We start from the raw sequence: 64,112 nt of genomic DNA, 5'->3' as shown, positions 1-64,112 counted from the left end.
TAAATTGTCTCAACCCCTTTTTCTTCAAATTTGGTTAAAAATCATTTTCCCCACTTCTTGCAAAGAGCTTCTAAATAATACATCCATTCCTGATCTCTCTGTTTACTCACAGAAATCTTCAAATCAAGATAAGCCATTTAAACCATTGGATTCATTCAGTTATCTTTGAGGGTTTTCTCTAACATTACCCTTCATTCGTCTGGACAAACGACTTACCTGGCATTATGGTGGACCCTATCATTCTCCCTACACAAGCGGAAGATCATTTGGGGTACATTAGACTGCAGCAAGGGGGAGTGAGAGCCCAATATTTTCGGTTGGGATTTCAGAAGGAAACCATCCTGACGTGAAGTATTTGGATTAGGAATTCAAGGAAGAAGTCCGGGTGTGGTGGCTGACGCCTGTAATCAGCAATTTGGGAGGCGGAGGTGGGCGGATGACCTGAGGTCAGGAGTTTGAGACCAGCCTGGCGAACATGGAGAAACCCCATCTCTATTAAAAAAAAAAAAAAAAGGAAAATTCCAGGAAGAATCTAGTAGGACAAGATCCAAGATCCCTTCCCTCGAAGAACCCAGGATCTAGTAAGGAAGTAGGTAACAAAAATTAACTACATTACAAGACGAATAATGCTGTGAGAATTAAGACTTACGGAACTTAGAAGAAAGTTTCACTTTCATTCATATCCAATCTGGCCAACAGAGTTCATTGCTTCAACTGTCTCTTAGCAGCATGCCTTAATATCCTTGGCACCTACTTCTTCCAAAGCGTTATCCCCTTCCACAGCCTCCCTGTTCTCCACATCCTTTTGGATTAATCCAAACAAGTTTTTCCTTTTGTTTGGCCTTCCTGGAGATGCTACCTGCTTCTGTGGGTAATTCTCCTCTCCTTCTGTGTCTCACAGCTGATGATCTTCCTGCTATAGCACTCATCATTTTCTAAAATTAACATCTTTGTTGGGGTCCCTGTTTATTGTCTGCCTTGTCTCTAAAATGCATGATTCCTGTGAATTTTATTCCCTTCTCTGTCCTCAGTGCCTACAACAGCACTGACCAAATTTATGAATTCATGCAAACTGAAGCCATTTTAAATCTGTAAGTTCCAATCCCAATTGGGTCTCCACCGCTGTTCAACAAACGTTTAGTTAACAAATTCCTTTCCTTGAGTTATAAGAATCTCCTTCAGCCCTGCCACAAATTCACTTCAGCAAACGATCTGATCCTCCACACCCCAATGGCAGCCCCCATAAGGACTTCATGGGTGAGAGATATTTAGGATACTGTCCGGTCTGTCTCATACGTAGCATTTCTGCTGCATTAGGTAAGGTTTCTCAGTCCCTCTTTTTAATGCTTCTCCTGTGGCTTACACAAAAATGAGTCTTTCTTGGTTTTCATTCCTCAGACCTCCTGAATCAAAATCTCCATAGACAATACCCAAGTGTGTGTGTGTGTGTGTGTGTGTGTGTGTGTGTGTGTGTGTGTGTTTTGAGACAGAGTGAGTCTTGCTGTGTTGTCCAGGCTGGAGTGCAGTGGCACAATCATGGTTCATTGCAGCCTTGACCTCCTGGGCTTAAGTGATCCTCCCACCTCAGCCTCCCAAGTAGCTGGGTCTACAGACACGAGCCACCATGCCCAGCTAATTTTTTTATTTCTGTTTTTTAGTAAAGATAAAATCTCACTATGTTGCCAGGCCGGTCTCAAACTCTTGTGCTCAAGCGATCCTCCCAGCTCAGCCACCAAAAGTGCTAGGATTACAGGCATGAGCCACTGTGTCTGGCCTGTTGGTTTTTGTTTTAAGAGCCACTAGCGCACAGGTAGGATTGACAACCACTTCCTCTGGATTTCTTCTCTTCTCCTTTTCTTGTCCAGAGACAGCTTTAAACATAGTAACTAGGTAAAAACCAAGGTAAGGTTATAGGGGTCTGGACTGGGGGGGTCACATTTTGCCTTAAAACTGCCTTTGCAGCCAGGCATGGTGGCTCACTCCAGTAATCCCAGCACTTTGGGAGGCTGAGGCAGGCAGATCACGAGGTCACGAGTTCGAGACCAGCCTGACCAACATGGTGAAACCCCGTCTCAACTAAAAATACAAAAGTTAGCTGGGCATGGTGGTGGCCGCCTATAATCCCAGCTACTCAGGAGGCTGAAGCAAGAGAATCACTCAAACTTGGGAGGCAGAGGTTGCAGTGAGCCGAGATTGCCCCACTGCACTCCATCCTGGGTGACAGAGAAAGACTCTGTCTCAAAAAAAAAAAAATGATAAAGAAAGAAAAGAAAAACAAAAAAATCTGCCTTCGCATGACAAACACATCTCTTTTATTTGGATTACATGTTTCCAGATTATTACAAATAGGAAATTTTAAGCATGCCCATATACACAACTTATATAAAGGCAATTGTAAGATGCATATGTTCCATATCTATATGTTTCAGAAAATATTAGTTGCCATATAAAAGAACATTGCTATACCATGGTGATTATCATTTGAGGGAAAATCATTTGAAGGGGCTGATGCCTCAGAATGACCAGGTGCCAAGGATGTTAAGGTATGTTGCTAAGAGATGGGGTGTCCCCACTATTGACACCCCCTCACTTGCCCACTCTCGTAGCTTCAGCTTCCTACCTAGACCCCAACAATGCTCAAGTGTATGACTTTAAGATCACACATTCTTTCTCCCTCAAATGTGAATTCCTCATTCTCAACTGATGACTAATCTTTTCCAACTGATATTTAACAGGCCCCATTGGTATATTGGGGCTGGTATATTTAATGGCTGGTATATTTAAATATCCCATCCCCAGTATACCACTTTCTCTCCTAAACTTCCTTTCTTTCACTGAGTCCAGTGGACTATATTTTTGATTTAAATGTGTTCTCTATCTTTCCACCGTTTCTTGAATCTGGATAATCAGGTCTTGTTTAAATAATTGGAGTTGTTTTTTGACAAACCAGCCTACCTCCAACACCTAAACACGCTCCCTCCCCCAACTGTCAAACTACTAAATACTTCCATAGTTATCTTTCCGAAGAGACAATCTGATTATTTTCCCCACCATCCTCTCTTGTTTTAAAACCCTTCAGTGGTTCTCCCATTAAGGGCTAGAGTCAAATCTCCTTAATCCTGCATGCAGTGTCCTTTGTGATCAGACCTCAGCTTATGTGCCAGGCTCATCACCCTCCTGTCTGTCCTCCCCAGGCCTTTACCAGCTCTCACTACGTGAGAGTTTGAGAAGGCGTCACTAAATTCAAGTCTTTCAAATGCCTTCAATTCCTAGGCACACGCTTATGCCTGCCAAATGCAAATTAATAAAATGCGGAAAATAATCAGTGTATTTTTATTTGCTAGTTGATTTTATTCCACATGCTAAGGTTCTTCTAAATTTATTCTGGCTTCCCTGCAGCAATTCTGCCCAATTCCATTTTATGTGAAATTACAACAGCAGCAAAGTTCAGAAACACTGCCACCTTGTGATCGCAGAGCAGGTGAAAAGCAAAGTGATCCTCCCTTTATAAATGTGTTTATAAACAGAGGAACTGAGAACTGGAGATTCCCTGACCAGTCCCTCTTTCCAGGCCTTAAAATTAACGGCCACTTGATTACTGCTAGAAACTCAAAATTTAAAAACTCTACCTTTAATGTCTACTTTTAGTGACTCTCCTTTGTAGAGTCTTGATTTCCCTCCAACAGAATATTTAAAGATACTGAAGGACATACTTATTTAAGGCATCTTCAGGTTCAGGTTCCCTGAAAGCCCAGAGAACTTTTTTAAACCTTTTACTTTTAGGAGATCTGTGCTCCAGACCGTAGCTGTCAGCTCTATTCGGACAGCAGTGAGTTGGTGCTATTTGCCAATACAAACCAAAAACAGGGCACGTAAGAAATCCTCAAGAGCTGCTTATTAAGAGAATTAACAAGAAAACAAATGTACAGAAGATACGATGATGACTTTAAGAGTGGAAAAAAATGTTTCTAATATTTTTGAAAGCAGACATTTTATTCTGAAACATTGACATATTCTATACTCGAGCTATTTTTAAGGTGGGTTTGAATAAAAGAATAATGGAGGTATAGAAAAGCGAAGTGACCTATGTCTAGTGGCAAACCAATAATACATAGGTTCAGAGCAACTCAGGGCTTTGCAAAGATGGGTGAGGCCGAAAGGAAATGTAAAACATATTCATTCAAACCCCTTTTGATACTGTTTTGCAAAAACAGGTTTATCTAGCTCTTCCTTTCTCTCTCTCTGTCTCTCTCTCGGCTCAAGATAGGATCTTACTCTGTCACCTAGGCTGAAGTGTAGTGGTGTGATCACGACTCACTGCAGCCTTGATCTCCCAGGCTCAAGCAATCCTCATGCCTCAGCCTCCACACCTGGCTAATTTTTTGATTTTTTGTAAAAACAGGTGCCCACGCTGGTCTCAAATCCCTAAGCTCAAGTGATCCACACACCTCCCAAAGTGCTGGGATTATGGGCAAGAGCCATAATACCCAGACTTCTTTCTTTTTTTTTGACTTTCTTTTTTTCTTCTTTCTTTCTTTCTTCTTTTTTTGAGACATAGTCTCACTCTGTCGCCCAGGCTGGAGTGCAATGGCACTATCTAGGCTCACTGCAGCCTTTGCCTCCTGGGTTCAAGCAATTCTTCTGCCTGAGCCTCCAGAGTAGCTGGGACTATAGGCATGCACCACCAAGCCCAGCTAATTTTTGTATTTTTAGTAGAGACGAGATTTCACCATATTGGCCAGGCTGGTCTCAAACTCCTGGCCTCGTGATCAAGCGCTGGGATTACAGGCATGAGCCACTGTGCCCAAGTGACTCTATTTCTTAGCGATTATTTCATCACATAGACTAGCTTATTTATTTTTAAGTTTGTTCTCAGAATGATTGTTTTCAAATGACTTAGAACTGGATTTTTCATAAGCAGCATAGTAGCCGCTGGAGACTTTTGTACACAGGTAGAGAATAAGCTGCTTTGAAAAGTCATTGGTCATTCCAAAGCTCAGTTGTATCATGAGACATCACAGAATATATGCTTTGTAAATAATTGGTTTTTCACAGAGTCAATAACTAATTACCAGTTCATGCACTATAAATAAATCAATATTAGAAATTAAGTCTAAGTGGATTCATCACAGAAACGAGTGGCCAACTGACCAAACAGCAAACTTCATGATGTACTTCTTGGCTTAGCTGCTCTTTTTGTATTTCTTTTCAAAGCAGTCCTCCTCCCCCATTATTATTATAATAAAGAATGAAAATGGACAAGGTGAGGGAAGGCTAGGCAGCTATGAGGCCGAAAGGAAATGTAAAACATATTCATTTAAATTTAAAAATCACTGATCCTAGAAAATGTTTGCAGCTTTTGGGTTGTAATAAACTGAAGCAGGCCTAACATGGTGGGTCATACCTGTAATCCCAGCACTTCAGGAGGCTGAAGCAGGAGGATTGCTTGAGCTGAGGAGTTTGAGACCAGCCTGGCAATATAGGGAGACTCCATCTCTACTAAAAATACAAATAAAAAATTAGCAAGGCATGGTGGTGCTTCCCTGTGATCCGAGTTACTCAGGAGGCTGAGGTAGGAGGATGGCTTGAGCCCAGGAGGTCGAGGCTACACCAAACTGTATTCCCAAGGAAGATGATGAAGCAGGTCAGCACGGTGGCTCATGCCTGTAATCTCAGCACTTTGGGAGGCCAAGGCGAGTAGATCATGAAGTGAGAAGATCGAACCATCCTGACCAACATATGGTGAAACCCCGTCTCTACTAAAAATACAAAAATTAGCTGAGTCGCACACCTGTAGTCCCAGCTACTTGGGAGGCTGAGGCAGGAGAATCGCTTGAACCCAGGAGGTGGGGGTTGTAGTGAGTGGAGATCGTGCCACTGCACTCCAGCCTGGCAACAGAGTGAGACTCCATCTCAAAAAAAAAAAAAGATGAAGCAGATTCTGTGACACAGAACAGAATTCAGGGCAAGTGTAGGGCTGAGCAGCCTCACACTGTAATCCACACTCCGGGCAATTAACAGAAAAGAATTTTTAGAATGAAATCATGACATTGATCTTGTCATCATCTCCACGCACTTGAGTTTTTCAAACAAATTAACCTTGTCTCCTTAAATGCAATGTATCCTTCTTACGCTCCTTAAGGAACTTTGCCATCTAAAAAAGTTAAGTTTTCAAGATAAAGGGACCAACTCTGGCCACACTGAAGATTATGACCAGCCAAGTGGCAAATGCTAGAAGAAATCCATGTCTTTCTTTTCCTTTCACTTTGCCCATGTTCCACGTGTATCAGTTCCACTTAGCTAAGATGTCTGCTCTTTTTGACTTGCTGAAATATCACAATGCAATTCTGGTGGGTACAGAAATTCTAGGATGGTGTCTATTCTTAATTAAACACCCCCATCTGTGGTGCAGCCAAACTTTGAGATTTTCATGACTACTGAGACCTGGACAAAACACAGGTATTTCTTGCCCAGTAGAGTTGAAAGCCAAAAGAAGCAAACAAGAAGGAGGAAACAAACAAGTAGGAGATTGCAAAGACAGAGAGGCAAAGATGGCTTAGCTCCCGGTGGTCAGTGATGTTCTATCCAGATAAGGGGCTTTGGGGCCTGGAGCCTACATTTCCTGATGGGTTTTCAATTCTGATCACAAGATGTTCATCTGAAATGCTAATTTTCCGTGTTCAGCCATTTGCCATCTGGATAAAATTCCCAGCACAGCTTCTGCACAACCTCAGGATAAAGTGGCAAGCTCTCAACTGCCTTGAGTGGTATACCATGTAACTAACTGCTTTTCTTTGTTTTTTCACAGGCAAGATACAGTAATCTTATTTATTTATTTATTTATGTATTTAGAGACCAAGTCTCACTCTGTTGCTCAGGCTGGAGTGCAATGGAATGATCTTGGCTCACTGCAACCTCCGCCTCCCGGGTTCAAGTGATTCTTCTGCCCCAGCCTCTTGAGTAGCTGGGATTACAGGTATGCATCACCAAGCCCAGCTATTTTTTTGTTGTTGTTATTGTATTTTTAGTAGAGAAGGGGTTTCACTGTGTTAGCCAGGATAATCTCAATCTCCTGACCTCGTGATCCGACTGCCTCGGCCTCCCAAAGTGCTGGGATTACAGGTGTGAGCCACCAGGCCCAGACAGTAGGCTTTCTAATATTAACTTCAGCATAAATATTGAAACTCACATAACTGGAATATTGAAAAAAACTTCCAAATAATCTTTGAATTTAAATAGCACCTAGAGAATCCCAGGCCCCAGAACAACTCTAAAACTCAAATGACTAACCAACTTGTCATTCTTTGCCTTCTCTAATTTCCATACTTCTTTTTATGTGTGTGTGCTGATAATTAGCCATCTCCCACATTCTTGATCACATGTAAACAGTAGACCAGGCATGGTAGAGATAGCAGCTAATTAACATCATTCAGATGGAAGGGTTTTTATGTCCTGCCAGCTCTCAGGAAATTAATCCCTGGAAGATTTTCTTTGTGTGGAGATATTGGACAATCCTACGTCCATCCTGTGGACAACAGGAGTCTGTAACATGGATTCGATCATTCCAGCTGCCTACTTTTAGCAGTGTGTGATAACACATGGTAGGGTGGCTTGCCCTGGCCTCAACATACGCACAACCACGGTTTAACATCACTTCACTGGAGTACACAAATTTTCCTGGTTTACCTGCAGAAAATTCAGCCTTCAAAAAAAAAATTGGGAAATGCTATTGGTCATGCACAACATTCCAGTCATGCACCGAGCACACACCAACGGTTGTTTAGTAGGTGACCCCATGTTGGGCACAGCTCTCTCCCTGAAACTACAGGAAAGGCACTTCATTCTCACACACTGGATTCTTTCTGCACTTTCATTCTCACATGTAACAAATCTCCCACAGGCAGACAGTTTGCAAAGACCCTATGGATAGAGAGACATTTTGTCTTATTTTTTAGTTTTTTTTACAAAACTGCTATGTAGATTTAATGAATTATCTAACTCAGCATTGTCAAGGGAGTTGGGCAAAATTTTCAGATAATTGTATTTGGCCCCATTTCACATGAAAATATCTTTTATGACTTAGAGTACATGCTTGGTGTATATATTTTAATGTATTACTCACATTTTGACTTTTAAATAAAATAAGTTGAACTTGAATTATCCTCCCTGAATCTTTGATGTAACTAAGAATATCACTGATTCTTCCATTCTCCAATACGCCCCGGGCCTGCTTAGGTATTTGAAGCTGTTTCTTGCTACATAAAACATCCCAGACTGATTTTTTGGGCTGTCTTTTAAAATTGTAACATAATTTGTTTCTTGGAGCCACTCTTGGTGTTTTCATTGTGTTGATTTCTGGTAGCCTTGCTCCTGAATATTTTCTAGATTAAGCCTTGCATGGCTATGGTAGGTGATTATTTTATACTTACTATCGCTCACCAGGACATTTATACATATCCACATTTATGGCTATCTTGATAGTTCATAACTTTACCCCTAATATGTAGAAAAATCTACTTCCTTTTTTGCAGAACAAAACTTGGAGATGTGAGTTCTGGTGGTTTACAGGCTCACTTATTTGTGGCCCTGTGTGACATCTTCTCAATGAGCAGGATTTAAATCTTGTATTTACAAACTTAAGAAGAGCTGTAGGTCATACACTTCAAAAGGTAGACCTGCAAATGACAAGGATGCAATACATTGCATTTATACCTACAATCACAGATGAATGAATGGCAATTCAACTCTCTTCAGGAGCCAGTGAGTAATACAAATGTGTGAATGAGTCGAGGTTAAGACAGCAGGAAGTAAATGAAACCAGAAGTGCGTGCCCCTCCTAATAATACAGATACCTTTAGAATTCGTGCTGGCTCAGGCAAACACATCTGCAAGTCAAATATGGCCTCTAGAGCACTATGATTTTAATTTTTAGGTTATCTCCGTCACTGGTTTGCTTGTTTTATTCATTTAAGGACAATGTAACATCATTTGCCCTTATATGGGCAAGAGCGATTGAAGAGCTTTTTCTTTTTGAATATTCTGGTAGAATTTTATCATGGAAGTTATCTTCCTTTGAAAGTGTGAAAGAGTTTATAGTTAACACAATATGGTGGAAATGCTTTGATAATTCTTCTGCAGTTTGGGGGATGTTCATGACACCCAGGGAGGAAGGAATATGGCAGGTGATTCTGAACAAGGGCCCCAGAGTCAGATTGCAGAGGTTCACATCCTTTCTCCTCTAGTTCCCAGATGGACAATCCTGGTCACATGTCCTCCCCTTCCTAAGACTAGGGATTTCCTCATCTGTAAAGTAGAACTGGAGGTCAGGCACAGTAGCTCACACCTGGAATCCCAGCACTTGGGGAGGCCAAGCTGGGAGGACCACATAAGATAAGGAGTTTGAGACCAACCTGGTCAGCAAAGTGAGACCCTGTTGCTACAAATATATATATATATATTTTTTTTCAATTAGCTAGACATGGGTGTGCACACCTGTAGTCCCAGCTACTCAAGAGGCTGAGGTGGGAGGATCACTGAAGCCCAGGAGTGCTGTGACTGCAGTAAGCCATAATCATACAACTACACTCCAGCCTAGGTGACAGAGTGAGATTCTATCTCAAGAAAAAAAAAAAAAAACTTATGATGGGAACAGTGCCTACTTAACAGAATTGGTCTGAGGATTACATGAGACAAAGAAAAATCTCACAACAGTGCATGGCAAATAATAAAAGCTCAACTTATGATGGTTATCACCATTATCATAATTATAGCATTATATTTGACCTTGTAACTAATGTATTTTCTTTATTTCCAGTGATTCTAGTAGTTTCTAGTAGCCTCTGGGGTTGCTACCCAATTAATCAATGGCATTTATTGTTCCCAGGAGGAAGGTGCGTAAAACCTAGGACAAAGACATCAATTAAAGTGCTAAATTAATTTCCATCCATCTATAACATAAATAACAAACTAGAAAGCAAGGCATTCATTTGCAGGAGGCTGGCTTTGTTAAGAGAGACAAAGATTTGTGTTTCCAAAGGGCTGGAGAGTGGAGCACTGGAGGCTTTGGGTGCATGCTGTAAGTCACAAGGAGAAGAAGAATGCACACATGTGTAAACAGTTTCCCTCTACACCGAGGACAGACGGCAGCCCTCCCTGGGCTGGAGGGAGGATGGAAAAGAAAGGAGAGAGCAAAGGCATTTAGACACCAATAAAATGGCGACTCACTGCCCCTCCCCATCCCGTACTCCATCACCAGCATCTAGCCCCAGAAAGAGACAATATTGAACCCTCAGATTTGTCTGCACAGACAAAATCAAGTTTCAACCCCCAAGTTTGTTTCAAAGTATGGGAAACCCATGCCCCAATTCCCCTGAGAAGCTCTAGCAGAGCACTTTCAGAGTGGACGGTGTGATACCATAGACCACAGTAGAGAAAAATAGCTGCTCCTCAGATTTCAGACACAGGAAGAACATGCGTGGATGTCTAGGTGTCTGTGTGTGAAGGAGAGGACCGCAGAAATATTTTCGTAAGTTTAAATCCTGACCTGACTGTATTTCAAACCAGAAGCGACTGAGTTTTGTTGAATTGGCAAGGTGGTTTTTCTGCTACTAGGAAGAAACAGGGCTTGCAATTGATTTGCATAAAAATAAAGAAAGTTACCAATCTGAGTCTAATGAATGTTTAAAACTCTTCCCCTTTTATTATGGTTTATTAATTGACTTCCAGGAAGGTGTTTTTTGCTTGTTTCCCTTTTCTCTGGATTGCTGGCTGCTGACTCTAGTTATTAAGGAAACACGATTATGATCCTGAAACTTTTAGACACTCCACCAATTCTGTGCAGCTGTTTTTTCTCTGCCATGATCTGCTCTCTGCATTTTGCAGCCACATGAAAAGAGCAATGTTTTAAATCTTCACTGGTACTATGGATCAATTCTGGCTTGGATTCTCATTTGAAATTGATTCCCCATGGGCAGGAATGTGGGTTCTATATCACTTCCTGAGCATGTCAGTAAACATCCTCTCTGTCAGCATTGCTGTTCAATCATGTCCTGCCCAGCACCCTGTGGGTACATGAGATCACAGAGCCCTTGCATTTAGCCATTTCCTAAGAAGCCACACTTTTTTACACTCAGTCAAATTCTCAGAGATCTCTTGGTTTTGCTTCTATTCTCACCTTCCAAGCTGACATATACTTTCTCAAATTAAGACTTCTGGAGAATTATCTGTAAAAATATTTTTTAAGAAATAATTTTCATTTTATAGAAGAAGAAATATCAACTTAGAACTGCTTTGTGGAAGCATACGATAAATTTGTATAAATGTGGACTTAACTATGAGTGTCCTGGAATTAAAACACTGTGATGTGAAAAGTTTCTTTGATGAATGATATGTGGATTCAGCTGAGTTCTCCACTGCAGCATTCATGGAAGCCCCTCCCTCGAGCAAAATACACAGTGCCATCAAGAATGACAGCATCCTGGCTGGGTGTGATGGTTCCTGCCTGTAATCACTTTGAGTGCCTGAGGCAGGAGGATTGTTTGAGCCCTGGAATTCAAGACCATCCACCTAGGAAACATAGTGAAACTCTATCTCTACAAAATATATATATATAAATTAGCTGGGTGTGCTGGCACATGGCTGTAGTCCAGCTACTCAGGAGGCTGAGGTAGGAGGATCACCTGAGCCCAGGACATTGAGGCTGCTGTGAGCTGTGATTTTGCCATTGGCACTCCAGCCTAAGCAACAGAGGGAGACCCTGCCTCAAAAAAAAAAAAAAGAGTAAGAGTATCCATTTTTGATGGGCACATATTGGCTCCTTGGCATCCACAGCCATGTGGGAGTTAAGGTTCCAATTGGTGGATCTGTGCTGCAGTGGCCTGAGCTGGATATTTCATGGATGGGTCCTGATATAATCATCCAGTGTGTTCATTCTGCCCACTGCACAGACAAAATCAATTCAGCAAGATAATGGCATTGCAGTAAAGACAGAGTTTAATCCATGGGAGGCTGGCCAAGAGGGAAACAGAGTTATTACTTAAATTTATCTCCCTGAAATCTTGGAGTTAAGGTTTTTCAAGGATAGTTTGGTGAGCAGGGAGCTAGGGAATAGGTGCTGCTGATTGGTTGAGGAAACAATCATAGATGTGTGGAAAATGATATCATGCGCTGAGTCTGCCTCTGGGTGGGGCTACAGGAATGGTTGAGTCATGAGGGTCCAGGTGGAGAGAGCCAGTCATCAGGAATGCAGGAAAAAAATCTGGAAAAAAATCTGAAAAGGCCAGTCTTAGGGTCTACAAATAATGATGTTATCTACAGGAGGAATTGGAGAAGTTACAAACATTGTGACCTCTGGAACAGTGGTTAGCTATTGTTTAATTACGCCCATGTCTTTGCAGAATTCAGGCCCTTTTGTCATGATCCTAATCTTGTGGCTTTTCTTTAGTTTGACAGAGGCAGTTTAGTTTTGGGAAGGGTTATTATCATCCTTACTTTAAGGTTAAACTATAAGTTAAATTTCTTCCAAAGTTAGCTTGGCCCCATGCCCAGAGATGACTGAGGAAATCTCTGAAGTTAGAAGCAAGATGGAATCAACTATGTCAGATTTCTCTTGCTGTCATAATTTTGCAAAGGCGGTTTCACTGATGTCTAACATGCAGGTCCTCTCAGGGTGTCAGTCCAGATGGATTCAGAATACAGGATCACTGCAGCCCAGTTCTACTTCATCTTCTCCTCCAAGGCACTGAGTTATTTCATGTGCATAGTGCATTGAAACAGCTTATTGAGGTAGTGTATAAGTAGAAAGAAAAAGAGAAGACAAAGAAATCCAGAAGAAAATCCTGGTTCTATCTTTTGAAATTTATGTTCATTCCCAAACATGAATGCCAGCATTTGCTCATAAACCAAAAACAGAATAAAAAATAATAATGTCTAAGGCTTTCAGACTATTCCATGTCGACTTATCTTGAGGTAGAATTTTATTGTTAGTGACCTGCTGCTCCTACTTGTGCCATAAACTTACAGATTTAAATTTGCAGAAAACATCAAGTGCATGATTGTGCCAAAGTACCTGATCTCTCCCCTTCTTGCCCTCTGCAACTCTTAATTACATTCATAATGTTAACTTACCAGTTTTCAAAATACTTTTTCAATTGGATTGGACTATATTAAAAAAAAACTAATATGTAAATATGGTGAGAAAAATCTAAGGATGAAGGTAAAATTCAGAGAAGCAATTTCAATGCCCCTCATACAACTAAACTCTTTCTATCTGAAATTTCTCCATCCAAATCTGATCTGTGGGTGCCCTCCAGAACAGCCTCTGGAGCAGCATTAAACTTTCTGGAATGATGGAAATGTTCTAAAACTGACTTGTTCAATATAGCAACCATTAGCCACATGTGGCTATTAACCACTTGAAATGTGGCTAGTGTGAGTGAAGAACTGCTTTTTTATTTAATTTTAGGGAATTAAAATTTCAATCTTTAAATAGCCATGTGTGATATGATAAGAAATATATATTTTGGTGTTTTTTCTACATTTCTTGGCACACAGTTCTTAAAACCCTTGCAACCTCTGAAGTAATCATGTCTTTCTGTATACTAGAGGTATATAGAACCAGGTGGCTTGGGGCTCTGGACAGCCTCTGAATAGGGGGATGGATTCAGAGGCTGTCCAGAGAATCCAATCACATGATTAGAAAGCTGGAACTTTGAGTTCCAATTCCCCTACCTCTGGAAGGGAAGAGGGCCTGGAGGTTGAGTTGATCCTAGTGCTCGACAATTTGATTAATTATGCCTACAAGATGAAGAAGTCTCCATAAAAAACCAAAAGGATGGGGTTTGAAGAGCTTCTGGGTTGGTGAATGCGTGGAGGTGCTGTGTGAGAGAGTGGCCCAGAGAGGTCATGGAAGCTCATCACCCCTTCCCCCATACCTGGCCCAATGCATCTCTTCCCTCTGGCTGTAGCTAAATTGTATTCTTTGTAATAAACGGGCAATCTTGTATGTAAACTGTTTTCCTAAATCCCTTGAGCTGCCCTTGCCAGAGAGGACCTGTTATTGTTAGCTAAGTCAGACAGAAGTTATGGGCAACCTGGGGCTCACTACTTGTGATTGGCATCTGAAGTGGGGGACCATCTGGAGTCCTTAATCTGTGGGATCAGATGCTATTTTCAGGTAGATGGTGTCAGAATTGAGTTAAATTGTAGGACGTCCAGTTGGTGTCCTCAGAGAACTTGAGAATTGCTTCATAGGAAAAAGCTCTACACATTTTGGTGACCAGAGTGTTGTTAGCGTATTGAAGAGAAAACACTGGTTTTCCCTCTAAAACCATGAGTCTAGTAGCTGCTATTTTTGACAGCCAGCACTACTCCAGAGGATTTTGGTCTTAAGGTTACAAAGAGCAAAGCTCCAAGGGGGTGGGAGGGAAGAGGCCCCAGCACCAGGCCTAGGCATAAGGTAGGCCACTGCATTTGACCTTGCTGGTGACTCTGGAGCTTGTGAGAATCCCCGAAGCTGACACCGGGAGAATGAAAATGGGCTAAGACGCCCTTTATGAGTCTTCCAGGCTCATGAGAATTCTGCTTTATTCATTGTGTAATTGTAGTTTCTCCCTTCCTCCAGACATTTTTCTCATTTGGAGAAGTGTTGGTTGCTAGGAGACTGAATTGCCTTTTCAAGGAGAGTACTTCGGAGAGAAACAATTCACATCATTTTCTTCTTCTATAAAATAAAAATTTTTTAAATATTTGCAATGCATAGTGAAAAAGTCAAGCTTGTACATTTCTTTGTGTATTTGTTTTAGCAATCATAGAACCTTTCAATTACTTTTCCCACTGCTTCACACTGCAAGAAAGGAAACAAAAACTGCCCTTTCTATAGTATTTCTTAAGAAAAAATAACATTCCCAGGCTTGTTTCCAGAAATGGTGAGGTGATATCTATTCTGCTTACCTCACAAGGGAACTGTGAGTGAGAATCAAAAATAATGACATTTATAATGGAAATGGAAATTGCAAAGCCCCATCCACCAGAAATAAATTAGCATTGCACCCAACAGCTCATAGTTTTATCCAATCATTTATTCTTACCATGGTTTTCATAAACTTACAAAATCGTGCAGTCTGAACACATCATTTAATAAATGAAAGAGCCACAACTTGGAGAAATGAATAGGTCTCTTAGGTTTCTAACTTCCAGACAAAGATTCCATTATACTGCAGTGACTTCTCAGGGAATGTGAACAAAACTCCTTTAAATATTCGGCTAGCTCTTGTAATCACTGTCAACAACATTTAAACCATGGATATGGAGTAGTCAGCATGAAATGACATTTCCTCTCTAACTCACCTAATACGATGCCTGGCACACAGTAGGTGCCCATTAAAGAGTAGTTGTTAATAACGATGATAATATTCTAGCTAACAAGGATCTTTTCTCTCAAATTTCTTGGTCCCTGCTTTAAAAATCCAGCTGTAGGAATTTTTTTATTGACCAACGGCAAAATTCTGTCACGTTTGAGAAATCTGCCTATGTTAATTGACAGTCTGAAGCAAAAGAGCTTCCTTTCTTTGTACATCTGAGCAGCAGAAGAGCCACCAAAAGGGGAGTAGGAACAGTTTATTTTACAAAGAAAGATTTTGGCCAGGCGTGGTGGCTCATACCTGCAATCCCAAAACTTTGAGAGGCTGAGGCAGGAGGATCATTTGAGCCTAGGAGTCCAAGACCAACCTGGGTAACAAAATGAGACTGTCTCTACAAAAAACAAACAAAACTATATAAAACTATCTGGGCATGCTGGCACACACCTGTAGTCCCAGCTACTTGGGAGGCTGAGGTGGGAGGACCGCTTGAGCCTGGGAGTTTGAGGCTGCAGTGAGCCGTGTTCATGCCATGCACTCTAGCCTGGGAACCTGGGCAACAGACAGAGACTCTGTCTCAAGAAAAAAAAGAAGGAAAGAATTTATAATGAAAGAATGATATGGTTGGAAGAACCTATTTGATAATTACTATAGATGCTTTATTTTTCAGATTATCCACGACTTTTGTGGAGCCCATACACCTTAGAAAGTGTTCAGCACAGGAGAGCATCCCAGGGGTCCTCTTTTGTTAGATGAGCTAGTATTTTAAAAGTACTTAGATGTAGGCAAGCTCCTCGGGGTGGCAACTAGCTTACAAATAGCATCCCACAAGCACACAGCCGGTTTCATACTGGCCCAATATCTCCAGACCTGCCGCGGGTCTCAACCCTGGCTGGGCATTAGAACTACCCCGTGAGCTTGAAAAACTATTGATGTCCGAGTCACTCCCCAGGTCAATGGGTCTCTGTTTCTGGGAGGTAAGGGAGGTCTAGGTAGCTTTTAAAACTCCCTGGATGAATCTAACGTGAATCCAGAGTTCAGAATAAAGTCCTTAAGGCATTCTGATTTCAGGTTTCTTTGATCTAAACCAAGCACTTGTAGGCCCACAGCACTAGCTAAAAGAACCGTGAGATCAAAAGTTTCTCTGCCCCATCTAAGAAGAGACTGATAACGTCAGATCCTCACTGAAACACCTGCGCTCCTCCTTCTGCTCCTCTCTCCCTCCCTTTTTCTCCTTGCCTTACTCTTTCTCTTTGTCCCTTGCTCTCTTCTCTCCCTTGCTCTCATCTCTCTCCTTTCATGTTTCTCTCCTTACTCTCTCAGTCCTGCTTTGAGAAATCTTCCCCCTCAATATCTCCTTTAGTCCCTTTCATTTTCTTCCTTTCTGATAGTTTATCTCAGGAATCCACCTTTCTTACCTTCTTATTTTTCATTTATTGCTCCATTTTTGTTTCATTTGTGAGCCAAACTAAAAGATTATGTGTAACATAAGGGAGGAGCAGGAGGGTTGGAGGGCAGTGATCCAGACATACACGTAAAAACGTTGAAGAGAAAAAAGTCCAAAAAGAATCAATGCCACCAATTTTGAAAGCACTTGAAAGCAGCCTCAAGTCCCATTCCAAATCTCTCTATCCTCTTCTAATTAGACTTTCCTTTCCTTAATCACCAGCATTCAAGAAAATGAAAAAAAAAAAATACAATTTTTCTCTTCTTTTTTTTTTTTGAGACGGAGTTTTCGCTCTTGTTACCCAGACTGGAGTGCAATGGCGCGATCTCGGCTCACCGCAACCTCCGCCTCCTGGGTTCAGGCAATTCTCCTGCCTCAGCCTCCTGAGTAGCTGTACAATTTTGTTTTTAATGTAGTTTAATGCTCTTCTCTTTTAATTAAGGGTCTGACAACACCACCGTGCCAGTCTTGGCTGCTTTCAGTATTCAGTTCTGCAGCTCGGTGGCTGAATGCCTGCACCCTTGTGGCAGTAGAGAGCTGCAGATTGAGAAATTTAAGGTCTTAAGGAAAAACTGTTTGGAGGTCATCAAGATTGAGAGTAAAACAATTAGTAATAAGAAGTTCTACAGCATGAATTTCTATTTGACATCTCTTGCTCTCTGGAATCTCTTGAGGATCTCCCGCATAGGGCATTTTAGTGAGGTGCTCATAAATGTGTTTAGCTTTGTTGAAGATAAAATGCAGACTAAAACGCATTGGTCTCTGTGTCCGTACTCCCATCCCAAGTTCTCCACATATTTGATAGTTCACTCAGCAAGTGTTTGTGCTTATCTCTGCCTCCACTGTCCTCAGTCTCCTGTGCTGGAATTATTCTCCACTTGTTACATTTGCTCCAAGAACAGACATCTAAGACGGAGGCTCACATTCTGCACTCATTTTTGCCATCCCTGTCTATTTCTCCCATTACCTCATTTAACCCTGGGAGGAGGGGCTTAAGACTTACTCAATAAAAACCTAATTCCTTGGGATTGTTGTAAATATATACAGAAAAGACCTCAATATGCCAGGATTTATTTATTTATTTTTTAGTAAAAGAAAAGGGGAGAGAGTCAGGCTGCTTCAGATTCCCTGGGCTTTTGCCAACTGACCTAGGAACCCAGACACAAGAATGGGAATGTTTCTGGAAAATGCTTTCTGAGTTCCAAACAACCAACTTACAGCAAATATAAGGCATAAAGTCAGCGCACATCTATTCAGTCAAGAATTGCTGTTCTGGGAGTTGTGAATTGAGGACTGCCTAAGGTGATGGGAATCCGAGTGTGCTGTTTGAATAAATAAAAGATAATTTTGCCTTGTAAAGCCTTCTTAGCCTGTGGGATGCTTAAATGGTGCTGGCTAAGAATATTTGGAGAATCAACACTGACAGCCTTGGGGATGAGAGAAGTCAAAAGAGAACAACCATACCAGGGAAGTGGATGGTTCCAGCATTTTCCACCTCCCTGGTGTGGGCACTTGCTGCTGCTGTCATCCTGTCCCAGACTTTCCTGTTGCCGCCAAAAACTAATTAATAACCTGACTCCTTTCAGGAAACCAAAGATAAAGGAAAATAAATAAAGCAGGTTTCAATGAGCTATGAATACAATGTTTAAAAATAATAATCTTGCAAACTAGTTAAAAATAGATGCAGCAAACAAAAAATAAGCAAACATGATTACAAAAAGCAAAAGTAATATTAAAACAGCTAAAATACTAATTGAAAGAATAAGATTTTAAGTAATTCAGAGTACATTTAAATAAAAATACCATAAAGAATAATTAGTATGGTGAAATAAATGAATATTTATTAAATACTTAATTTTTTTTTTTTTTGAGACGAAGTCTCACTCTGTCGCCCAGACTGGAGTGCAGTGGTGTGACCTCAGCTCACTGCAACCTCTGCCTCCCAGTTTCAACCAATCTCTTGCCTCAGCCTCTTGAGTAGCTGGAACTACAGCATGCGCCACCATACCCAAGTAAGCTTTTTTTTTTTTGTATTTATAGTAGAGATAGGGTTTTACCTGTGCCCAGCCAAATACCTAGTATTTTAAAAGGAAAAATATTCTGTATAAATTCAAACTCTGTTAATGAGTATTGTGCCAGAAACAGGCTATCATTATAAATATCAGCTACTAAATGCTTAAAGTATTTGTTCACGAGCACACATCAAGGAAACATTAGTCAGCCTGTTGAATTATGAAAATTCTCTCCCTATAATTAAATTATCATAGTACTAATTAAAATAAGCATATACTTTTTGTACCTGCATGTCCTTAAACACATGTTCACGTATATCTAGCCAAACACTAAATGACTGTATTGTAAACAATGCATGAATTCTAAATCCCATAGACCAATGCACATGACAATTTCGTTTTGCCTTTCAAGATAGCAAAAAGACTGAGAATAAATCTCACTCACCCATATGAATTTTCTATGCAGGTATTATTCCCTGGTTATCTCGAGTTGAATGGTTAATGCTATTTAATTTTAATAGCCTGCTCAATTTTAAATCCTACTTGCAGAATGTGTACTCTGTTTATGCTATTTCATGCTTGACTTGTCTATATATCTGGGAAAAATTTTTATTTTGATTTGCATTCAGAATTTAAAAAAAATTGCAACTGGAAACCACTAATATCTGAAAGCACAATCAAATAAATCTCTCATTCATAGCACCCAGGAAAGCCAAGATTGGCATGAATGAATATGCTTTCCAAGCCTTGGCTTTTCTTGGGATCAAGAAGATTTTGCCTTGTATTTTTGCACATACAGAAATAAGAACAAAAAGCACAAATATATATTCTATTTTTGCACTAAATTTCAGGCTGCTTATACAACTTAGAAATATTTGTCTATCCATCTATTGTCAGGTAGAGTCAATGCCACTAAAGGAGCTATGCTGAGCTGAAGAACGTCAACTATGTTTTTAATGGCCATTAAACGAAGTCTCAAAAGTGAAGATATCTAATCAGGTCCAATTCCTGGAACAATGTAGAAAAGATGGACCTAAGAAACTGAAATTGAAGTGTCTTTCATGGATTTAGTGCAAATTCCCTTTAAGAAATTGATAAATTTCACTATGGACTGGTTGCTAGGATACCTCTCAAAATCTATTAAACTTAGCTCTTTTCTTTAAAGGTCTGGGCAGGGTTTCCATTATTTCAAAATGACTTTGAAAATCACGATGGGTGTTCCATCTAAGTGAATGAAACAGGTAAATGAATGACCCTTAAAAAAATGATTACCAAGATTCTAAAAAGTAATGAGGCTCTCTCATAATGATATATTTAAAAGTTAGCTTTGTCAAAGAGGTTCAGATTTTCAGATCTGAAAGGAAGAAATAAAAATCAAATGTGAAATGGACAATGTAAAGTTCCTTGGGGGGAATTAAAGGCCTACTGTTGCAGAAAGCAAGGGACAGAGTTTACATTTATAGAGGGTAGGAGCTGGCTTTTTAAGGACCCCTGTGTCACCCCTAAAGAAGGCTTCTGCTCTGCTGGAGCCCAGATGGAAGCTGGAGTGGCTGACCTCACTTGGGTGGGGGAGAGAGGTATCATCATGGCTTCTGATTGGGGTGCTCGTGTTGTGGGAGGTGGATGAGAATGAGCCACTAATCGTCAGCAAGTTCTGCAAGTATGAGCATGGTGACATTGTGTCTGCCCTCAGCATTCTCAGCTGTCAGCAGCAGCAAAGACTTCAGCATCAAGGGTTGGGACGTTGCTCGGTAGGTGGCACTGAATTCATACCAAGCTCATGCTGGGCAGGTCACCTGTGCTGCTGCCTCTCCCCACAAGGACTCTGTTTCTTTCCTGCAGTGAGGACAGTAGGATTTTATTCTGGGATACTCTCTGTCCCAAGCCTGCATCACAGGTGGGCTTGGGACAGGAGGAAGAGGATGAGAGAGCTGAAGGCAATGGGAAGGGAGGTCGGATGGGGAGGACGGGGTGGGGTTACCTGCAAGGCTCTGGAAAGATCAAGGACATTGACAAAAAAAGAACAGATTTACCATCACAGAAAAGATGAGGGTGAAAAAAAAAAAAAACGACAAACAAATAAAACAACAGGTTACAAGACTGGACATGAGGAGAGACTAACCCTTTAAGTAAAAGAAGTCTCATTAGAGGGTTAGAAACATTAAAAAACTTTTTTCACTTTATCCTATGAGGAGAATATTTCTGAAATTTCTGCTTATGGTTATATAAAATTGGGCTGAGGATTTTTTAAATCATAAAGTTGGTAGCAGCCTTTGATTGGGATATTTTCACCTGTATATGTCTTTCTACCTTTAATAAAATAGTGTGTATGTTTTATTTCAGAAGATATCAAAGACCACATTTTGATTGGGCCACACAATCAAATCAGAAGAATGTTCCAGTTTATTTAATTTGTCTCATTATTTAAGATGAAGAAAATTAACCCAGAAGAACACAGAGCTCCATCCACCAGCTGGGTCTTTGATGAAGGGAAGTGAAGTGAGGATTCTGCACAGGTGGGTAGTAGCTGGTGGAGTAAGCACCCTGCAGGTGCAAGTCATTACCACACACGGGCAGGGATGCTGCAAAGGCATTCCCTCATTGTGTTGGGAGAATTCCCAGACACCCCATTCCACTCCTCCAGCTCTCTCCAAGATGGAAGAATGGGGAACTATGTAGTGCATGCAACATCCAGGAAGAATCCTAAGTCACATTTACCCTGAAAAGCATGCTTCTGCCCATCAATATCTTCTACCCGATGGCTGAGGCTTGGGGGCAGGTAGGAAACTGTGTGGCTGGTGATATTTATATTTTTCTTTATTTACCAAGAATCTTATAAATGGAACTCTTTCTTTTTTATATGTCAGTGTTAATAAGTGTAGACCTCAGAGATTTAAAATGAACTATCTGCAAATCTGTGACGTTACACTAGAATAAATATTTTTTTTACCCCCTTAAATCCAAGTCTCACTAAAAGGTGATAAACGGAAAGTACTTAAAGGAATACCTTACATTTTTCATCCATAGTTCAAGTGAAATGACAGAGTAATACTAACACATTAGCTGTCCTTTATACATATTAATCAATAATGCAGTTTTATTATCAAAAATTGATGTAAGTCTCAGTAATGAACAATTTTAAAACAGTCTAAATGTGAAAGGCTTCAGCATTCTAATTATTCACAGACAGGCAAATTAATGTATTCCACAACTAAACGACAATATATATATCCAAGTTTAAGTTTATTGTCAAATATAAGGTTACGATTATGTCAAGTCTTAGACGAATTATTTTTGTTTTATAGGACTTCTAACCTATGTATCTCATGCTTCTGTGACTAGATAAAATACATTTTGCTAGCTAGAATAGACTTATACTTAGAAAGTTCCATTTAGAGTTACATAATTTAATAAAGTTTGATTAAATGAAATAGCAAAATCTGTGATGTTACAAAGTGACAAAATGTAAAACTAAAACTAAAACGATGGCACATCTAAAAATCAAGAATGATTTGTTTTGCCCACATTATAATTCCTGTATACCAGAATAATAAGGTATGTTATGTCATAATTTTTCACAAATGATTTTTCAAAATTCATCAACAATTTTAAATAAATATGTGCATATATATATATGTTTTGTATATAGCTCCATAAGTTTCCCAACTAAAATAACTAAAAGAAATAAAAACAGAGAAAAAAACCTGCCTCTGTGCTGGAAGGAGGGAAAGATAACATGTCGATAAGTGTTTGTCGAATGAGTGAATGAATCATGCAAAGATCTAATATCTTATTAAAATAAGACAGGAGATAAGCTTCCATAGCTAGGACCCAGAAATAAAGGAAACAGAGTAACTTTCATTGTGTCCGGGGATTATCCCTAAGCTGTTTCTCTCAGCGTTTTGAGCCCATGTTGCTAATAGCTGGATATCAAATTTTTCAAACACCAGCAGAGGATAAGGAGGAGCTGACATTCTGACCCCAGTGAAAGTGGACTCTGGTGCTTTCATTTAGTCACAGTCTAGCTCAGGGTGTCTTGTTTCTTATTCCTCACTAATAGGCCCAGTCATATGAGCGCTTGAGATTATTTTCACTCCATCCTGCTTCCCTGTAGCTCCTCCGGCCTCCCACCCTCTCACGGACATTCATCATTATTTTGCTCTTGCAACATTCCCTCTCTTGGCCACATTCCAATGTAAACGATTTACTGTAATACATCTCCACCTTCACACCTCGTACAAATGAAATGAAAAATCCTGCAAGTAATTCCCAACGAAAACAGTATCTTCATTCACTTCTAATGCCACCAAAGGTATTGGAAGCAATATTATTAATTGCAATTGTCGTTGCAAATAGGTTCCAAGAGGATAGTAGACAGTCAAGACTTTTTATTCAAATAGCTGTTTTCATTCACAAAACAATCTACTAAATGATAATGTCATACTTTTTGGCAACATCAGCATTCATGGCTTCCCCTTTTAAGAATATTCTCTTACATTTGATATGCTCAGTACAGGACAATGCTTCTTAAAAAGTTTGATGAATATTTTTCTTTTCTATTTTTTATCAACAGAAACTGCACTGATTTTTATTTGCTTAAACAAAAGTATTTTTTCGTATTAAAAATCATTTTACCATAGTGTTAGAAGACACCATAGCGGAGGTACTTGTAGTGAGATAACATTCTGCATATTAACCCTGTGTTTTTCTCTCCTCCACTTACTGACCCTTTCCCTCATCAGTCAGAGGCAATCATGTTGCCTGGGAGAGAATTAAGATTGTTAGAGCAGGAATTTAAGGAGAAAGAAACTATCTTAATATTGTTTTTGAAGTAGAAACTTAAGATTCAAAAGAGAAGCTCCAAGGAGAACAGAGCAGAGAGTTTATAACCTTTTCAAAAGGAAAGAGTCAGCCAAGAGTCAGCTCCAACCCTTGGAAACATCAAGAAGCCCAGCCAACACACCTACAAACCATCCCTTGCCATTCCTGTGAGCTCATGATCATGACCCTGGCAGAAAAGCTCCAAGTTTCTTCTCATGACTTTCCTATTAATGCCTTCCTCACATTGTTGCCTATACATTGACCATCGCTCATTCAACAAAAGCAAACTTCTCACCATCCTTCACCCTCTATCCTGCCCTGAGATGTTGATGAGCTCCCATCTGAATTGCCATGGATATGTACCCACTTATGGGGGCATTCAAAAGCAAGTCCCTTCTATCTGTTAGGAAACAATGTGGCTGCCTATAAAATAGAAAAGTCAAAGTAATGGTAGCTTAAGGAAGACAGAAGTTTATTTCTCTATGATGTAATAGATGTCCAAAGGTGAGCAGTCTAGAACTGGAATAGCAGCATTGAGTTCGTAATGACCCTCTGTATCCCTGCTGCATTATCCTAACACTGCCTTCCATTTTCAGGGTCACCTCTTGTCCCAAGATGGTGGGACAAGCTGTCACATTTATATGCTCCAGCTGTCACATTTGCTTTCCTGACAGGAGAAAGGGTGAATACCCACATCTCCCAGCTGAGCCAACAACTTTAAGCAAACTTTCTGAAAGTCCCACACAACATTTCTGGTTAAATCTCACCAGCTAGGACTTGCCGCCATGGCCACACATAACTGAATAAAAGTCTGAGAAATATAGGATTTTAGGTGGATGCATCCCCTGCACCTTCCCCGCTGATCCCTGCCAAAATGATGATAATAAATAAAGTGAAAGAGGAGAATGCTTATTGGAAATTAACTCACCCTACCATATGTCTCTCTCCTCAAAAAAAAAAAAAAAAAGAAAATAGAGCTGGGTCTTTGAAAGAGAGTTGGTGTGGAATTGAATTCACAGGTACATATCTGAGGCAGGACTAGATAATGGGGAAAAGTCATCCTTGTTTCATAAGAAATATATAGATACATAACCAAGTAATTAAGGTTCCATTAAGATTTATAAATGGCAATTAACAAAGTCAAATATTTCAAGTGTATTATATATAATACAATTATCTATGTTATATAGAAAGATAAGGATGTATATGATTATATAAAATATAAATTGGGCCGGGCGCGGTGGCTCACGCCTGTAATCCCAGCACTTTGGGAGGCCGAGGCGGGTGGATCACGAGGTCAAGAGATCGAGACCATCCTGGTCAACATGGTGAAACCCCGTCTCTACTAAAAATACAAAACATTAGCTGGGCATGGTGGTGCACGCCTGTAATTCCAGCTACTCAGGAGGCTGAGGCAGGAGAATTGCCTGAACCCAGGAGGCGGAGGTTGCGGTGAGCCGAGATCGCGCCATTGCACTCCAGCCTGGGTAATAAGAGTGAAACTCCGTCTCAAAAAAAAAAAAAAATATATATATATATATATATAAATTATATTAAAAATGAACGTGTAGTAAAATATATGTATATAAATTTTGTGGGGGAAAAATAGTGGGAAGATATGGAAACACATTTGTAAGGGAAACCTGAAATAACACAGATGCCTCCTCCAAGGCTGTGTGGTCATCTTCTCCGTGAGTGCCCAACACGAGATTCACCAGAAACAGGATGATGTCTAGAGACACCTTGATTTGCACCTAAAACAAAAAGAGCCATTTTACCAAAGCCCTTGGGAGAGACGGGTGTCCTAGAGTCTAGAACTGCTTAAGCAGCTTAAGCTAGAAAGGAGAGCAAAGAACCTTAAAAGACTTAACCATATGCTGGTTTCAACCATAAAAGACAACCGGCAGCAACCAACCATGATGGCAATTAATATATCTGACAAAATAATAGCTAATATTCATTGAGTGCTTACTATTTGCCAGGTCCTGTAATGACCACTTTACTCTTTAATAGGCACAACAACTCAGCGGGGCTAGAACTATTATCATCCCTGTTCCACCAGTGAGAAAACTGAGAAACAGAAAAATGAAGTCACTTGTAGATGAGGACACTGCACAATGAATCAGTGTCAGAGCCAAGAATAAAACCAGGGTGAATTGCTCTGCTCTGAACTATACCTTCTTCTCTTCCAGAGCTGCAGACATCTGATCGGAATAAAAGATCACATGGTATCATAGAATCATCAGGATGGTGCTGAAGATGAACAAACTGAAGTGTCTGAAAGTTTTTAAGAAATTCATAGGCTGTATGAATTACAGAGTATGATCTTAGAGATGCCAACCAAATATTGCTTTTCTGAGGGGTGGGCCATTTTTTGATTTCATTTTCAGAAATTTCCAGTTGATACTATTTATCACCACAAATTATAGCTATAAAGGAAGGCTACATGAAATGCATGTCAGTTCTTGTCTTTAATAAATTCAGTTTACGATCAAGCCACAGGACAAAATACGTTTATCTCCAGGGGGTCTCTCAACTCAATGCAGATTATAGAAGTCGCAGTTTTGTATCCAAACAGGTGAAATGTTTTTACCACTGACTTTCAGATCATCCTCACTTATCTGAATTTCTGAATTTCAGACAGAAATTAAGCAAGGATGTGATGTATACTCTATTTACTCATTTATATATTTCAGAGCTAAATTTTTCAGAAATGCAGACACTACATTTGTTTGTTTGTTTGTTGAGACAGGGTCTCACCTGTTGTGGACTGCATTGGAGTGCAGTGGTTCAATCATGGCTCACTGAACCCTCGACCTCCCGGGCTCCAGTGATCCTCCCACTTCAGCCTCCCAAGTAGCTGGGACTACAGGCTTGTGCTACCATGCTTAGCTAATTAAAAAAAAAAAATTGTAGAGACTGGGTCTTACTATATTGCCCAGTCTGGTCTTGAACTTCTGGGCCCAGCCAATGCTCCTGCCTTGCCCTCCCAAATTGCTGGAATTATAGGCAAGAGTCATCATGCCCAGCTGACACTATCTTTAACCCATAAGCTATATATATATATATATATATATATATATATATATATATATATATATTTTTTTTTTTTTTTTTTTTTTTTTTTTTTTAAAGAGCAGTAGAAGGTACAGTTTGTTCAAATAAGAACATTTCCCAAAGGTCCACTTCTTGAAAAACTGAACAGTACAAATGCTGTGAGACTGTAACTCGCAGTTTCTAAATTCAGCTTAATCATATCAAAGTATCTTCCAAATCTATGAGTTCGCTGCTAAATGTTAATTACATTTTAAATTCATAAATGTATAAATTAACCTTGTTAAAATTACTTTCAAAACCCCATTGTTTAATAATTCATTCAATAATTTACTTTTGTTACAAAAGTTTAAAAATTCAAATCAGATCACTGAAGATGATTCTTCCAATTTCCCAATTATTAAAATTTCTGACTTCAAATATCTAACAAAATATAGTGAATACCAACCAACACATTGGTGAATAAGATAGCTCTGTTATTTTGCAGCTTTCATTCTATTGGGTGAAACAGACAATAAAAATAATAAGTCATATTAAATAGCAACAAGTGAGAAAAATAGAGCAGAAATAGGGGATAGCTAGGGACTACTATGTGATTTAGCTGGGAGGGTCACAATTTTAAATCAAGCAGAAAGCACACCCATTCCCCCTATTCTAAGGCAGAAGAGTCCAGTAAACTTCAGTTTTTACAAAATTAAACTATGATTTATGACTCAAGTATTAATATTTCTTTATTTATTTTGTTTTTTTTTTTTGTTTTGTTTTGTTTTTTTGAGACAGATTCTCGCTCTGTCACCTGTCACCAGGCGCCAGGCTGGAGTGCAGTGGCGCGATCTCGGCTCGCTGCAACTTCTGCCTCCCGGGTTCAAGCAATTCTCCTGTCTCAGCCTCCCGAGTAGCTGGGACTACAGGCGTGCACCACCACGCCCAGCTAATTTTTGTATTTTTTAGTAGAGATGGTGTTTCACCATGTTGGCCAGGATAGTCTCAATCTCTTGACTTCATGATCCACCCGCCTCGGCCTCCCAAAGTGCTGGGATTACAGGCGTGAGCCACCGCACCCGGCCAAGTATCAATATTTCTATTTGATATGTTAAAATAATTAGGTAACAAATTATTCTCATGGAGAATTTCTGGTTTTCAGCTTTCTAAATTCTCCTAAAGAAGTTGCCGGAGAAACTTCCCCTGACCAAGTTAAGAAGGAAGAGTCATATTTAATCAAAATATCTATCTATTGCTAATAAGTTTATTAACCAAGAATGAATTTATATTCATTATATGGAGAATCGCTGGAACCCAGGAGGCAGAGGTTGCAGTGAGTCAAGACTGTGTCACTGCACTCCAGCCTGGGCAATAGATCAAGACTCTGTCTCAAAAAAAAAGAAAGATTATATATATATATGTACATAATTACATAATTTTCTATATATATATATGTATACTCTTTTTTTCTATATATAGAAACCCTTCTTCAGCATCTATGAGTATACTAAGATTTTATTTATTTATTTAAAGAAGGAGTCTCACTTTGTTGCCCAGGCTGGAGTGCAGTGGCATGATCTCGGCTCACTGTAGCCTCTGCCTCCCGGGTCCAAGCAATTCTTCTGCCTCAGCCTCTCAGGTAGCTGGGATTACAGGCGTGAGCCACCATATTCAGGTAATTTTTTTTTCTTTTTTTGGTATTTTAATAGAGACAGGGTTTCCCCATGTTGGCCAGGCGGGTCTCAAATTCTTGACCTCAGGTGATCCGCCGCCTCAGCCTCCGAAAGTGCTAGGAACACAGGCGTGAGCCACCAGGCCCGGCCGAAGATGCTCATACTTTCTACCTTATCTAAATCAATATAGCTAATTAACTTATTTCCTAATTGTAAGACCATCCTTGTATTCTTAAACTCCACTTGGGTATGTGGCTTGATTCTCCTATTAAACTTTACTAATAACTTTTGCATCCCTAAGTGAGATGAAACCACGATTTATTTGTTCTTTATTAGATTTGGGTCTTTGTTATATTAACATTTAAAAACACACAGAAGATTTCCTTCTTTATCTAGGTCCTAGAAAAATTTCAAGTCATTGGAGTTACTTCAGGATTCTATTCTGAAGCTCTGTGGGTTTGGTGATGTATGTGTTAGTGGTGGTAAGGTTGGTTGTCTTTGACAACTTCATTTTCTTTATGGCAATTAATCTGTTTATGGAATTGGACACAGCTCTTTAATTATTATTACTTCCTTCCTCCATTTGTTTCTATTATTTATACTTTCGTTTAATTGGTTTACCTAGTTTTACCTATTTTTGTACCAAAAAATCAGTTTTTAGGTTTATTTACTATTTATGCTTATTTCGCTAACTCCTTGCTAATTCCATTATTCAAAAGAAAAATGTTTAACATATATATATATATATATATATATATATATATATATATATATATTTTGCAGTTGGTTGAGAAAATCTAAAGTGAGGAAATAGAAATTAAGAGTTTGATTATAAAAGTGAGTAAAGAAATGGGTATGTTCCTGGAGGGAAACATTAGATTTAGCGTTTTTTTAAAGAGGCAGTATTACAACCTATTCGTATGTTGATGACATTCATTTAGGAGAGAGGGAAGGAATTCATGGTACAGAGAGAAAGGGTTTAATCATGGGAGCAAGGTCCTTGAGTGGGCAAGAGTATATGGCAACAACTGCATAGAGGGAATTGTGAGGCAGATTGCTCATCCTTTGTAACATCAGGAAAAAGGCATTAACCATGAAAATGTGTATTTGGTCATCATTGATGGTCCACTTGAGATACGTGGTTACAGACCCAAGAATGAGTTTCTTTTCTTTGGTAACATTTTATAGCTTGACTACACTCAAGCTATAATGGAATGCGCAGTGGAAGAGATTTGGGCTTAACAGTCGTTAGGGGGTCTGTCAAGTAGGTAAAAGGGCACATGCATGAAATTCTGCATCTTTCATAGGGTTCATGAACACATTATGGTAGATGAAATCAATGCATCTAGGGCATTAAGGGCAGTGTGGAGCAGGGAAACATTTTTTAAAATGCTTTTCAGAATTTGATACATATACCTAACTTGAATACAACAGCTGAAGCTTTGCTAGACGGGTTCTAGGAACTTTCTCATCTCCTTGTACTATTAATTTCCTCTTGGCCTTTGGAGATGGAACATCATCCACCTCTGATTTTTCTTGTTGGAAGGCATATTAGAATCTCTCAGGAATGCAAGTGTAGTGTTCTTTTCTTTATTTAAGTTTACAAAATACATGCTTATAGAAAATTAAAACATTATAGAAATATGTAAAACCAACCATGAAAGTTATTTCATAATTATGCTTCCTAACAGAGCCACCGTTAGTAATGTAGTGTTACTTATTGTATTTTAGAGCATCAAGTTGTTCACAAAAATGCTTGCGCAACTTTTTTTTTTAGCCTAAGAGTAAAGTTTGGAAATCTTGCCCCAATAATCCAGACATCCCTCACTCTCTTAATGAATACTTAGAAACAAATTACATCAAGGTACCACGTGTTAAACCAGTCACTTATTGGCAGGCCATTTGGGCTAGTTTTAAGTATGGAAGAACGAAGGTGCAATGAATTTGCTTGTGTACACTTGTCAGATTATTCCAATTAGGCAGTTTCCTAGAAATGAACTTAGTAGGCCAAAAGGTTCAGTTTCAATAAATCCTGGAAAACTACATTCCTAAAGGCTGTGACAATTATACTCCCACCTATAGCATGCAAGATGGGTAATGTAATTGGAAATGCTGATTCAAAATCATGGTGTAACTTTTTAATTTGGAAAATTAAAACAATTGTTCTTATAACTGTGTTTTCTAATTATAGAAGGTGAAGTCTGACAAATCTTTACTAAAGGGGAAGCAGGATCCCAGGGAAGGATTGATAAAACTTGTATTTACCAATACAAGTTCCTCCAAGGAGGAATCAGTATTAGAAACTTTAGAACTTCTTTATAAAATCTTTACAAGATTGTAGCTCTTGCTTTCGTTTTAAATAGCTGCACTGGTATCTCCAGAGTTATTTTCCCCAAGTTTCAATACCAGTACTGGTATCCTACTAGTTGTGGAATAAAATCGATACTTGTGTGAGCTTTCCCCACCACCAACCAGCTTTACTCCCCATTATTCAACAGTAGCAAATTCTTTGTACCAGAACACACTGCATGCTTTCTTTGTGTCTGGTTTCATCACTTTATGACTCATCTTAAAATACTCTTTTCCGTCTTCGTCCCCTTCACTTCAAAGTCATCTCCAATGCCACTTACTCTATGAAGTCTTCCACAATCCTTCCTGAGAAAAATAGTCTTATCCCTTGTGTTCCCCCAGCATTTCACCTGCACCTCCGTTACAGAATATCTATAAACTACCAAACTGAAAGTCTTAGAGGATAGACACATCTTACTTGTCTATTTCCTGAACACTATCTAGTGCAGAACTTTGTAGAACATATACTCAAAAACTGTTTTTGGAATAAACATACATAAGACTTCAACTGTTTTAATCTCAAATTATTAGTCACAGAAACTAGTTTTTAAAGGGTTTTAAAAAAATTACTACCCCCCCATGTCCTGTTATAATAATCAGTTTCATACATTTTTTTAAAAAGGGGGTTTTCTAATAAGACTGTCAAAATATTATATCTAGAATAGTTATGTTCAATAAACCTGCATTTGCTTGATATCTGCATCTTCCTAGTATCACAAATTGTTTTAGAAATAAAAACACGGGGGTAGGGGACAGGGGACAGTTTATTGTAAAATATGAAGCAGCAATGATTGAAGCAAGTGAATTTCTGCTTTATACTCCCAGCCAGAGCACAAAATGACTGGATATCCTCATCAACGCCATGTTTAAAAAAAAAAAAAAAAAAAAAAAAAGAAAGAAAGAAAATTCCACATTCATTAAAATCTCTTTCTCTTGATAATTTCTGGTTTCCAGCTGACTGGATGAGTTTCTTCTGTCTAAAAATAGAAAAGTAAGTTAAAATAAAGTATTATTAGCTTGCTTCATGTCTATTAGGCTTCCTTTCTCACAAAAATAAGATATCTAACATTATTCATTGGCATTACACACTTAGCAGTTTTTTGACAATTTTAGGAAAAGTTGATAAACTTCTGGAATTATCCAAGTCTAATAACAGATGGATGGATTCATTATGATTAGTTTGTAGTTTTTCATCTAAAATAACATTTCTATTTGGATATTCTACCACCAAAGTTTATGATTCTCAAATTAATTTGCATAGCAATCTATTTATTTGCTGTTATTCTTGGTGCAACATTTCCCAGCAACTACAACAAAGAAAGCTGGGATAAAATTAAAGCCATCCATGGATTCACTGGCATCAGTGAAACAATATAGAAATCGATAAATAGACACTATTCAAGAAGACAAATATCTTAAATATTATGAAGATTATTTTTCCTTCTGATAATTAAATGAGAATACACTGCCAAATTGGTATAGCTGTTTTACTTAACGAATGTGAAACAGAGAACTTACGGCTGTGTCATCCTCTCTGTATACTTTAATGGTTTTATCAGCTTCAGCTGTTAGCAATCGACTTTCAGATTGATCAAAAGCACAAGCAAATATTCCTGATTCACTGTCCAAAGACCCAGGCTGCACAGCTGCATGAACTCTCTGAAAATTGTAGCCAGTTCTCCAGTCCCAAAGATGCATGGTGCCGTTGTCAGCTTACAGGGAAAAAAATCTAGTTACACCTGGTATCCCTTCAGCAGTACAGCTTGACAAACATTTATTAAGCAGCATTAGCCCAAGCACCAAGGCAATACTACAGTTATAAAAATACATACGACACAGGCACTCAACCTTCTCTTAATATTAGTTTGTCTCCTTTCATTTGTGCTGGGTTCAGAATTTATAGATCTTACAGATCTTAAAAAGCACCGCGAAGTCTGACATCCAATTCCAGAATACCAAACAAAATTTTAGGCAATTCCCAGTATAAATCCCTGAGATTCATTAGGTGGGAACGCAAAGAGAACTAAACTATGAAATATACTACATGTATTATGAATATGCATGAACACACATAGTAACATGCAAATATACCCTAATCAGGCAAATGCTGCTATAATACTTAAGTGTCACAGCTTAGAAGCATTACAAATGTTTATTCATCATTAAAAGAAAAAAATAAGAGACCAAACATATTTATTATAAAAATCTTATTTTACCTCCAGATACAAGTACTCCATCAGAATTTACTGTCAACGTGTTAATAATAGCATTATGACCAGAAAGATTTTGAATGAAACTTCCATCAGGGAATTTCCACTGCTTTATGTTATCTGGAGAACCAGATGCAAATGTGTAACTGAAATAATATTAAAAAGAATTAATGACAAAGTAAACCAAGTTAAATAAAGTGGGGTAACAGAACACAAGATACTATGTATGGCATACTCTATGATATGTAAAAAGCATGAGATAAAAACAGTGGAATGAAATTTCATTTGAATACATTTCAAATGTCCATGATTAAAATATGACATAGAAACACTGTAATAAAGCTTATTATAGTTATATTTTGCATGTGCACTCATTTATATATTCAGCAAAATACTGTCATATCAAAATGTAAAAATATTAAGACATTCATTCAAAGTTAAATCAGATTTTCAAATTTTTAATAGTATATTTTAAGTCCTAGATGAATGTTTTATTCTCCTTTCATTTCCTTAATGCTCTGCAGTAATCTAGAAAATAAATGTGCAAATGCCCTATTTCACATGAAGGGCAATGCAAATGCAACTCTTATGGAGGGAGGGAGAGCCAGACAGGAACAGAGAGAAAGGGAGAGAAGGAAAGGAATAGAGGGCAAGAGGAAGAGAGAAAGGGAGTGAGGAGAGGAGAAATGGGAGTGAGAAAGACAAGAAAGGAAGGAAGAAGAGAGGAGAAAAATGGAGAATGGAAAACAGAGAGAAGGAAGGGGAAGAGAGAAAGGATATGCATATAACCAGGAAAGTGTCAGGGTGATCTCATACAGCAAACAATAGTAGTGATATTATGTTCCACCTCCTGGGATACTCTGACTATACTGTTCAGATTTCTTATTTCTTTCTACATATATTAACTTCCTCCTTAAGAATTAAACTATTCAATGAATGTCTCAGTGTCCAATATCATTTATGTCCAAAACATTAAGCCCAGTCACTAATATCTTTTATTTTGACATGCAGCATTTAATCATGATTTATTTACATTGTCTCATTTGACATTTACGTGTTATCAAGTAGAAGGCTTTCCTCATGTTTTATAGGGCATAAAGCAAAATATTGCATAAGGAAAATAAAAGAAACACATGTTCCTGTGTGGCACAGGCCTAGAAATGACGGGAGCTAAATGACTGCCAAAAAGCAGTGCTGACACAAGCATTTCAGCATTATACTAAGAACTCAAGAAAAAAGAGAAGCTAATTAGGAAAATACACTTACTGTCTTGGATGTAAAACCACAGCCCTAACAGATTTTTTGTGATTTGTTAATGTCACTCTTGTTTTTCCTGCCACCAGATCCCATAATCGAATTGTAGTATCATGGCTTCCTGTAATGGAAATACATATATCCCTCAAAACATAGACCAGAAAAAATAATGCAAAATTAAATAAAATACAAAGCATTCTTCCAAAACACATACGTTCTAAATGAAAGTCTTATCACTTGGAAATTAGTCTTGGCTAATTTCTTCATAGTTCCAAATGTTTAGGTTGATTTTAATTCTTTAAAAAATTACAACAATTGATTCACTGTCAATCGAACAGCTAGAACAAATGCAAATAACAAATAAAACAATTATATGATTTTATACCCTCGTGAAAGGGAAAAACTCCAATGATTTTTTAAGTTAATAAAATACATCAGGCACAGGAATTATTTTCTAGTATTAAAGATCCAACTTTATTTAGAGCAAAACAAGATTCAAATCAGTTCTAACGGTTCTAAAGGTTACTAGTCTCAAGGTATTTTGTCTTCTAACTTCAATTTCCTAGAAAAGTAATTTTGACACTGTAAAATAGTAAACTGCTCGTAACACAGTATTCTAGTCAGACATTACAGGATACTATGTATGGCATACTCTATGATATGTAAAAAGCATGAGATAAAAACAGTGAAATGAAATTTCATTTGAATACATTTCAAATGTCCATGGTTAAAATATGACACAGAAACACTGTAAACACAATACAAAGCATGAGTCATCGTGACTATTAAAAGTGTACGTAAAATAACATGGATTCTGTTATGAATATACTGTAGACTTGAAAAGTATCGATCATACCTGTAATAATTTGTGGTTCTGCAGCCTGACATCTCACTGTAGCAACTGCATTTGTATGTCCAGATAATGTGTGTACACTGGCTTTAGTTCTCACATCCCAAATCTATAATAACACAACAGACAAAATATAATGAAGAAAATGCTTTAAATCAAAGATAATGATTTATAAACTGGAGGAAGAATATAAATAGGAGACAGCTTGCAAGAATTTTAAAAAGCTGAAAGATCAGGGTACTGAAAGTCTAAGAATGGGTATGATGGGACTACTTCTGGACTACTGAATGAAAGAACTAATGGACAATAGTTGTGGTTACAGAATGGAATGTGAGAATGTCACATTTCAGGGGAAGGGCACTAAGAACACTAACATGATGAGGCCACAGAAATGAAGACTAAAGTGGAAAAATAACGCAAGTTAAAAACTTAGGGACTACAGTATTGATGACTCAAGATAACTATCTTTAATTGTCTATCAATCAGTTGAAGGCTCTCAAACCAAACGTGCACATTACAAGATGCATATATTTACAGATAAATACAGAAATCGATCCCGTTTACCCGTGCAGTTGAATCTCGACTACAGGTTACCAACACATCGATTGTTGGGTGCAAATCCAAACCATACACTGCACTTAGATGTCCATGATAATGCCTTATAACCTAAAGACAAAGCAGGAAAGCTAAAACTTCTAGAATCAGAAAGATAAACAGTGGTTCATAATATTTTAAATCCTTAACTCCGAGCTTACCTTATTGTATTCAAGATCCCAGCATTTTACTTGTTTGTCTTCTCCACAAGAGAACAGGTATGGGCTTCTTGTGCTTACTATCACGCCCCTCACAGTACTAATATGCCCAGTCAATGACAGTTTTAATTTGCCACTAGCCAAGTCCCAGATCTGCAATCAAAGAATATTTATGTTTTTCTTTCACCGTTGTCGCAAAGCAAATTTTTAGAATCCTGATATTAAAATCAAGCTTTTGAGGAAAAAAGGAAAAAGATAACAAATATGTGAAGATTAAAAATTTTGCAAAATGACTCCCCTCCAAATAAAAGCAAGAAAAAAACTGGCATGCTCAAACTGGAAAAATATTTGCAATTAGATGATAAAAGGTTAACATTCTTGTTATATAAATGATATCTTTGATAATAACAGTATGAAAAGTACGGTATTAAATTAACTGAGGATGGCAACAAATTAAAGAAACCCTAAAGGTAGCAAATACTTGATATGAAAAAATTCAAACTCGTTAGAAATTTTATACAAAGTTTTTAAAAAAGAATAAATATCCATTTTTGCTTACCGTATTAGATATATGTAAAGGAATGTACAACCAATGTGCTGAAAAGAATCCTCTCATATACTGCAAGTATCAATTCACCCATTTGGAAAGTAATTCGTACTTTGGGTATCAGCTTCAAAAATATTTGACCCATTTATTCCATTTATAGAACTCTACCATAATAAAATAATTTAAAATACAGAAAAAGTCTTACATACAAAACTTAACAGCATTATTTATAATAGTGAAAATCAGACTAAAAACTCTAATGTCCAACAGTAGGAAAACAGATCAGAGACTATCTAAATGATATATTATGCAACCACTTTAAAAGATGGTAAATTTTTCACAGGAATATGCCTTTGATATGTTGTTAAGTGAAAAAAGCAAGATATAAAATTAAGTACTAAGAATGATTTTTAAAAGAAAAACACACACACAGGAATAAAGCTTAGAAGTAAAGGCATGGTTACAGAAATAAATACTAAAATGAAACTTATCCAAATATCTAACAATGGTAGGATTATATACAGGTCTATGTCTTTTCATAATTCTCTATATTTTCCGCATTTTCTAAGGATGAGCATGCTCTTAATTTTGTAACCGTTGGAGAGAAAATTTTAAGTATCAAGGAATTAGTGGTAGGTAGTCGGCAAGTAAATACCACTTTTCAAACAGATATTTACTTAGAACACTTATGGGTATAAATGCTAAATTTTACTCCTTATTCAGGTCTAAAACAACATAGGAACTGCAATAGCAATTCCTGCCACAAGAAATAATAACTGATTAAACTTAAATGACAAACACAAAGTCATGTTTATTTTTTTCTTCCTTCATTATTACCTTTATCGTTCTGTCAGCAGATCCAGTAACAAACCACTGATTTCCAGGTTCCACAGCAATACATCGAACCCAGCCAAGATGCCCACTGATAACCTGTATAAAACAAAGTAGAATGGGCAGACTAACATAGAAGTTAAAATGTATTTAAGCTTAACCACAGCCCGAGTTTGAATTGCCCTCCCATCTTCAAATCCTAAATTTAAAAGATAATTTGACTATTAGATGTTATATTAAATTATCTTCAATGAGTGAATAGATACACAAATTGTGGTTCATCTACATAACGTATACTACTCAGTAATAAAAAGGAATACATTATTAATACTTGCAACAACTTTAATGACTCACAAAGGTATTAAGCTGTGTGAAGGAAGCCAGTCTCAAAAAGTACATATTGTATGATTTCAATAGTCAAAAAGACATAGCTAAACCAAGTTAAGAGTCCATCAAGAGGTGACTGGATAAAGAAAATGTGGTACATACACAAAATGGAATACTATTCAGCCATAAAAAAGAATGAAATTCTGTCATTTGCAACAACATGGATGGAACTGGAGAACATTATGTTCAGTGAAATAAGCCAGGCACAGAAAAACAAATATTGCATAGTTTCCCCCATACATGGGAGCTGAAAAATAAATGATCTTGAGTGTTGAATGATGGCTACCAGAGGTTGGGAAGAACAGTGAGTGGTGAGGCAGAGGATAAAGAGGGGGTGGTCAATGGGTACAAAAATACAGTTAGATAAAGGGAGCAAGATTTAGTGTTTGGAGCACTAGTTTGGTCAGTTAGCTTGGTAGCACAATAGGGTGACTATAGTTAAGAATAATTTATTGTGTATTTCAAAATAACTGGAAGGGCGAAATTGGAATGTTCCTAATACAAAGAAATAATATCCCAATTACATGGAGAGAAATATCCCAATTACAGTGATTTGAGCATTACAAATTGTATGCTTTTTTTTTTTCTGTTTTGAGATAAGGTGTCACTCTGTTGCCCAGGCTGGAGCGCAGTGGCATCATCTTGGCTCACTGAGAACTCTGCCTCCTGAGCTCAAGTGATCCTCCCACTTCAGCCTCTGGAGGAACTGGTACTACAGGTGTGCACCACCACACATAGCCAATTTTCGTATTATTTGTAGAGATGGGGTTTTGCTGTGTTGACCAGGCTGGTATTGAAATCCTGGGCTCAAGAGACCCACTCACCTAGGACTCCCAAAGTGCTGGGATTACAGGCATGAGCCACCATGCCCAGCCCACACACTGTATGCTTGTATCAAAATTTGGTATGTAGCCCATAAATATGTACATCTGTTAGCCATAAAAATTAAAAAAAAATTAGTACTGAAATTATTGAAAAAAAATAAGACAACTACAGTGACAGAAAACAGATCATTGATTGTCAGAGGTGAAGGAAGGCATAACTGCAAAAGAAAAGCACAGGGGTGTTTTTTGAGGTGATGTAACATCTATATCCTAATTGTGGTAGTGGTTACTCAAATCAATACATCTATTACGATTCATTATATCTGTATGTCAAACAAAAAGGTTCTTACTGTACAATCATTTGAAAAACAAAAATTTAAAATATATATTCTGTGTAGCTGGACATTTCCTATGTACATTTTCTTTTTAAATTTTCTGTTTTTAATTTGTGGATCCATAGAAATATGGGGTACATGAGATATTTTGATACAGGCAAGCAATGTAAAATAATCAAACAGTATGGAACACTTCACAAGTTTGTGTTATCCCTGTTCAAGGGCCATGCTTATCTTCTCTGCACCATTCCAATTTTAGTATGTGTTGCTGAAGTGAGCATGCATGCCCATTTTCTTTTAGATGATATACTCTGAATCACTGTAATTTATTGTAATTGCAAGAATAACTGGTAGGCCCAGTGAAACTTCTTTATATGGTATTTCCCCCTTCACCTTCAAACTAAATACTTTGAACACTTTTTCTAAATTCATTTAGTCTGCCATCCATATTTAGTAGCTTTATCTTGACATTTTGTACTGTATTTTATGTAAAATACAAGTGCAACTTTTACTTAGGGAAGTGTCCTTCCCAAGAGCTCTTTTAAGATACTGCCTAAGACTCTTCTCAGTTCACCTCAGATCATTCTACCAGCTTGTCATATTCACTTTTTCCTCCTCATTCTGTTCTTCGGTGTTTGTCGACTAGAAAGCAATCATGGTTCACATAATAAAATAAATGCAGAGTCACTTACCCTGTAGAGTTTCCATGGTGGATGCCACTGGGGTTTTGGCATTGTAGGAGCTTTTTTAGCTATCAGTGCAGAATTCTTGGTATTGCCAGTCTCCATGACAATCTAGACATAAAAGAGACTACATTATTATTATTAAAGACATCATACCTAAGGCTTCATGATATCAAGTCAGAAATGGAAACTGAAAGAGAAAACTTACAAAAGTTTTTTCCGTAAATGAAGAAATAAAATTTTCTGCATGCTAATTTAAAAAAGCAATTATAAAACCACAGAGAGGCAGAACATTAGACTTAAGAGCACACATCACTGTCCGGGTTCAAAACCCAGTTCCACCCATTACTAGCTGATTGACACTGGGTAGTAATTATGTAACCTCTATGTGTCTCACTTGTAAAATGGGAATAGAGCCTATTTCACAGGGTTACTACAGAGTAGTAAATGCTCCATGTAAGCTCCTATTATTAAAGTTATTTTAAGTGTATTAATGTAACTGCCTTTCACTGTCATATTTTAACATTATTATTTACCTTTTAATACTTAAATAATATTTTAAAAAGTATGTTACCTGATATACCTTCTATTGTTAGCAGCTATCTAGTCACCTAAAAAATATTTAAGCCTATAAAGTTCTGCCCTCGAGAAGCTTAAATTATACCCTCATAATTTAAGGGTAGAGAGCCTGGACAGAAAATGTGTTCTGAATGAAGATAAAGGAAGAAATGAGATGTGGAGGCTACACATTCACCCTTTTGTAAGGTCAAATCAATTGCATAATGAGCTGAGCAGTAAAGCCAGCACTTATTTCAAGTGGCAGCATAATAAAATACACTGCAGAAAAATAAATCAGTAAAATAACTGTAGAAAATAATTCTATTACTACTTCTACCATACTGAGCAGTTGCCACTTACTTATAAACCAATAAACTTATTTCTAAATGCTCATTTATAAGACCAGTTGTATAACCCATGAATAGCACAACACTAACAGCACTGTACAACTGTACAGTTCTACGGTGTATAACCGTATAGCCAACTTAGTTTTAACAAAAAACTAAAACTTCGTATTGAATACATACTAACACAAATTTAAAAAAACACTCCTTGCATTTTTAATAGTGGGCAATAAATATCAACATCATATTATCTTTATCAAAATATATATATTATACACAATGTAACAGAATTAAATTCTAAAAAATACATTAATTTACTACCAACTTGAGTTTTAGGGCTATGAAATATGAATGACTAGCTCACGCTGCTATTTATCTTAATAATTCCAAAGAAGTGTTCATTTCTTTAGTATTTAAGACTTTTGATTAAAGGGAAATAAGGCAACATGTTCTGAAAGTTAGAAACCTGCTATTTGAGGCAGAAAAACTTACTGAATTCATCGTTGCAGGCTGTGGCCGGTCAGCAGCCCCAGGATGTCGGTATTCACTTCCACTAGGTGCAGTACGATTTGCATCAGCCCTGAGGCAAAAGAAATTATATGAAGTAATTAATGCCTTCAGTCATATATTCTGCAAAACCAACCCTTTATTTTAAACTTTTCTTAGTCCTGATAAAGGAAAATGTCATATAATAGTTATAAAGAAATTTTTTTTAAAAATATGAACAGTGAAATATGCTTTTAAGATCTTTGTAATTATAGTATTTCATACTTGGCCTGAGAAGGTAATGCCACCGCTAAGGACTGTGCAGCTGATTCACTTGGCATTCTCTGGATCTTAGTATCTGCTGTCAAAGCCACCCCTATTAAAATGAAAAATCAATTTCTTTTAGTAGCTTTGTTTTCATTTACATACATTTAAAATAAAATGATGAAGGAAAACATACACCAAATGTTTATCTCCAGGCAGTGATATAAAAATTTTGATTAAATTTTGCTCATCTTTGTTTTTAATTTCTACAATAAATACTGCCTAGTAACACATAACTCAAATTTGATTTCATCACAACCAGCCTGGTATTAAAGTAGCCCAGAATAGTAAAGTTAATTTCCATTATATTCGGGTATTGGTTTCAAAAGTCAGTATTAAGCAGTTCCTCAAATACTAACATAATGTTTCCAAGAGTGGATGTAACTTACTACACCCAATTTTCCTGTACTTTCTGTATATACTAAGCCTTTTGTCCTCTACCCTGTTATACTAGCCCCTCCGAGAGCCAATGCCTTAATACAGACATAGGACATGTTTGTAACATACTGCTTCTAACATTTCCATCATTTTTATAAGCTTAGTGATATTTACAAGTCTGCCTAAACCACTAGATAATAAATTTGTCTAGGCCTGCAACAGTTTTACTGTCTCTGAATTCCTAGCACAGTGCCTGAAAAATTACATACTTTAAGAATATTTGCTGATGAAGGCCCATGAGTATTCATTATCACCTCCAAAGCTATGTATGGATTCTTGGCTATTGAGCTTATCTTGCATTTTATAGGCAATGAGAATCTCATTATTGGCTCATTAGTGAAAATATGTGTGACATTTTAAAGACATTTTCAATATACAACAGCTCACTAACCAGGTCCTGGTGGGTATGGATGTGTACCTGCCACAAAGTATTCAACTTCTTGTCCTAGAAAAAAGAAAAAAAAAAATCAACAGTACTGAATTTATCTTATATAAAAGTTACCATCTCTTTAAATGTATCAAATAATATTAAATTATCAACTGGATCTATCAAATTTTCTCAACTAAAGTCAAGCCTCAGAAATAAGGGAAGTTGATCACTTTTGTTCTGACCTCTGTAAACCATGTCCTTGCCCATTTGCTGTACAGCAATGGTGTACAAAGAAGCCCTCCTATCAAATGACAATCCACTCTGGTATATCTTCCAAGCGAATGGTTTCCTGTAGAATCTTGAATTCTCTTTATTGTGATTTTAGTATTTAATTTCATCTTTCTGAATTACAGACAAGATACATGGCATCCCCACAGGTTAAGAATATTCTCCAAATTTTTCCCTTAGTCTCCACTGTGACTTTCTCCACATTCTAAGAATCTCTGCCATCATTATTCTGCTATAAGAAAGGAGTCATCAACCAATGTCTCAGTGTTCCCATAAGGATCAAAACTTCCATTATAATACCAGTACAGCCATTAAATACTGTATGATCACAATAAGTCCTGCCAGGAGGGGCATAAATAACCCATTTTATTTTTCTATTTTTAAAATTCATATATAAGTCCTGACATTTCTGATAATATCATACTCACCTTGATTGGCAGGGTACTGTTTATGACCATATGAATCTGTTGCATTCTGAGGACCTTTCTCTTTAAGATTTTCTTTTGAAGTAGGCATATGCAACACAGGACCATACTCATTACGAAGCTTGATTGCCATTTTTCGTTTGTGACTATTTAGAAATTATAAACATGAGAACATATCCGCAAATACTTTAAAACAAACAGCTGGATAGCTTAAGTTTGCCAAATCATGTAGAAAAAGTTTCTAGTAAAATTTTAAGTGGTATTTAAAAGATTCAAAAATTTCCAAGTTCATTTTCTCACCATTATCTGTTTTCTTTTGCTCACATTCCACCACACAACATTCATTAAACCTAATATTTCAGTTCGTTACCAAATAAATACAAAACCTTTTATGATAAATTATCAAGGGTCTGATTGAAAGATATATAGAAACTAACATATCCTTTAAGAAACCTCAAAATCAATATACTTTCCTTCAATATATAAATATAGTAAAAACTTTATAGCAACCTTTACATGTATCTAAACAGGTTAGTCAAAACTAATCAAAGTCCTTAATTGGTTGAGTATTTTAGAAAGAAATGTACTTATATTACTTTTAAAAATAGTCTACTTTATAAATTAAATATAAATGCTTGTTTGAGGAATTCAGTAGATTTTAAAAGGGTAAAGGACAAAGAAGGAACACTGCACATAATGCAATCCCAGACTAGAGCTGGATATGTAGAACCAAAAATATGCCACCACTCAAAAATCTTTATCATACTAACAAGAAAAGATGGGAGTAGAGGTACTGGCCAGGTACAATTTCAGCCAGCAAGGCTCTGAGAGCAGCGGGAAGCTGAAAGCACATATAAAGTGATTCATTATAAAATAAAATACCTAAAAGGGGCTCGCTTAATTACTGGGTATTTGTAAAACGCAATTAATTAATGGAACTTTTACTGTAAAAGGCCAAAAAAAAGTTAAATCAGCTTAAATTATGCCAAAATACCACTCATTATTGAATAATTAGGCCATGAGTATTACTAACTTATCTTTAAAGGTCTCCCTCTCCCTGTTTTCTTCCCCCAATTTTAAAATGATAAATATTTCAGCAACTGAAAAAAAAAAAAAAACTATACCTACCTCTCTTCATCTAAAGGCACAGGTTTTCCATTATCAGCTACAAACATATCATGGGTCCTCTTCAATGACCTGAACACAAGTGTGTGTACAGAATGTTTCTGTACCTCCTAAAAAGAAAGAATGTAATTACACACCTACCTACAAATTAAACAAATCATGACATAACGTCAGATTGGCTATACACTTTACAAGTTTAAATATGTAAAAAGCTTTATACACTCATCATAGCTATTAGTTGCAAGCTACAGGAGTCAAGTTCAGAAAAGAGGAAGTTCCTCTTTGGCTAGAACCTCAGGTATAGCAACTGAGCGATGCCTGAGTTTAGTCATTTATTCAATAAATATTTATTGAGCTTGTACTGTGTGTCTGGTAGGTATTGCGTTAGAATCTCACAACAGAATGATAAAAAGGCGGTCATGGTCCCTGTGCTCAAGAGGAAACAGTAAAAAGTAAAATAATTTCATATTTTGATAAGCGCTATGAAGGCAACAAGCAAAGAGCTGAGTCAGAGTACGAAGGACCAAGTATAATTGTAAAAGATTTCACTAAGATGACATTTAAGCCGAAGGGAGTTAGATTTGCTCAAAATAGAGGTAAAAACGAACCAGGCTGACAGAAATGTTATGTAAAAAGATGTTCAGTTAACTGAAATAAAACAAGGAGAGCAGTACAGCTGTATATGGTGGGTGAGAAGGTTCTTTGTGGTTGCAAGGGTAAACAAGGTCCAGATTAGGTAAGGTCTTTTAGACCATTACAACAGCCTAATATTTTGTGTTCCAGCAACATAGGGTCAGTAAAGGGTTTTAAGCAGGAAAAGTATGAACAACTTACGTTTTAAACAGAACTTACAGACCAAAATGGAAACAAAGAAACCAGTCCAGGTGAAAGATGCAGTTGGTCTGAATTAAGGTGGACTGCAGTGGTTACAGAGAAGAGGTGATGGAATCAATAAATATATAGGATAAGATGGACAAGACCAGCTAACAGAGTGGCTGTTCAAGGCAGGGAAAGATGCAAAGAATGGCAAGATTTTCTGGGGGTAGAGATGAAAGAAGTGAAGAACCTGAACGCAAGACAGAGAAGACTGCCAGTCTTTTAGGGCACAGAATCACTGACACTGCCCCGAGGGCGGCGAGTACCAGTGGTCGAACACCAACAGCGGCCCCGCCTCCAAGGACAGTGTCCAGCTCCCAAGAGTCAAACGGGGACTGAAAGAATTATCTCAGGCTTCGCGCCCGGACTGAACTTCTGACTCGGGTTCTCATCCGGTTTCTCCCCCTTCCCCGAAAACCTGAAGAAGAGACCACCCGGCCTTGACCAAATAGCTCCCCTCGTAGCCTCTTTTCTCTCCGGACTCCAAGCACTCTCAATCCCCCACGCCCACTGCCCAAGAAAAACAGTCCAGAGGCAAACGACTCTTGAGAGCACCAGTGTCACTTTACCTCGACCATGATGCTGCCGCGTATCCCACCTCCGGCAGCGACGAAACCCTAATCACTAACGCAGCACCCGCCGCCACAACTGTGCGGCACCTTACGGAACTGGGCACACAGGCGGCGGATGTGACGCAACTTTGCGCACGCGCGCTGGTTTCCCACGGCCATCTGGGATCGGGAGGCGGATCTTCCTCCTCGGGACCGCCTCTAAGGCGGAGTCTCGAAGCTGAGGAGCGGAGACTCCTGGAAGCTCCTGGCTGGAGGGTTTCACTTGCCCCTCTGAGGGAATCTTACAGTTTGTTTTCTGCTCTATCCTCAGCCTTAAATGTTTTGATTGGGGTCCTGGTTGTTCGTGCTGTATTACCCGGAAGCTTAATGCTTTTTATTCAGGGAACCTCAGCGTCTGGAGAGCAAACTCCCGTGGGCTCTAAGTCACTTCCACTGCCTTGATCTCTTTGGAGGTCGCCGGCGTGGTTTGTCTCCTGGTTCCAGTCCTGGCGAGAAGCACTTGAACACTGTTGTAGGCTTAAAGCCTGAAAACAATTTCGCTTTAACAGTCCAGTAAACACTTGTTGAGTGAATGATGCGGAATAGTTGTTTTAATTTGGAAATTTTTCATATGTAGATATGCAAAATTATTTTAACAGCTTAAAACCCCACATTTATTTTCTGCTAATAGGTTTTTTTTTTTTAATTTCTCAAAACTGTATAGCTCTTGGCCATTTCCTAGTTGTCTGCTGATTATTGGGCTTCAACAATGCCAGGATACAGCGTTTCAAAGCTGGTTGAAGAAAGGCACAATTGGAGACTTTAGCCGTTTTTTTTTTTTTTTTTACATATCCTTGTGCCAAGTATTGATATTTTTGCTTTCTACCCTGGTAAAATCTGCGGTTTGTAATCAATCCTACCCAATTATTTTTCTATGTAAAACGAAAAATTGATGGACTTAGGCATTTGCAAGCTTAAATAGACAAACGTCTTACTGGCCCTGTTTCAGTTTCACTGATACTGTCCCCAGAGCATACTACATACACTTTGAGAGGGAAAAAAAAAAAAAAGTAGCAAAAGAATAGCAATGTAAATCAACAACCTGACTTGGAAATTCATTAAAAACATTAAGGTCATAGTGGGTTTTTTTTTTTTTTTTTTTTTTTTTTTGAGATGCAGTTTCGCTCTTGTCGCCCAGGCTGGAGTGCAATGGCGCGATCTGGCTCACTGCAACCTCCGCCTTGCAGGTTCAAGGAATTCTCCTGCCTCAGCCTCCCGAATAGCTTGGATTACATGTATGCACCACCACGCCTCGCTAATTTTTGTATTTGTAGTAGAGGCGGGGCTTCACCATGTTGGCCAGGCTGATCTTGACCTCCTGACCTCAGGTGATCTGCCCACCTGGGTCTCCCAAAGTGCTGAGATTACAGGCGTGAGCCACCGCGCCTGGCCCTAAGGTCATGTTTTTACTTGAAGATGCAACATCTCTGAATTTGACTGTGAGTTTGGCTTAAGAATTGATTTTCTGTAAAAGTGGCCAGTGATGGTATTTCCTTGCAAGAAAATACCATAATTAAAATACATACTTGAGGAACTAAATAATACACTCACCTATGAATAATAATAACTATAGAAAATAACATGATTTGAAATGACAAACCATAGAAACCTAAGCAAGACTAATATCTATGACAATATATTAATTATCTAGTTGGACCTATTAACTTTTTACATATTTAGTCCTTCTGGAGACGTTAATTTATAGGCCCAGACTCATAACAACATTGAGGTAAATTGCCTTGAATTTGCTCCTTTTAAAACGCTGTCCTGAATTTATAGAATTGTATCATCCACTTGAAAGTTTACAATATTTTAGATAAATATAGAGCTCAAGTGACCCTATTATTTAGTTCAGGGATTCATGAATTATGTGTATTATAGGAAAATGTTTTATTTATATGGGAACATGTTTTATTTTCTGGAGAAAGGATTGTTAAGTTTCACTGGATTCCTGAAGGTCTCCAGGATACACACATCCCCTGGCTGACACCCTAGCTGCCTTCTTTGAACAGCAGGTGTCACTACTGCACTTCATAAGGGCCCTCACGGCTCTCCTTAAAGCAAACACAACAAGTAATTTATTAATACTAATATTAGTATTATGTCTGTGTAAAACCAAGAATACAAGTTTTAAGGAAAGCGTTCCTTCTTTAGTCAAGATTTTTTAAACTCACCAATACAGAAAGTCTTTTTATTCTCCTTCAAATGTCCTTTGCTCTTGAGCAGTGATAAGTCATATAAGTGTAAATTTGAGTGCCAATTTCAACAGCTGTTTATGATATTTTCATAGGAAGTGTTTTACGATTCTTATAATCATTAAATAATGAATATTATTATTTATTTTTCCTGTTTTTCTCAACTTAGAGTGTTAAATATACAAGTTTTCAAAAACACTATATGCAATGTTCTTTAGAGTTGTGTGGCTCAGTATGCCCATGCCTTAAATTTCATATTTGAAATTGTTCATTAATTCAAAACAAAAGTAATGGTGGGAGTTAGCATTGTTTATTTGAAGTTGGGAGGTCAAAACCTGTGAAGAATGATACTGGAACATTTCTTCCAAAAGTTTGATGTTTAATTGTTTAGCACAATGCTATGAATTTGCCTAAATACTAGGGTAGCGTTAACAGATACTTTCTCGTAGCATAGTTGAAACAGAAGCTCTGGACTACAGGGGAAAGCGAAGGAGCTATTCTTCCTGTTAATTCCTGGAAAGACTTTGGGAATAATAAAATTGTACTATCAGTTATAAACTGTCAATTATAAATATCTTAACAAGGTATGTGTACATGCATATGAGAGAGAGAGAGAGAGAGACTTTTGCTTATCATAATTTTACCATTGTCTACTACATGAAGCTCCATCTCAAGTGTATTAGTTTGCTAGGGCTGATATAACAAAGTATCACAAACTGGATGGCTTAGACAACAAAGGTTTATTGTCTCACAGTTCTGGAGGCAAGAAGTTTGAAATAATGGTGTTGGCAAGGTTGGTTCCTCCTGAGGGCTGTGAGACAGAATATGTTCTATGCCTCTCCCCTAACTTCTGGTGGTTCTCTGGCAGTCTTTGCCACTTCTTGGCTTCTGCTGCATCACTCTCATGTCTGCCTTCATCTTCACATTTCGTTCTCACTGTGCATATGCCTATGCCAAATTTCCCTTTCTTAAAGAACATCAGTCATATGGAATTAAAGGCCCACCCTACTCCAGTATGGCCTTATTTTAACCAATTCCATCTGGAAAGATCTTATTTCCAAATAAGGTCACATTCTTTAAGTACTGGGGGTTAGGAATTCAAAATGTGAATTTGGGGGACACAATTCAACCCACAACATTGTGCCATAAAACAAGTGACAATATTGAACATAATCATGATTTTTGTTGTTTACCTTTACAAATAAGAATTTGTACTTACAAACATTTACAAATGTTTTTATTTTACGGAAATATTTTTGGTGTTTATACTGCCACAGAAGAAATAGTAATGTCATGGTTCCAGCTTTCTTAGCTGAATGTTTGGTTGTAATACTTGTTCAATTATCTGTATTTCCCGGTAGACTTATGGATGAATATGGCATGATGTTCACTATCACACACTTAGGATCTAATTGACTTGCAACTGGTAAGTTTTCAATATTTGCTGAATGAATGAATATGTAAGCACTTAAATATGGGTATAGGTGTCATTGAGACCTTAATTTTGTTTTTTTTTTTGTTTTTTTGAGATGGAGTCTGGCTCTGTTGGCCAGGCTGAAGTGCAGTGACGCCATCCTGGTTCACTGCAACCTTTGCTTCCTAGATTCAAATGATTCTCCTGCCTCAGCCTCCTGAGTAGCTGGGATTACAGGTGTGCGCCAGCACACCCAGCTAACTACTTGTATTTTTAGTACAGACAGGTTTTTACCATGTTGGCTAGGCTGTTCTCGAACTCCCGACCTTAGGTGATCCGCCTGCCTCAGCCTCTCAAAGTGCTGGGATTACAGGTGTGAACCACTATGCCCAGCCAAGACTTTAATTTTGATTTGGATTTACAGCTACTGAATATGTAGGAAGGAGTGTGTGTGTGTGTGTGTGTGTGTGTGTGTGTGTGTGTGATGTGAGCACAGCACACACACACACTTTTCAATGCTATTTCAGCAACCATTAATTTAATCACAGTCTTTCTCTGTAACACAGAGAATTGCTTATAAGAGGACAGTTCAGTTCTGTTTTTCTGATCATTGTAAATTTTATGACAATGAAATATTTTCCATTACATCTAAGTAAGTTAATGCTAAATTTTATGTAGTTTTCATAAAACTTAGCTACTTAGTTACAAAATACAATTTATCTGTAGAAACATTTTCAAAAGTCAGTTTAGATAGCAGAAATACCTCTTGACACGAATAATCAAGAAGAGTAAGGCATTTGATTGAATATTTTACTATTATTATTAATTCATATTTATAGATCCCATTATATTTATATATTATAATGCTATTTAGACACTTTTAGACTTTCTTTTAGAAATATGCTACCAAAAGCCAGTATCATGTTCAGAGAGAAACATTAAAAATATTTTTGGCTGGGCGTGGTGGCTCACACCTGTAATCCCAGCACTTTGAGAGGCCGAGGTGGGCGGATCACCTGAGGTCGGGAGTTTGAAACCAGCCCGACCAATATGGAGAAACCCCGTCTCTACTAAAAACACAAAATTAGTCGGGAAGTGTGGTGCATGCCTGTAATCCCAGCTACTCGGGAGGCAGAGGCAGGAGAATTGCTTGAACCTGGGAGATGGAGGTTGTGGTGAGCCAAGATCTCGCCATTGCATTCCAGTCTGGGCAACAAGAGCGAAACTCTGTCTCAGAAAAAAAAGAAATCTTATTAGTTAGTCACAAAACAAGGATGCCCACCATCACCACTATTATCTACATTTATTTTTTATGAAAGTTCTAGTCATTCAATTGGACTAAAAAAAAGAATTAAATTGTGTAAAATAGGCAATAGGAATGCAAAGTTATCTTTATTTGCAAATAGTATGACTTTATACCTAAAAAATCAGTTGAAAAAACTATTAGAAACAATAGGAAAATTCACTAAACAGTACAAAAAGTTTATTAAAAATCAATAGTTTTCCTTTATGCAGTTAAAAATATAGCAGGGAAAGGAATTTTTATTTAAAATTGCAGTAAACTTTAAAATGTGCAAGACCTAGATGAAAAAAATTAAGAGACATAAAAACATGAATCAGGGGCCTCCCTCCTCCCTAGTCCTATGGCCCCACTGCTACTGTTTCTGGACGGACTGCAAAAGCTCTCAGGGATGCTGGTCTGGCAGTCAGGTCTCTGAGCTGACAGGATTTCCTGAAATGCTGTGAAAACTTTGCATCCTGAATTCCATGCTGGAATCCTGGCTCATAATATTCCAAAAGGTAATGCTGACATGGCCAGACCTGACTGTTGCCTGTAATCTCTATTCCTTTCTGAAGACAGGCCTTCTCCAAGTGTAATGGTTGAGAGGCTATTGGGCGAATTGATATTGGTCAAGTAACTTTACTGAGAAATGCCACCAAAAACCACAATCCAGTGACAGTGGTGTGTCAGAGGACTATGAGGCAGTGTCCACAGAGAGGCAGAGCTCCGAGAGTAAGGACACCTTCTTGGAGAGTAGACGCTGGTTAGCCTTGAAGGCGTTCACATTCACTTATATGGCACAGTATGATGAAGCAATTTCAGATTACTTCAGGAAAAGTACAGTAAAGAAATATCTCAGATGCCCTTGCGGTATGAAATGATACCTCATCAGACTCCTGTGCAGCTACACACACTGAAGTTGAAACTGCCCGTCAGAATTCTAAATGACACCCCTGGATTTAAAAACTTGTGTGATGCTTTGAATGCCTGGCAGCTGGGGAAGGAACTCAAAGAGGCATTAGGCATTCCAGCTGCTGCCTTGTTCAAACGTGTCAGCCCAGAAGATGCTGCTGTTGGAGTTCCACTCAGTGAAAATGAGGCCAAAGTCTGCATGTATCATAAACAAAGTCAAAAGACAAATGAAAAATTGGGAAATATATGCAATGTGTGTGTTAGCCACAGGGCTAATTTTCTTAATATGGAAAGCGCTCTCACGAATCAACAGAAAAAATGAACAACTCAATAGACAAGGCACACGGACAGGCAGTTCATAGAAAGACCATTGACATTGTGGCTGATATATAAATTAAAAAGATTCTCAGTGTGCTCATGATAAAAGAAATTTTAATCACAATAACAAGGTAACATATTTCACCTAACAGGCTGGCAAAAAAAAATTAAAATTTAATAAGAACCAGTGTTGGCAAGGATGAGGGACAACCTAAGTATTGATGAGAGCATAAATGGAGGCAATCATTTTCATAGGCAGTTTAGCAATAAACCAACAATTTTTTTTGAGACAGGGTCTTACTCTGTTGCCCAGGTTGGAGTGCAGTGCACAACCTCCGGGGGTCAGGCAGATCCTCCTACCTCAGCCTCTCAAATAGCTGGAACTATAGGTGTGCACCATGCTGCCTGGCTAATTTTTGGATTTTTTTTTTTTTTTTTTTGTAGAGATGGGGATCTCACTATGTTGCCTAGGCTGGTCTTGAGCTCCTGGGCTTAAATACTCTTCCTGCTTTGGCCTCCCAAAGTGCTGAAATTACAGGTGTGAGCCACCACTCCTGGCCCCAAAATTGTTTGCATACCTTTTGTTACAATAGATTCACTTTCTAAAAATGTCCTTGGTATGTATGTATGTGTGTTTGTGTGTGTGTGTGAGTGTGTATCTGTATGTCTGCATGAATGCGTGTATATATTATATATAATCTTCATAGAAGGATGCAAAGATCTGCATACACAGGTGTTCATTTTGCTAAGGTAGGAAATCAGTACAAGAGAACAAGTATCTTTGTGCATAACAGGAAGAAACTATCCATCATAGTAGGTAAGGGAATAGAGTCAGAATGCCGCGATTCCACTCCTTCTCTGCAAGTTATCAGCAGTATCACATTGGGCAACTTTCTTCTTTTTGTGCTTCAATTCTCCCATTCGTAAAATGGGAATAATAGTACTACTCTACCTCATAGAGTTATTGTAAGAATTAAGTGTAATGTACAAGTAACAGTGACTGGCACAAAATTACTTGATCCATAAGTGTTAGTTATGTGACAACAATTATCTCATTTGTCATAAAAGGGGAGAAAGTTGCATAAATGTAACCTAGAAGTCAGAGGTCAACTCTTCTACCCAGGAAGCTTCTATTTTCATCCGAATCTAAACCTAAAGTAAGTCTCAATTCTCCCCACAAAGAAACCTAGTACATAAAATATTAGTTAGCAAATATATTAGTCTGTTCTCACACTGCTAATAAATATGTACCTGAGACTGGGTAATTTGTAAAGGGAAGAAATTTAATTGACTCATAGTTCCACAGACCTGGGAAGGCCTCAAGAAACTTACAATCATGGCAAAAGGAGAAGCAAACATGTCCTTCTTAACATGGTGGCAGGAAGAAGTGCAGAACGAAACAGCAAAATCCCCTTATAAAACCATTCAATCTCATGAGAACTCACTATCACAAGAAGAGCATGAAGGTAACTGCACCCATGGTTCAATTACCTCCCACCGGGTCCCTCCCATGACACAGGAGAATTATGGGAACTAGAATTCAAGGTGAGATTTGGTTGGGGACACAGCAAACCATGTCAGCAAAGTAGATTGAAATATTGAGCAAATTACAAAGGATTGAAGGGAGATCCTGGACAGAATAGCATACTTTGTCCATCCTTCTTAAACCTGCCTCTTTTTCTTAGTTTGTCCTTAACTCTTTATTATGTGAAGAGGATGGAGATTTCTCTGTCCAGGTCTCCCTGTTCCTTAACATTGTACCCACTTTTCTAGAAGCCAGCTTTTCTGGCTTTCTTTGATTTATATCTAGGTTCAATATTTTTTTTCAAATACATGTTTGTGTTTCCTTTTTAAATATATACACGTATATGTATATTTTTCCCCCATTTTTATCTATAGCACTCATGCTTTCCTATCAAACTGTAACTCTTTTTATAAAAATTTCATTAAACCTTTGTCCAATCCTGTGCACATTTTACAGAAAATATTGTTAATCTAATTCAAGAAATACTTATTAGTTATTAAATTGTGAAAGATTTTTGAAATTTTTGAAATGCATGTTACTGACAAGCACCAAAATAAAAGTTCCCATTTTCTCTAGAGTTTCACTGCTAATACTATCAGACTGGCTGTCTTATTTTTAAGCATAAATTCCATGTTGGAAAGAGAAGATTTACGTTCAAATAATGCAATCAGTCACTAAAAGTTTTCGTGTATTAAGTGTATGGACTGGGCACGGTGGCTCACAGCTGTAATTCCAGTACTTTGGGAGGCCAAGGCTAGCAGATCACTTGAGCCTAGGAGTTTGAGACCAGCCTGGGCAACATGGTGAAATCCTATCCCTACAAAAAAATACAAATATATATGGAGAGAGAGACAGAGACAGGCAGAGAGAGAGAGAGAGAGTGTGTCAGTCTTGCTCTTTCACCCAGGCTGGTGTATAGTAATGCAATCTCAAGGCCACTGCAGCCTTAACCTCCTAGGCCCAAGCAATCCTCCCACCTCTCAACCTCCTGAGTAGCCTGAGTGGCTGAGACTACAGGTATGTGCCACAATGTCCAGATAATTTTTGTATTTTTTGTAGAGATAGGGTTTCATCATGTTGCCCAGGCTGGTCTCAAACTTCTGGGCCCAAGAAATCCACCAGCCTTGGCCTCCCAAAGTTCCAGTATTACAATTGTGAGTCACTGCGCCTAGCCCATATATTTCATATTTGAACACATTTAGTGATCGATTACATTATTTGAATATAAAGCTTCTCTAACATGAAATTTATGCTTAAAAATAAGACAGCCAGTTTTATTCCTAAAAATTTGATCTCAATTTTCTCAACAAATGCCAAAAATCATCTCAGTCGAAGTTAATGAAAGATAAAATGAGTACTATAGAAAGGACATCAGGTGTATCACAGATTTGTCTGTGAAGAATCAAATTATTACATTTGGAAGTTTTGGTTACTTCTGTTGCTGCAGTTGGTAGGCTTTATCTCTAAAATGCTGCCATAAATATAACATTGGGCCAACTGACCCAATTCTTTGTTGCCCTCCTCCTCCTAATCCTCCTCTTCCTCCTCATCCTCCTCCTCCTCCTCCTAATCCTCCTCCTCCTCCTCCTCCTCCTCCTCCTTCCCCTCCTCCTCCTCCTCCAGCAAATATCAAATTGGGAGAGACAATCTGGTAGGTTTAGCTTGAGTAAGGGGTCTGTCTGCCCTAGCTTGGTCACCTGTGGTTAGAGGGTCAGGGTGTTGTTGGACTGACAGGACCACTGGAGCTTCACCCCTCCATTTTAGGGGTCATTCCAGGAGAAGGGAGCAGCACTCCCAGAGGTGTTTATTTCACCATTCATGGTTGTAGGTCCTAATGTGACAAAAGCAGAAGAGCATCTCTATCTTTTCCCAGTTCTTGTGATCTCCATCCGGTTGGAGGAGAAAATGTCCTATCATCTCTTATCCTCTCTGTCAGCTCCCGTAAGAAAAGGAAACTGACATCTAAGCCAGTAGAGGGAGACATTCTGCAAGAGATGGCATCATCTCCTATTCCTTCCCCACCATATGCTTTCCCAGTGAAGATGACTAACGAATTGCAGGTGTCACCACCGCACTGGTCTCAGGCTTGCCCCAAGAGCTCTGGTCCAGCCTGGCCTCCAATTCTTCAGTGTTAATTTTCCTTTGGACAGTGGTTCTCAAATTGTTGTTCAAGATAACACACATACACACAAAATACATTACAGAGACTAACAACTTATTACACTACCTCAAAACCCGTGCCTATTTAGACAACAAGAACCAGTATTCCTTTTAGTCATTCACTCATTTATACATTCATACATTTGCTCAACCGATATTCATTAAATACCTCCTATGTGTCAGTGCATGATATAAACTGTACAGTCATTCAAACCATGTTTCAAGTCTAAAAGCCCTCTTCCTTTTAAGTTCCTTTTCCCCTGAAGGAAGTAGGTCCTTAAGTTACCAGTCCCAAAGCCTCACCTCCCCCCATCTTAGGCTCAGCACAAATTATTGTAACTAGTTTTTATTTTCTGTCTTTCCTTCTAGACTTGCAGCTTCGCCAAGGTATCCCCTGTCCCTAGCATGCTGCCTGACAGAAAGTAGATGCTCTGTAAATACTTGTTGAACCCAAATTGCCTTGTGCTATAGAGACTGGGCCCAAAATGAGTTGTAAAAGTATCAACAAGTGTATTGATAATCGGTACCGGCAAGGCTTTGCCCTTCGAGCCAGAGAGCTGCTGGGCAGGACAGATTATCTCTGTTTTCTCTGTCACTGATTTACTGCCCTTGACTTATGTAACAACATCAGCTAATATGAAGAACACTGCACTATTGACCTCAAAATCACGGAACAAATAGTCCTCCCTTTCCCCTCCACCAATGGCATCAACATTCTAAAAAATTAAGCATCTTACAAAGTGGTGTCTCTGCAAATATATTTCTTCCTTGAAAACATGGTCATTTACTTTGTAATATTAGGCAATTTAAAGTGTCAGTATAACAGTACATAACTCTACAGAAAAAAGATGTATCTAACAAGAACTAGAATTAAAGAAACTCATTATCCCTGCATTGCACATGCCTTACACAGATATGAATACCTATACCGACATATGAGAGTAAAAATATAAGTGAAAATAAGGGCTAAGAGTGAGTGTGTCAGCCTGATATATTATAGTCCCAAGATGACGGGCTGGCCAAAAAACTCTGAAGGAACAAACAAACAAAAAGAAGGTACCAGTGAATTTTTATCATGTTTATATCCTGTTGGGCAATATGGTGTAATGGGCACAGAGTATGCACTGTAGAGTCAGACAGACATGGGTCAAGTCCTCATATCAGCCCCTACTACCTATACACTCCGGGGTAGCTTATTTAAACTCTCTGAACCTGTCTCATCATCTGTAGAACTTAGTGGTTTCAAGAATTAAATACAGTAAATGATTACCATAGTTTGGCATCTGAGACATGTACCATTGACAGCTAATTCATTCATTCACCGTATAATTATGTCTTGAAAGCCTACTATGTCTATCTTGCTCACAAATGCATTCCCAGTCCCTACCACACTACCTGTCTCTGAGGAGACTATTTGTAAGATGAATGTTCTTGTAAGATACAAGAAATATTTGTAAGATGAATGTTAAATCTGTGCTGTTATGGTGCATGCATGCTAGTTTTCTTCCATCCTCCTTCTAACTGTGGAAAGAATGCCAGTCAGAGTAGAACAAAGTAGGAAAGTAAAGGAACCTTCACTTTAGTGTTGAACAAGAGTCTATTGTACACTAGAAAAAACTTTACAAATTTACAGCCTTCTGAAAGTTAAATGATTATTCTATTGTTAGTTGATCAAGTATCAGTCATTGAAAATGTACTAATATGTTACCTCAAAAGAAAAAAAATTGTTATAGTTTTCTTAACAGATAATTCTTTTTAAATCAGCAAGAATCTGTACATCACTAAAATAAAATCCTGTCCAGACTACTAAAATAAACTTTGTTATCAGTTATATTTTCATGAGAAATATTACTGAATATATTTTGATCAATATTCACATACGTATTTGTTTTTTCTGTCAGATCATCTATCCTTCTAAGAAACATTAAAACTAAAGAAAAAATCTTAAAATATAATATTTACTCAGTGCTACTAAATGGAACACAAATTTGGAAAGACTCGAGTGAATATTTTTCTTAATTTGAACTGAGTACTTTATCTCTATTAAGCTAAGTTAAAAGAATTTGGGAGGACAACCTATGCTACCAAGATAAGAATTTGTTTCTATGAATCTGAGTTAAAAGAATTTGGGAATGCAGTCTCTGCTACCTACAGAAGAAAGATATGTAGTATGTCTCACACGATTCTTCTTCTTTTTATTTTGAAACATAATAATTTACTATTTTTTATTGACTAGTAAAATCTTCGAATACATGTTTATTAAATTATACTTTAAGTTCTGGGATACATGTGCAGAATGTGCAGATTTCTTACATAGGTACACGTGTGCCATGGTGGTTTGCTGCTCCTATCAACCCGTCACCTACATTGGGTATTTCTCCTATTTCTCCCCTTGCCCCCGATCCCCTGACAGGCCCAGAGTGTGATGTTCCCCTCCCTGTGCCCATCTGTTCTCATGGTTCAACTCCCACTTGTGAGTGGTGTTTGGTTTTCTGTTCCTGTGTTCGTTTGCTGAGAATGATGGTTTCCAGCTTCATCCATGTCCCTGCAAAGGACATAAACTTATACTTTTTATGGCTGCATAGTATTCCATAGTGTATATATGCCACATTTTCTTTAATCAATCTATCATTCACGGGCATTTGGGTTGGTTCCATGACTCTGTTTCAAAGCATTGTTTAAATAACCTGCTGATCCAAACCCTGATAACTTGCTATCTTTTTAATAAAATAATTTATAAATTTAATGAGAATGTTTCACTTTCAATACAAAAAAACAAAAAATGCTTTGAATCGATGCACTGACTGGGATTTGGATTACTGACTAGTGTTCCTATTGATTCTTGCGAAGTTATTAATCCTGATTGCAACAAAGAAGTGAACAGACAAGAGAGATGGATTTGGTGGTTTATGAGAAATTAAGGAAAATGGTCCTTATTTACTCCGTGAGCACACTTATTGAAATAGATGTATGATGACTTTGCCAATGTTAAAATAATATTGTTTTTATAAATAATATAATCTAAACTATATAATAATAAAATAGAATGCTAAACCTGTATTTAATCATTATCAGAATTTTGATTCAGAAATCTATAATTTATGATCTTAATAATGTTTAGAATTTGTTAAACATTTTACCTTATGTGAATTAAGGACAAAATACAAAAGCTGTTCAGAGCAAAAAAAAAAAAAAAGATTCTCTATTGTTTGTCTTTCATAGAATAGGATATGAATTTGTTATTTTGATTAATTTCTGAAACAAAAGACAAACACATCATGATATAACTTTACTCTTGATTTTAATGGCCCCTTTTGAAATAGAATTACATGATTGTCTCAAAACATAAGCATTTATGGTATATCATTAATGAGTCGTGATTTTAGTGGTTGTCTCATGAGTAGGTCAAATTTACTGTGCTTAGATTTTTTTTCTCACATATTCTTTATGAGCTTGTGCAGTTTCCACGTTAATTTACCAGAAATAAGATACACGTCACTTTTAGGAATACCCTAACTTCCCATGATTTTGTCCAATTAAATGAATTGAAGAAATTTAATGTTTCTAAACTAGACTAACAGAGAATACTAGTTGTATGACAAGTAAATAAGTTTTGCTGGGAAGATGTTGCTTAAGTGATAATATGGTTCAGCCAACAAGTGAACCAAAAATTAAATATTAACTAAGAGAAGGTAACCATTTCTGAAGTCATTCCTAGCAGAGGACTCAGATATATATAGGATTGAAGATCTTTCAGTTAAGTCTACGTGCAAAGGATGGTTTCTTGGAGCTTCCACAAATTTAAAACCATGAAACATCTATTATTGCTACTATTGTGTGTTGTTGTAGTTAAGTCCCAAGGTGGCAACGACAATACGGAGGTGAATTTTTTTTAAGCATTATTATATTATTACTAATATTATTAATTAAGATGTAATATAATCATATTATACGAATGTTATTTAAATGAAATTAGCGTTGCTTATAGTTACGAAATTGAGTTACTAACCTCTGACTTAATTGTATTTAAAGAATGTTTCATAGTATTTCTTATATAAAAAAGTAATTTCTTGTTTTCTGGGTTATCACCTTATTTTCTCAAGATGAAGATGGCTTAGCTAATGTAAGCTGTGTTTTTCTCACTTGCTATCCTGAGTACTGTGATTTTCATTTACTTCTAGCAACACAGGATTATAATTAAGAGAACAAGATTTGAAAATCTCAGACTATCAAATAATAAAAGAGCAGTATTTAAAAAAAAAAAACTGGTGGTAGGTAGATTGTTCTTTGGTGAAGAAAGGTAATATATTGTTACTGAGATTCCCATTTACAAAAACTATAAGCTTAAAAGCAAAATACATCAAGTGTAATAATAGAAAATGAAATACTTCTTTTTTCAGATGAAAAATTTAAATTAGAGGTAGTGTGTATTTTTATTATTAATAACATGTTATGAAACACGGTTCAGTCTAGTTTATTTGTAGAACAGTTTGTCCTCAACTATTATTTTTGATGACTTAATGATATTAATTTGCAGTTACTAAAAATGCAAAAATGCATTTAGGACAATGAATATGTAAGAAATTTAAATTTTATCATCAAATGTATCATGGCCAAATTTCTTACATATAGCATAGTATTATTAAACTAGAAAAAAGAATACACAATAATATTTAGATGAAGTGATTCATTTTGGATCATTGTTGAGTTTCAAGGGAACTTAGATGTTCTAATTATCAGACTTTACACAGAAGAACATATGGTTAATCTGGTTGTATGAGTAAAAAGGTATGGCTAATCTGGTTGAGTCTGGTTAATCATATTAGGTAAAAAAACTGTAAAGAATGTGTAAGACTAAATTTTTGTGAAGTACTCTGTTTACCAACTAGTCCTCACAGAGATAGTTTAATAGTTTAGGCTCCAGAATGGATTTTGATTATTCAACAAGTGGCCTTCATGCTTTCTTTAAGTGGTTTTCTTTAAGTATATAATTTTTCAAAGTATTTTTTTAAATTTCCATTTCTCTAGTAAAGCCAGACCATTCATGCTACCTCTCTAGTGGCACTCTGAAATTAAAAGAAAATAGTTTTCTCTTGTTATAATTTTATTTGTAATAAATAGATGTATCACATTTCTTAAAATTTGTTTTAGAGAGGATAAGCTCTGACTAGGACCATGCCTTCAATGTGAAATATGCCTATATCCTCCAAATCTTTACGTATTAAGGATGTATGTAGTCAACTGGTTAAACAGGAAAATCTGGAACCAACATGGCTGGGGTTTAATCCTAGCACCATCGTACTAAATGTTAAATAATATTATAACCTAATGAATAAATGACAATACAGTTCCAAATAGAGTTTATCTGATGACTTTTAGACTCACAAAATTGTAAGAGAGCTCAGTTGTTGCTCCATTGTTCCAAATCGTGTCATTTGTTAATTTGTAATTAAGCTCCAAAGGATGTAACTACTGACCAAAAAATAAGAATGTAGTTAATCCAAATCAAAACTTTCCTATTGCAATGGGTAGTTTCTGCTTTATTATCGTTTAATTTAATATTTTTAAATTAGCAAGTAATTTTAATTATAATACACAAGCCTTGAGAATTGTTTTAAATATAAGAAAATCATGGTGTTTGATAAAGAAATCATGTAGGAAATTTCAAGACAATGGTTTAACAAATAATTTTGTTAATAAAAGATTAGACTAAAAGTGAAATTAGCAGTGGAGAGGCCACTCAAACTGTAGTACTTGTTATGTGTGATTCTAATAAAATTAATAATGAACACTTATTATTGCCAAGTACTGTTCTGAGGCTACCATACACAATAAGTTATTTAATCCTTACAGTAACTTTATAAGGCAAATACAAACTATTATTATGCTTATTTTACATTTGAGGAAACTGGAGCACAGATAAAGCAACTTGCCCAAGGTCCCATAGCTAGTAAGAGGTAGGATCAAGACTTGCAAGCAGCCTAGCTCAGAGTATCTTATGAGGGTCAGATATTGTCTTATTAAAAATAAATTCTAATTAACCATTGATAAGTCTTTAATGTCTCTTAAATATGTTTGTATAGGAGTCTAATCATCAATTCACAAAAATTGAAAGTAGGGAAGTGATTAACAATAATCATAGGAATCTAATAATCCAAGTGGCTTGAGAATATTCATTCTTCTTGACAGTATAGATCCTTACAGTTTTGTGTGTTCCAATGTATGTTGTAGGAATATGAGATCATTACTATTCATAATCTGATACAGCTTTGTCCTAAGGCTTCTCTTTAAAAACTACACTGCATCATAGCTTTTTGTGCAGTTGGTCTTTCTACTGTTACTGAACAGTAAGCAATCTACAGATTCATCATCACCAACCAGCCAGTTGATGCATCTTAGGCAAATCATCAAGCTTGTGATAACCTAAATTATAAAATAAGGTTGTTAGAATAGTTACATTCCAAATCTTCTGTAACACTCTGCATTTTATTTCTTCCTGGTTCCTTGTAGGGCATCTTTGGTGCCCGTGGTCATCGACCCCTTGACAAGAAGAGAGAAGAGGCTCCCAGCCTGAGGCCTGCCCCACCACCCATCAGTGGGGGTGGTTATCGGGCTCGTCCAGCCAAAGCAGATCAATCTCAAAAGAAAGTAGAGAGAAAAGCCCCTGATGCTGGAGGCTGTATTCACGCTGACCCAGACCTGGTGGGTGCACTGACATTTCTTGCAGTGGTGGTTCTCTCACACAGAGAAAGCCTGTATTCATGGTGGGCCCCTAATGTTTCACTGACCTGCATTCCCATCATTGTTATTTTGTTTATTTTGTAAATAAAATTCAAAACATAAACATATTGGGCCTCTGGTTTAGGCCTCCTTTCTTGTTTTCTTTGGCCTGGGCCCAAAATTACAAATTAGGATATGTGGGTGCTATCTTTCCTTTTGTATTTTGCCCACTGCCTTTGTTCAATTGGTAAAATCTTCATAGCCCAGTTCTTCTGGGGTAAGGAATATTGTAAATCTCCATAAGAGTATGATGATGACTTTTGAATTTCTGGTGTTATAGAAAATCAAATAATAAGTTTTTATGTTGACTAATCATATTCCTGAATTTTCCTATGTGCTATTTTAACGAATGTCCATGACCCAAATCCTTCATCTAATGCCTGCTATTTTCTTTGTTTTTAGGGGGTGTTGTGTCCTACAGGATGTCATTTGCAAGACGCTTTGCTACAACAGGAAAAACCAATCAGAAACAGTGTTGATGAGTTAAGTAACAATGTGGAAGCTGTTTCCCAGACCTCCTCTTCTACCTTTCAGTACATGTATTTGCTAAAAGATATGTGGCAAAAGAGGCAGAAGCAAGTAAAAGGTAGCTATCCTTGTGCTTTCCATTTTTTTCTCAGCTATAAAATTGTAACTGTTGACTGCCACAAGAATGCATGGTTGTGAGAAGGTTAACATTTCTGGGTTAGTTAAATAGCATTCATACTGCTTTCGGGCACCTTCCCCTGCATCTTGCCAGATAAGCAGTATTCAGCTCATTCCCAGTCTGGCATCAGTAAGTATGATTTCTTTGAAAATTCCACTATGACTCCTTATTTTTAGCATACAAAAAACTTGCAACTCAGAAGATAATAGTCACAGAGTGGAAAAAAAAATCCTAGCATTTATAGTTTTAACATTTAAGGTTTTGAATGAGAGAGTTACCCATAATATATTCAATTGTACTGTGGATAATGAATAACACCTAACCTGTGAATCTTGAGATTGGAATGTTGAGTGCTGCTGGCTTGGCAGTCAGGAATCAGCTAGCGCATGAGCCTGGCACAGGCATTTCAGTGAGTAGCATACCCACATTTGGAAATTTTTCAAAGAAATCAAAGGAATCATGACATCTTATAAATTTGAAGCTTCTGCTATGCTTATGTGAAATGGATAAATATATACTCTATAAGATGTTGAACTTTTCAGATGGAAGGCCCAAATAGTGCTTTCTCCTCTTTTCCCTTATGAAGAAAATAAACATTTTGAATTTATTACTAGGCAAAATCTTTAGCTTATTCCTACGGTAAATTACTGGTATGGTAGTTAGGCTATATGTTAATTTGTATATGCCATGGACCAAATCATTCCCCTAAATATGACTATATATCATAACTGCTTGGTGGTAGCTCAGTATTTATTAGTTTATTCTCAGAAAATCAAAATTGTATAGTTAAAGATGTTAGTTTCATGAGGCAAAAATGCTGACTATTTCTACGTAATTTCATTTTTCCAGATAATGAAAATGTAGTAAATGAGTACTCCTTAGAACTGGAAAAGCACCATTTATATATAGATGAGACTGTGAATAGTAATATCCCAACTAACCTTCGTGTACTTCGTTCAATCCTGGAAAACCTGAGAAGCAAAATACAAAAATTAGAATCTGATGTCTCAGCTCAAATGGAATATTGTCGCACCCCATGCACTGTCAGTTGCAACATTCCTGTGGTGTCTGGCAAAGGTAACTGGTTAACAAACGTATTTCTAGAGAGTTCCAGAAAAACTCACACTCCAAAAATAAGAGAACCAAAAAAAAAAAGAGCAGATTTTCTCACAGGTCATAATAATGTTATAGTACATCACAAAGCTATCCTTAGCCTGTTGTGTTTTGACCCAGCCTGATGCATTTGCTGGTTTTGATGAGCAGGACAGGGCACAGGATATTGATGGTGGCAGTCACAGGGGTGGCTGATGTGTGCACGTGTGTGCTGGCTTGAGCAGATGGCAGGATCACAGATAGATGTAGAGGTTTCTCTATCTTGTATGTTCTGGAAGCTTGTGGATATTTCAGGACGCAAAAGGTGGAGAAGAGCTTTTTCAGACTCTCGGCAGATAAACGTCCTCAAAACTGCATTTGATTTACTAAAGTAAAATGAAAATCTAATATTTGTTAAATTATTCTCAAAGGTCTATAATAAAATATTCTTTAATAAGCTATGTAATGTTATCTTAAAGAATTTGTGACTAATGACTAAGTAATTATGTTGTAAGCCCCTGAACATAATGTCTTACTTTTGCAGAATGTGAGGAAATTATCAGGAAAGGAGGTGAA

At 37.5% G+C, this 64,112-nt stretch overlaps 2 protein-coding genes and 1 pseudogene across 2 annotated transcripts in view; 1 reads left to right on the top strand and 2 right to left on the bottom strand.

Moving 5' to 3' along the window:
• Window positions 1–31,569: 31,569 nt before the first annotated feature.
• On the bottom strand, window positions 31,570–45,274 carry PLRG1 (pleiotropic regulator 1). The gene is made up of 15 exons (XM_012448517.3): window positions 45,171–45,274; window positions 43,729–43,835; window positions 42,604–42,746; window positions 41,909–41,962; window positions 41,041–41,131; window positions 40,762–40,849; window positions 39,377–39,478; window positions 37,145–37,237; window positions 35,764–35,913; window positions 35,573–35,674; window positions 35,015–35,117; window positions 34,171–34,279; window positions 32,911–33,050; window positions 32,213–32,406; window positions 31,570–31,671 (listed from the first exon to the last, which is right to left on the bottom strand). The coding sequence occupies exons 1-15, from the start codon at window positions 45,177–45,179 to the stop codon at window positions 31,612–31,614; spliced, it is 1,545 nt and encodes a 514-aa protein (XP_012303940.1). The 5' UTR covers window positions 45,180–45,274; the 3' UTR covers window positions 31,570–31,611.
• LOC135277849 (U6 spliceosomal RNA) lies at window positions 38,863–38,963 on the bottom strand (annotated as a pseudogene).
• Window positions 45,275–58,767: 13,493 nt separating the features above from the next.
• The window catches only part of FGB (fibrinogen beta chain), an 8,301-nt gene continuing 2,956 nt past the window's right edge, over window positions 58,768–64,112 (top strand). Inside the window, exons 1-5 of the mRNA XM_012448516.2 lie at window positions 58,768–58,899; window positions 61,529–61,720; window positions 62,201–62,384; window positions 63,294–63,521; window positions 64,081–64,112. The exon at window positions 64,081–64,112 is cut by the window's right edge and continues 82 nt beyond it. Coding sequence (XP_012303939.2) covers window positions 58,795–58,899; window positions 61,529–61,720; window positions 62,201–62,384; window positions 63,294–63,521; window positions 64,081–64,112 — 741 coding nt within the window. The 5' untranslated portion in view covers window positions 58,768–58,794. The remainder of the gene's footprint in view (window positions 58,900–61,528; window positions 61,721–62,200; window positions 62,385–63,293; window positions 63,522–64,080) is intronic.

Source organism: Aotus nancymaae, unplaced genomic scaffold (genome assembly GCF_030222135.1).
Source record: "Aotus nancymaae isolate 86718 unplaced genomic scaffold, 86718_ANA_hifiasm-v0.15.2.pri h1tg000033l, whole genome shotgun sequence".
Classification (NCBI taxonomy): domain Eukaryota; kingdom Metazoa; phylum Chordata; class Mammalia; order Primates; family Aotidae; genus Aotus; species Aotus nancymaae.
This window is presented reverse-complemented; position numbering and strand designations above follow the sequence as displayed.

What these genes read in the sequence shown, in the direction of transcription:
- PLRG1 (XM_012448517.3), bottom strand. An exon ending in TCCATACCCACCAGGACCTG is followed by an intron (nt 41,132 to 41,908) that starts GTTAGTGAGCTG and finishes TCATTTTAATAG; the next exon opens with GGGTGGCTTTGACAGCAGAT. An exon ending in GTGGTTTTACATCCAAGACA is followed by an intron (nt 33,051 to 34,170) that starts GTAAGTGTATTT and finishes ATATTATTTCAG; the next exon opens with TTACACATTTGCATCTGGTT.